Genomic DNA, 53,271 nt, shown 5'->3' with positions numbered 1-53,271 from the left:
TCAAAGTACTCAAAAGGAAGAAGATGTCAGCCAATGTAGGATGGCATCAAGCATGCCAAATGAAAACAGTGGGTTTACTTTTGCCAGACTGAAATGTTAGAAAAGTTTGATAGCAGCCTTCTTGAACAGGAAATGCTGGAAATATTCACTGCTTGGGCTGAAAAAGATAATTTAGAGTTTCAACATTGGAGATGAAGGTAACTTCAACAAGTATGGGATTCAAAAACCATGCATGCAGAGCACAATGGATTAGTAGTCATACGCCATAACCACTCGGCAGCTCGTCTACAGGAAGAGTCTGTAGCCAGATGATGTGATCTAATGAGGATTTTGACAAGTCTGTGCAATTTCACTAAAGATTGTGTATGAGCTTCTGGCAAAGTGGCTCTTATCATATCTACAACAGTGGATTATGTCAAGAGTTGGACAAGCTCAAACTTTATCAGAGATTAACCAAAGTTTAGGGTTTTAATATCAGTAATTCAATAAAGATTGTATTTTTTGTCACTATTGAAGCCCTAAAAATTAGTCCAGTAAAGAAAGAATTTGCATAAGTCGTCTATCTCTAGACATTCAAGGACACTGAAAGACATGAGGTGAGGGCGACTCTACCAGTAGTGCTTTTCTACTCTACTCTTACACAAAGTGGTGCTGTGGCTTAGTTGGTTAAAGCGCCTGTCTTGTAAACAGGAGATCCTGAGTTCGAATCTCAGCAGTGCCTTCTTTTCATAGCCTCTTACAGAAGTTTCTATGTTTAACAATGTACTTTCCTTGTAAAAATACTATAAAGTCAAACTTGTCTTTCTCATATCCCTTCCTTAGATAGTGCAATGGAGAGATTCTAAATCTGTGTTGTCAAAGTACTCAAAAGGAAGAAGATGTCAGCCAATGTAGGATGGCATCAAGCATGCCAAATGAAAACAGTGGGTTTACTTTTGCCAGACTGAAATGTTAGAAAAGTTTGATAGCAGCCTTCTTGAACAGGAAATGCTGGAAATATTCACTGCTTGGGCTGAAAAAGATAATGTAGAGTTTCAACATTGGAGATGAAGGTAACTTCAACAAGTATGGGATTCAAAAACCATGCATGCAGAGCACAATGGATTAGTAGTCATACGCCATAACCACTCGGCAGCTCGTCTACAGGAAGAGTCTGTAGCCAGATGATGTGATCTAATGAGGATTTTGACAAGTCTGTGCAATTTCACTAAAGATTGTGTATGAGCTTCTGGCAAAGTGGCTCTTATCATATCTACAACAGTGGATTATGTCAAGAGTTGGACAAGCTCAAACTTTATCAGAGATTAACCAAAGTTTAGGGTTTTAATATCAGTAATTCAATAAAGATTGTATTTTTTGTCACTATTGAAGCCCTAAAAATTAGTCCAGTAAAGAAAGAATTTGCATAAGTCGTCTATCTCTAGACATTCAAGGACACTGAAAGACATGAGGTGAGGGCGACTCTACCAGTAGTGCTTTTCTACTCTACTCTTACACAAAGTGGTGCTGTGGCTTAGTTGGTTAAAGCGCCTGTCTTGTAAACAGGAGATCCTGAGTTCGAATCTCAGCAGTGCCTTCTTTTCATAGCCTCTTACAGAAGTTTCTATGTTTAACAATGTACTTTCCTTGTAAAAATACTATAAAGTCAAACTTGTCTTTCTCATATCCCTTCCTTAGATAGTGCAATGGAGAGATTCTAAATCTGTGTTGTCAAAGTACTCAAAAGGAAGAAGATGTCAGCCAATGTAGGATGGCATCAAGCATGCAAATGAAAACAGTGGGTTTACTTTTGCCAGACTGAAATGTTAGAAAAGTTTGATAGCAGCCTTCTTGAACAGGAAATGCTGGAAAAATTCACTGCTTGGGCTGAAAAAGATAATGTAGAGTTTCAACATTGGAGATGAAGGTAACTTCAACAAGTATGGGATTCAAAAACCATGCATGCAGAGCACAATGGATTAGTAGTCATACGCCATAACCACTCGGCAGCTCGTCTACAGGAAGAGTCTGTAGCCAGATGATGTGATCTAATGAGGATTTTGACAAGTCTGTGCAATTTCACTAAAGATTGTGTATGAGCTTCTGGCAAAGTGGCTCTTATCATATCTACAACAGTGGATTATGTCAAGAGTTGGACAAGCTCAAACTTTATCAGAGATTAACCAAAGTTTAGGGTTTTAATATCAGTAATTCAATAAAGATTGTATTTTTTGTCACTATTGAAGCCCTAAAAATTAGTCCAGTAAAGAAAGAATTTGCATAAGTCGTCTATCTCTAGACATTCAAGGACACTGAAAGACATGAGGTGAGGGCGACTCTACCAGTAGTGCTTTTCTACTCTTACACAAAGTGCTGCTGTGGCTTAGTTGGTTAAAGCGCCTGTCTCGTAACCAGGAGATCCTGAGTTTGAATCTCAGCAGTGCCTTCTTTTCATAGCCTCAGTACTGAAGTTTCTATGTTTAACAGTGTACTTTCCTTGTAAAAATACTATAAAGTCAAACTTGTCTTTCTCATATCCCTTCCTTAGATAGTGCAATGGAGAGATTCTAAATCTGTGTTGTCAAAGTACTCAAAAGGAAGAAGATGTCAGCCAATGTAGGATGGCATCAAGCATGCCAAATGAAAACAGTGGGTTTACTTTTGCCAGACTGAAATGTTAGAAAAGTTTGATAGCAGCCTTCTTGAACAGGAAATGCTGGAAATATTCACTGCTTGGGCTGAAAAAGATAATTTAGAGTTTCAACATTGGAGATGAAGGTAACTTCAACAAGTATGGGATTCAAAAACCATGCATGCAGAGCACAATGGATTAGTAGTCATACGCCATAACCACTCGGCAGCTCGTCTACAGGAAGAGTCTGTAGCCAGATGATGTGATCTAATGAGGATTTTGACAAGTCTGTGCAATTTCACTAAAGATTGTGTATGAGCTTCTGGCAAAGTGGCTCTTATCATATCTACAACAGTGGATTATGTCAAGAGTTGGACAAGCTCAAACTTTATCACAGATTAACCAAAGTTTAGGGTTTAAATATCAGTAATTCAATAAAGATTGTATTTTTTGTCACTATTGAAGCCCTAAAAATTAGTCCAGTAAAGAAAGAATTTGCATAAGTCGTCTATCTCTAGACATTCAAGGACACTGAAAGACATGAGGTGAGGGCGACTCTACCAGTAGTGCTTTTCTACTCTTACACAAAGTGCTGCTGTGGCTTAGTTGGTTAAAGCGCCTGTCTCGTAACCAGGAGATCCTGAGTTTGAATCTCAGCAGTGCCTTCTTTTCATAGCCTCAGTACTGAAGTTTCTATGTTTAACAGTGTACTTTCCTTGTAAAAATACTATAAAGTCAAACTTGTCTTTCTCATATCCCTTCCTTAGATAGTGCAATGGAGAGATTCTAAATCTGTGTTGTCAAAGTACTCAAAAGGAAGAAGATGTCAGCCAATGTAGGATGGCATCAAGCATGCCAAATGAAAACAGTGGGTTTACTTTTGCCAGACTGAAATGTTAGAAAAGTTTGATAGCAGCCTTCTTGAACAGGAAATGCTGGAAATATTCACTGCTTGGGCTGAAAAAGATAATTTAGAGTTTCAACATTGGAGATGAAGGTAACTTCAACAAGTATGGGATTCAAAAACCATGCATGCAGAGCACAATGGATTAGTAGTCATACGCCATAACCACTCGGCAGCTCGTCTACAGGAAGAGTCTGTAGCCAGATGATGTGATCTAATGAGGATTTTGACAAGTCTGTGCAATTTCACTAAAGATTGTGTATGAGCTTCTGGCAAAGTGGCTCTTATCATATCTACAACAGTGGATTATGTCAAGAGTTGGACAAGCTCAACTTTATCAGAGATTAACCAAAGTTTAGGGTTTTAATATCAGTAATTCAATAAAGATTGTATTTTTTGTCACTATTGAAGCCCTAAAAATTAGTCCAGTAAAGAAAGAATTTGCATAAGTCGTCTATCTCTAGACATTCAAGGACACTGAAAGACATGAGGTGAGGGCGACTCTACCAGTAGTGCTTTTCTACTCTACTCTTACACAAAGTGGTGCTGTGGCTTAGTTGGTTAAAGCGCCTGTCTTGTAAACAGGAGATCCTGAGTTCGAATCTTAGCAGTGCCTTCTTTTCATAGCCTCTTACAGAAGTTTCTATGTTTAACAATGTACTTTCCTTGTAAAAATACTATAAAGTCAAACTTGTCTTTCTCATATCCCTTCCTTAGATAGTGCAATGGAGAGATTCTAAATCTGTGTTGTCAAAGTACTCAAAAGGAAGAAGATGTCAGCCAATGTAGGATGGCATCAAGCATGCCAAATGAAAACAGTGGGTTTACTTTTGCCAGACTGAAATGTTAGAAAAGTTTGATAGCAGCCTTCTTGAACAGGAAATGCTGGAAATATTCACTGCTTGGGCTGAAAAAGATAATTTAGAGTTTCAACATTGGAGATGAAGGTAACTTCAACAAGTATGGGATTCAAAAACCATGCATGCAGAGCACAATGGATTAGTAGTCATACGCCATAACCACTCGGCAGCTCGTCTACAGGAAGAGTCTGTAGCCAGATGATGTGATCTAATGAGGATTTTGACAAGTCTGTGCAATTTCACTAAAGATTGTGTATGAGCTTCTGGCAAAGTGGCTCTTATCATATCTACAACAGTGGATTATGTCAAGAGTTGGACAAGCTCAACTTTATCAGAGATTAACCAAAGTTTAGGGTTTTAATATCAGTAATTCAATAAAGATTGTATTTTTTGTCACTATTGAAGCCCTAAAAATTAGTCCAGTAAAGAAAGAATTTGCATAAGTCGTCTATCTCTAGACATTCAAGGACACTGAAAGACATGAGGTGAGGGCGACTCTACCAGTAGTGCTTTTCTACTCTACTCTTACACAAAGTGGTGCTGTGGCTTAGTTGGTTAAAGCGCCTGTCTTGTAAACAGGAGATCCTGAGTTCGAATCTTAGCAGTGCCTTCTTTTCATAGCCTCTTACAGAAGTTTCTATGTTTAACAATGTACTTTCCTTGTAAAAATACTATAAAGTCAAACTTGTCTTTCTCATATCCCTTCCTTAGATAGTGCAATGGAGAGATTCTAAATCTGTGTTGTCAAAGTACTCAAAAGGAAGAAGATGTCAGCCAATGTAGGATGGCATCAAGCATGCCAAATGAAAACAGTGGGTTTACTTTTGCCAGACTGAAATGTTAGAAAAGTTTGATAGCAGCCTTCTTGAACAGGAAATGCTGGAAATATTCACTGCTTGGGCTGAAAAAGATAATTTAGAGTTTCAACATTGGAGATGAAGGTAACTTCAACAAGTATGGGATTCAAAAACCATGCATGCAGAGCACAATGGATTAGTAGTCATACGCCATAACCACTCGGCAGCTCGTCTACAGGAAGAGTCTGTAGCCAGATGATGTGATCTAATGAGGATTTTGACAAGTCTGTGCAATTTCACTAAAGATTGTGTATGAGCTTCTGGCAAAGTGGCTCTTATCATATCTACAACAGTGGATTATGTCAAGAGTTGGACAAGCTCAACTTTATCAGAGATTAACCAAAGTTTAGGGTTTTAATATCAGTAATTCAATAAAGATTGTATTTTTTGTCACTATTGAAGCCCTAAAAATTAGTCCAGTAAAGAAAGAATTTGCATAAGTCGTCTATCTCTAGACATTCAAGGACACTGAAAGACATGAGGTGAGGGCGACTCTACCAGTAGTGCTTTTCTACTCTACTCTTACACAAAGTGGTGCTGTGGCTTAGTTGGTTAAAGCGCCTGTCTTGTAAACAGGAGATCCTGAGTTCGAATCTTAGCAGTGCCTTCTTTTCATAGCCTCTTACAGAAGTTTCTATGTTTAACAATGTACTTTCCTTGTAAAAATACTATAAAGTCAAACTTGTCTTTCTCATATCCCTTCCTTAGATAGTGCAATGGAGAGATTCTAAATCTGTGTTGTCAAAGTACTCAAAAGGAAGAAGATGTCAGCCAATGTAGGATGGCATCAAGCATGCCAAATGAAAACAGTGGGTTTACTTTTGCCAGACTGAAATGTTAGAAAAGTTTGATAGCAGCCTTCTTGAACAGGAAATGCTGGAAATATTCACTGCTTGGGCTGAAAAAGATAATTTAGAGTTTCAACATTGGAGATGAAGGTAACTTCAACAAGTATGGGATTCAAAAACCATGCATGCAGAGCACAATGGATTAGTAGTCATACGCCATAACCACTCGGCAGCTCGTCTACAGGAAGAGTCTGTAGCCAGATGATGTGATCTAATGAGGATTTTGACAAGTCTGTGCAATTTCACTAAAGATTGTGTATGAGCTTCTGGCAAAGTGGCTCTTATCATATCTACAACAGTGGATTATGTCAAGAGTTGGACAAGCTCAAACTTTATCAGAGATTAACCAAAGTTTAGGGTTTTAATATCAGTAATTCAATAAAGATTGTATTTTTTGTCACTATTGAAGCCCTAAAAATTAGTCCAGTAAAGAAAGAATTTGCATAAGTCGTCTATCTCTAGACATTCAAGGACACTGAAAGACATGAGGTGAGGGCGACTCTACCAGTAGTGCTTTTCTACTCTACTCTTACACAAAGTGGTGCTGTGGCTTAGTTGGTTAAAGCGCCTGTCTTGTAAACAGGAGATCCTGAGTTCGAATCTCAGCAGTGCCTTCTTTTCATAGCCTCTTACAGAAGTTTCTATGTTTAACAATGTACTTTCCTTGTAAAAATACTATAAAGTCAAACTTGTCTTTCTCATATCCCTTCCTTAGATAGTGCAATGGAGAGATTCTAAATCTGTGTTGTCAAAGTACTCAAAAGGAAGAAGATGTCAGCCAATGTAGGATGGCATCAAGCATGCAAATGAAAACAGTGGGTTTACTTTTGCCAGACTGAAATGTTAGAAAAGTTTGATAGCAGCCTTCTTGAACAGGAAATGCTGGAAAAATTCACTGCTTGGGCTGAAAAAGATAATGTAGAGTTTCAACATTGGAGATGAAGGTAACTTCAACAAGTATGGGATTCAAAAACCATGCATGCAGAGCACAATGGATTAGTAGTCATACGCCATAACCACTCGGCAGCTCGTCTACAGGAAGAGTCTGTAGCCAGATGATGTGATCTAATGAGGATTTTGACAAGTCTGTGCAATTTCACTAAAGATTGTGTATGAGCTTCTGGCAAAGTGGCTCTTATCATATCTACAACAGTGGATTATGTCAAGAGTTGGACAAGCTCAAACTTTATCAGAGATTAACCAAAGTTTAGGGTTTTAATATCAGTAATTCAATAAAGATTGTATTTTTTGTCACTATTGAAGCCCTAAAAATTAGTCCAGTAAAGAAAGAATTTGCATAAGTCGTCTATCTCTAGACATTCAAGGACACTGAAAGACATGAGGTGAGGGCGACTCTACCAGTAGTGCTTTTCTACTCTTACACAAAGTGCTGCTGTGGCTTAGTTGGTTAAAGCGCCTGTCTCGTAACCAGGAGATCCTGAGTTTGAATCTCAGCAGTGCCTTCTTTTCATAGCCTCAGTACTGAAGTTTCTATGTTTAACAGTGTACTTTCCTTGTAAAAATACTATAAAGTCAAACTTGTCTTTCTCATATCCCTTCCTTAGATAGTGCAATGGAGAGATTCTAAATCTGTGTTGTCAAAGTACTCAAAAGGAAGAAGATGTCAGCCAATGTAGGATGGCATCAAGCATGCCAAATGAAAACAGTGGGTTTACTTTTGCCAGACTGAAATGTTAGAAAAGTTTGATAGCAGCCTTCTTGAACAGGAAATGCTGGAAATATTCACTGCTTGGGCTGAAAAAGATAATTTAGAGTTTCAACATTGGAGATGAAGGTAACTTCAACAAGTATGGGATTCAAAAACCATGCATGCAGAGCACAATGGATTAGTAGTCATACGCCATAACCACTCGGCAGCTCGTCTACAGGAAGAGTCTGTAGCCAGATGATGTGATCTAATGAGGATTTTGACAAGTCTGTGCAATTTCACTAAAGATTGTGTATGAGCTTCTGGCAAAGTGGCTCTTATCATATCTACAACAGTGGATTATGTCAAGAGTTGGACAAGCTCAAACTTTATCACAGATTAACCAAAGTTTAGGGTTTAAATATCAGTAATTCAATAAAGATTGTATTTTTTGTCACTATTGAAGCCCTAAAAATTAGTCCAGTAAAGAAAGAATTTGCATAAGTCGTCTATCTCTAGACATTCAAGGACACTGAAAGACATGAGGTGAGGGCGACTCTACCAGTAGTGCTTTTCTACTCTTACACAAAGTGCTGCTGTGGCTTAGTTGGTTAAAGCGCCTGTCTCGTAACCAGGAGATCCTGAGTTTGAATCTCAGCAGTGCCTTCTTTTCATAGCCTCAGTACTGAAGTTTCTATGTTTAACAGTGTACTTTCCTTGTAAAAATACTATAAAGTCAAACTTGTCTTTCTCATATCCCTTCCTTAGATAGTGCAATGGAGAGATTCTAAATCTGTGTTGTCAAAGTACTCAAAAGGAAGAAGATGTCAGCCAATGTAGGATGGCATCAAGCATGCCAAATGAAAACAGTGGGTTTACTTTTGCCAGACTGAAATGTTAGAAAAGTTTGATAGCAGCCTTCTTGAACAGGAAATGCTGGAAATATTCACTGCTTGGGCTGAAAAAGATAATTTAGAGTTTCAACATTGGAGATGAAGGTAACTTCAACAAGTATGGGATTCAAAAACCATGCATGCAGAGCACAATGGATTAGTAGTCATACGCCATAACCACTCGGCAGCTCGTCTACAGGAAGAGTCTGTAGCCAGATGATGTGATCTAATGAGGATTTTGACAAGTCTGTGCAATTTCACTAAAGATTGTGTATGAGCTTCTGGCAAAGTGGCTCTTATCATATCTACAACAGTGGATTATGTCAAGAGTTGGACAAGCTCAACTTTATCAGAGATTAACCAAAGTTTAGGGTTTTAATATCAGTAATTCAATAAAGATTGTATTTTTTGTCACTATTGAAGCCCTAAAAATTAGTCCAGTAAAGAAAGAATTTGCATAAGTCGTCTATCTCTAGACATTCAAGGACACTGAAAGACATGAGGTGAGGGCGACTCTACCAGTAGTGCTTTTCTACTCTACTCTTACACAAAGTGGTGCTGTGGCTTAGTTGGTTAAAGCGCCTGTCTTGTAAACAGGAGATCCTGAGTTCGAATCTTAGCAGTGCCTTCTTTTCATAGCCTCTTACAGAAGTTTCTATGTTTAACAATGTACTTTCCTTGTAAAAATACTATAAAGTCAAACTTGTCTTTCTCATATCCCTTCCTTAGATAGTGCAATGGAGAGATTCTAAATCTGTGTTGTCAAAGTACTCAAAAGGAAGAAGATGTCAGCCAATGTAGGATGGCATCAAGCATGCAAATGAAAACAGTGGGTTTACTTTTGCCAGACTGAAATGTTAGAAAAGTTTGATAGCAGCCTTCTTGAACAGGAAATGCTGGAAATATTCACTGCTTGGGCTGAAAAAGATAATGTAGAGTTTCAACATTGGAGATGAAGGTAACTTCAACAAGTATGGGATTCAAAAACCATGCATGCAGAGCACAATGGATTAGTAGTCATACGCCATAACCACTCGGCAGCTCGTCTACAGGAAGAGTCTGTAGCCAGATGATGTGATCTAATGAGGATTTTGACAAGTCTGTGCAATTTCACTAAAGATTGTGTATGAGCTTCTGGCAAAGTGGCTCTTATCATATCTACAACAGTGGATTATGTCAAGAGTTGGACAAGCTCAAACTTTATCAGAGATTAACCAAAGTTTAGGGTTTTAATATCAGTAATTCAATAAAGATTGTATTTTTTGTCACTATTGAAGCCCTAAAAATTAGTCCAGTAAAGAAAGAATTTGCATAAGTCGTCTATCTCTAGACATTCAAGGACACTGAAAGACATGAGGTGAGGGCGACTCTACCAGTAGTGCTTTTCTACTCTTACACAAAGTGGTGCTGTGGCTTAGTTGGTTAAAGCGCCTGTCTCGTAAACAGGAGATCCTGAGTTCGAATCTCAGCAGTGCCTTCTTTTCATAGCCTCAGTACTGAAGTTTCTATGTTTAACAGTGTACTTTCCTTGTAAAAATACTATAAAGTCAAACTTGTCTTTCTCATATCCCTTCCTTAGATAGTGCAATGGAGAGATTCTAAATCTGTGTTGTCAAAGTACTCAAAAGGAAGAAGATGTCAGCCAATGTAGGATGGCATCAAGCATGCCAAATGAAAACAGTGGGTTTACTTTTGCCAGACTGAAATGTTAGAAAAGTTTGATAGCAGCCTTCTTGAACAGGAAATGCTGGAAATATTCACTGCTTGGGCTGAAAAAGATAATTTAGAGTTTCAACATTGGAGATGAAGGTAACTTCAACAAGTATGGGATTCAAAAACCATGCATGCAGAGCACAATGGATTAGTAGTCATACGCCATAACCACTCGGCAGCTCGTCTACAGGAAGAGTCTGTAGCCAGATGATGTGATCTAATGAGGATTTTGACAAGTCTGTGCAATTTCACTAAAGATTGTGTATGAGCTTCTGGCAAAGTGGCTCTTATCATATCTACAACAGTGGATTATGTCAAGAGTTGGACAAGCTCAAACTTTATCAGAGATTAACCAAAGTTTAGGGTTTTAATATCAGTAATTCAATAAAGATTGTATTTTTTGTCACTATTGAAGCCCTAAAAATTAGTCCAGTAAAGAAAGAATTTGCATAAGTCGTCTATCTCTAGACATTCAAGGACACTGAAAGACATGAGGTGAGGGCGACTCTACCAGTAGTTCTTTTCTACTCTACTCTTACACAAAGTGGTGCTGTGGCTTAGTTGGTTAAAGCGCCTGTCTAGTAAACAGGAGATCCTGAGTTCGAATCTCAGCAGTGCCTTCTTTTCATAGCCTCTTACAGAAGTTTCTATGTTTAACAATGTACTTTCCTTGTAAAAATACTATAAAGTCAAACTTGTCTTTCTCATATCCCTTCCTTAGATAGTGCATTGGAGAGATTCTAAATCTGTGTTGTCTAAGTACTCAAAAGGAAGATGTCAGCCAATGTAGGATGGCATCAAGCATGCCAAATGAAAACAGTGGGTTTACTTTTGCCAGACTGAAATGTTAGAAAAGTTTGATAGCAGCCTTCTTGAACAGGAAATGCTGGAAATATTCACTGCTTGGGCTGAAAAAGATAATTTAGAGTTTCAACATTGGAGATGAAGGTAACTTCAACAAGTATGGGATTCAAAAACCATGCATGCAGAGCACAATGGATTAGTAGTCATACGCCATAACCACTCGGCAGCTCGTCTACAGGAAGAGTCTGTAGCCAGATGATGTGATCTAATGAGGATTTTGACAAGTCTGTGCAATTTCACTAAAGATTGTGTATGAGCTTCTGGCAAAGTGGCTCTTATCATATCTACAACAGTGGATTATGTCAAGAGTTGGACAAGCTCAAACTTTATCAGAGATTAACCAAAGTTTAGGGTTTTAATATCAGTAATTCAATAAAGATTGTATTTTTTGTCACTATTGAAGCCCTAAAAATTAGTCCAGTAAAGAAAGAATTTGCATAAGTCGTCTATCTCTAGACATTCAAGGACACTGAAAGACATGAGGTGAGGGCGACTCTACCAGTAGTGCTTTTCTACTCTACTCTTACACAAAGTGGTGCTGTGGCTTAGTTGGTTAAAGCGCCTGTCTTGTAAACAGGAGATCCTGAGTTCGAATCTTAGCAGTGCCTTCTTTTCATAGCCTCTTACAGAAGTTTCTATGTTTAACAATGTACTTTCCTTGTAAAAATACTATAAAGTCAAACTTGTCTTTCTTATATCCCTTCCTTAGATAGTGCAATGGAGAGATTCTAAATCTGTGTTGTCAAAGTACTCAAAAGGAAGAAGATGTCAGCCAATGTAGGATGGCATCAAGCATGCCAAATGAAAACAGTGGGTTTACTTTTGCCAGACTGAAATGTTAGAAAAGTTTGATAGCAGCCTTCTTGAACAGGAAATGCTGGAAATATTCACTGCTTGGGCTGAAAAAGATAATGTAGAGTTTCAACATTGGAGATGAAGGTAACTTCAACAAGTATGGGATTCAAAAACCATGCATGCAGAGCACAATGGATTAGTAGTCATACGCCATAACCACTCGGCAGCTCGTCTACAGGAAGAGTCTGTAGCCAGATGATGTGATCTAATGAGGATTTTGACAAGTCTGTGCAATTTCACTAAAGATTGTGTATGAGCTTCTGGCAAAGTGGCTCTTATCATATCTACAACAGTGGATTATGTCAAGAGTTGGACAAGCTCAAACTTTATCAGAGATTAACCAAAGTTTAGGGTTTTAATATCAGTAATTCAATAAAGATTGTATTTTTTGTCACTATTGAAGCCCTAAAAATTAGTCCAGTAAAGAAAGAATTTGCATAAGTCGTCTATCTCTAGACATTCAAGGACACTGAAAGACATGAGGTGAGGGCGACTCTACCAGTAGTGCTTTTCTACTCTTACACAAAGTGGTGCTGTGGCTTAGTTGGTTAAAGCGCCTGTCTCGTAAACAGGAGATCCTGAGTTCGAATCTCAGCAGTGCCTTCTTTTCATAGCCTCAGTACTGAAGTTTCTATGTTTAACAGTGTACTTTCCTTGTAAAAATACTATAAAGTCAAACTTGTCTTTCTCATATCCCTTCCTTAGATAGTGCAATGGAGAGATTCTAAATCTGTGTTGTCAAAGTACTCAAAAGGAAGAAGATGTCAGCCAATGTAGGATGGCATCAAGCATGCCAAATGAAAACAGTGGGTTTACTTTTGCCAGACTGAAATGTTAGAAAAGTTTGATAGCAGCCTTCTTGAACAGGAAATGCTGGAAATATTCACTGCTTGGGCTGAAAAAGATAATTTAGAGTTTCAACATTGGAGATGAAGGTAACTTCAACAAGTATGGGATTCAAAAACCATGCATGCAGAGCACAATGGATTAGTAGTCATACGCCATAACCACTCGGCAGCTCGTCTACAGGAAGAGTCTGTAGCCAGATGATGTGATCTAATGAGGATTTTGACAAGTCTGTGCAATTTCACTAAAGATTGTGTATGAGCTTCTGGCAAAGTGGCTCTTATCATATCTACAACAGTGGATTATGTCAAGAGTTGGACAAGCTCAACTTTATCAGAGATTAACCAAAGTTTAGGGTTTTAATATCAGTAATTCAATAAAGATTGTATTTTTTGTCACTATTGAAGCCCTAAAAATTAGTCCAGTAAAGAAAGAATTTGCATAAGTCGTCTATCTCTAGACATTCAAGGACACTGAAAGACATGAGGTGAGGGCGACTCTACCAGTAGTGCTTTTCTACTCTACTCTTACACAAAGTGGTGCTGTGGCTTAGTTGGTTAAAGCGCCTGTCTTGTAAACAGGAGATCCTGAGTTCGAATCTTAGCAGTGCCTTCTTTTCATAGCCTCTTACAGAAGTTTCTATGTTTAACAATGTACTTTCCTTGTAAAAATACTATAAAGTCAAACTTGTCTTTCTCATATCCCTTCCTTAGATAGTGCAATGGAGAGATTCTAAATCTGTGTTGTCAAAGTACTCAAAAGGAAGAAGATGTCAGCCAATGTAGGATGGCATCAAGCATGCCAAATGAAAACAGTGGGTTTACTTTTGCCAGACTGAAATGTTAGAAAAGTTTGATAGCAGCCTTCTTGAACAGGAAATGCTGGAAATATTCACTGCTTGGGCTGAAAAAGATAATTTAGAGTTTCAACATTGGAGATGAAGGTAACTTCAACAAGTATGGGATTCAAAAACCATGCATGCAGAGCACAATGGATTAGTAGTCATACGCCATAACCACTCGGCAGCTCGTCTACAGGAAGAGTCTGTAGCCAGATGATGTGATCTAATGAGGATTTTGACAAGTCTGTGCAATTTCACTAAAGATTGTGTATGAGCTTCTGGCAAAGTGGCTCTTATCATATCTACAACAGTGGATTATGTCAAGAGTTGGACAAGCTCAACTTTATCAGAGATTAACCAAAGTTTAGGGTTTTAATATCAGTAATTCAATAAAGATTGTATTTTTTGTCACTATTGAAGCCCTAAAAATTAGTCCAGTAAAGAAAGAATTTGCATAAGTCGTCTATCTCTAGACATTCAAGGACACTGAAAGACATGAGGTGAGGGCGACTCTACCAGTAGTGCTTTTCTACTCTACTCTTACACAAAGTGGTGCTGTGGCTTAGTTGGTTAAAGCGCCTGTCTTGTAAACAGGAGATCCTGAGTTCGAATCTTAGCAGTGCCTTCTTTTCATAGCCTCTTACAGAAGTTTCTATGTTTAACAATGTACTTTCCTTGTAAAAATACTATAAAGTCAAACTTGTCTTTCTCATATCCCTTCCTTAGATAGTGCAATGGAGAGATTCTAAATCTGTGTTGTCAAAGTACTCAAAAGGAAGAAGATGTCAGCCAATGTAGGATGGCATCAAGCATGCCAAATGAAAACAGTGGGTTTACTTTTGCCAGACTGAAATGTTAGAAAAGTTTGATAGCAGCCTTCTTGAACAGGAAATGCTGGAAATATTCACTGCTTGGGCTGAAAAAGATAATTTAGAGTTTCAACATTGGAGATGAAGGTAACTTCAACAAGTATGGGATTCAAAAACCATGCATGCAGAGCACAATGGATTAGTAGTCATACGCCATAACCACTCGGCAGCTCGTCTACAGGAAGAGTCTGTAGCCAGATGATGTGATCTAATGAGGATTTTGACAAGTCTGTGCAATTTCACTAAAGATTGTGTATGAGCTTCTGGCAAAGTGGCTCTTATCATATCTACAACAGTGGATTATGTCAAGAGTTGGACAAGCTCAAACTTTATCAGAGATTAACCAAAGTTTAGGGTTTTAATATCAGTAATTCAATAAAGATTGTATTTTTTGTCACTATTGAAGCCCTAAAAATTAGTCCAGTAAAGAAAGAATTTGCATAAGTCGTCTATCTCTAGACATTCAAGGACACTGAAAGACATGAGGTGAGGGCGACTCTACCAGTAGTGCTTTTCTACTCTACTCTTACACAAAGTGGTGCTGTGGCTTAGTTGGTTAAAGCGCCTGTCTTGTAAACAGGAGATCCTGAGTTCGAATCTCAGCAGTGCCTTCTTTTCATAGCCTCTTACAGAAGTTTCTATGTTTAACAATGTACTTTCCTTGTAAAAATACTATAAAGTCAAACTTGTCTTTCTCATATCCCTTCCTTAGATAGTGCAATGGAGAGATTCTAAATCTGTGTTGTCAAAGTACTCAAAAGGAAGAAGATGTCAGCCAATGTAGGATGGCATCAAGCATGCAAATGAAAACAGTGGGTTTACTTTTGCCAGACTGAAATGTTAGAAAAGTTTGATAGCAGCCTTCTTGAACAGGAAATGCTGGAAAAATTCACTGCTTGGGCTGAAAAAGATAATGTAGAGTTTCAACATTGGAGATGAAGGTAACTTCAACAAGTATGGGATTCAAAAACCATGCATGCAGAGCACAATGGATTAGTAGTCATACGCCATAACCACTCGGCAGCTCGTCTACAGGAAGAGTCTGTAGCCAGATGATGTGATCTAATGAGGATTTTGACAAGTCTGTGCAATTTCACTAAAGATTGTGTATGAGCTTCTGGCAAAGTGGCTCTTATCATATCTACAACAGTGGATTATGTCAAGAGTTGGACAAGCTCAAACTTTATCAGAGATTAACCAAAGTTTAGGGTTTTAATATCAGTAATTCAATAAAGATTGTATTTTTTGTCACTATTGAAGCCCTAAAAATTAGTCCAGTAAAGAAAGAATTTGCATAAGTCGTCTATCTCTAGACATTCAAGGACACTGAAAGACATGAGGTGAGGGCGACTCTACCAGTAGTGCTTTTCTACTCTTACACAAAGTGGTGCTGTGGCTTAGTTGGTTAAAGCGCCTGTCTCGTAAACAGGAGATCCTGAGTTCGAATCTCAGCAGTGCCTTCTTTTCATAGCCTCAGTACTGAAGTTTCTATGTTTAACAGTGTACTTTCCTTGTAAAAATACTATAAAGTCAAACTTGTCTTTCTCATATCCCTTCCTTAGATAGTGCAATGGAGAGATTCTAAATCTGTGTTGTCAAAGTACTCAAAAGGAAGAAGATGTCAGCCAATGTAGGATGGCATCAAGCATGCCAAATGAAAACAGTGGGTTTACTTTTGCCAGACTGAAATGTTAGAAAAGTTTGATAGCAGCCTTCTTGAACAGGAAATGCTGGAAATATTCACTGCTTGGGCTGAAAAAGATAATTTAGAGTTTCAACATTGGAGATGAAGGTAACTTCAACAAGTATGGGATTCAAAAACCATGCATGCAGAGCACAATGGATTAGTAGTCATACGCCATAACCACTCGGCAGCTCGTCTACAGGAAGAGTCTGTAGCCAGATGATGTGATCTAATGAGGATTTTGACAAGTCTGTGCAATTTCACTAAAGATTGTGTATGAGCTTCTGGCAAAGTGGCTCTTATCATATCTACAACAGTGGATTATGTCAAGAGTTGGACAAGCTCAAACTTTATCAGAGATTAACCAAAGTTTAGGGTTTTAATATCAGTAATTCAATAAAGATTGTATTTTTTGTCACTATTGAAGCCCTAAAAATTAGTCCAGTAAAGAAAGAATTTGCATAAGTCGTCTATCTCTAGACATTCAAGGACACTGAAAGACATGAGGTGAGGGCGACTCTACCAGTAGTGCTTTTCTACTCTTACACAAAGTGGTGCTGTGGCTTAGTTGGTTAAAGCGCCTGTCTCGTAAACAGGAGATCCTGAGTTCGAATCTCAGCAGTGCCTTCTTTTCATAGCCTCTTACAGAAGTTTCTATGTTTAACAATGTACTTTCCTTGTAAAAATACTATAAAGTCAAACTTGTCTTTCTCATATCCCTTCCTTAGATAGTGCAATGGAGAGATTCTAAATCTGTGTTGAAAAAGTACTCAAAAGGAAGAAGATGTCAGCCAATGTAGGATGGCATCAAGCATGCCAAATGAAAACAGTGGGTTTACTTTTGCCAGACTGAAATGTTAGAAAAGTTTGATAGCAGCCTTCTTGAACAGGAAATGCTGGAAATATTCACTGCTTGGGCTGAAAAAGATAATGTAGAGTTTCAACATTGGAGATGAAGGTAACTTCAACAAGTATGGGATTCAAAAACCATGCATGCAGAGCACAATGGATTAGTAGTCATACGCCATAACCACTCGGCAGCTCGTCTACAGGAAGAGTCTGTAGCCAGATGATGTGATCTAATGAGGATTTTGACAAGTCTGTGCAATTTCACTAAAGATTGTGTATGAGCTTCTGGCAAAGTGGCTCTTATCATATCTACAACAGTGGATTATGTCAAGAGTTGGACAAGCTCAAACTTTATCAGAGATTAACCAAAGTTTAGGGTTTTAATATCAGTAATTCAATAAAGATTGTATTTTTTGTCACTATTGAAGCCCTAAAAATTAGTCCAGTAAAGAAAGAATTTGCATAAGTCGTCTATCTCTAGACATTCAAGGACACTGAAAGACATGAGGTGAGGGCGACTCTACCAGTAGTGCTTTTCTACTCTTACACAAAGTGGTGCTGTGGCTTAGTTGGTTAAAGCGCCTGTCTCGTAAACAGGAGATCCTGAGTTCGAATCTCAGCAGTGCCTTCTTTTCATAGCCTCTTGCAGAAGTTTCTATGTTTAACAATGTACTTTCCTTGTAAAAATACTATAAAGTCAAACTTGTCTTTCTCATATCCCTTCCTTAGATAGTGCAATGGAGAGATTCTAAATCTGTGTTGTCAAAGTACTCAAAAGGAAGAAGATGTCAGCCAATGTAGGATGGCATCAAGCATGCAAATGAAAACAGTGGGTTTACTTTTGCCAGACTGAAATGTTAGAAAAGTTTGATAGCAGCCTTCTTGAACAGGAAATGCTGGAAATATTCACTGCTTGGGCTGAAAAAGATAATGTAGAGTTTCAACATTGGAGATGAAGGTAACTTCAACAAGTATGGGATTCAAAAACCATGCATGCAGAGCACAATGGATTAGTAGTCATACGCCATAACCACTCGGCAGCTCGTCTACAGGAAGAGTCTGTAGCCAGATGATGTGATCTAATGAGGATTTTGACAAGTCTGTGCAATTTCACTAAAGATTGTGTATGAGCTTCTGGCAAAGTGGCTCTTATCATATCTACAACAGTGGATTATGTCAAGAGTTGGACAAGCTCAAACTTTATCAGAGATTAACCAAAGTTTAGGGTTTTAATATCAGTAATTCAATAAAGATTGTATTTTTTGTCACTATTGAAGCCCTAAAAATTAGTCCAGTAAAGAAAGAATTTGCATAAGTCGTCTATCTCTAGACATTCAAGGACACTGAAAGACATGAGGTGAGGGCGACTCTACCAGTAGTGCTTTTCTACTCTTACACAAAGTGGTGCTGTGGCTTAGTTGGTTAAAGCGCCTGTCTTGTAAACAGGAGATCCTGAGTTCGAATCTCAGCAGTGCCTTCTTTTCATAGCCTCAGTACTGAAGTTTCTATGTTTAACAGTGTACTTTCCTTGTAAAAATACTATAAAGTCAAACTTGTCTTTCTCATATCCCTTCCTTAGATAGTGCAATGGAGAGATTCTAAATCTGTGTTGTCAAAGTACTCAAAAGGAAGAAGATGTCAGCCAATGTAGGATGGCATCAAGCATGCCAAATGAAAACAGTGGGTTTACTTTTGCCAGACTGAAATGTTAGAAAAGTTTGATAGCAGCCTTCTTGAACAGGAAATGCTGGAAATATTCACTGCTTGGGCTGAAAAAGATAATTTAGAGTTTCAACATTGGAGATGAAGGTAACTTCAACAAGTATGGGATTCAAAAACCATGCATGCAGAGCACAATGGATTAGTAGTCATACGCCATAACCACTCGGCAGCTCGTCTACAGGAAGAGTCTGTAGCCAGATGATGTGATCTAATGAGGATTTTGACAAGTCTGTGCAATTTCACTAAAGATTGTGTATGAGCTTCTGGCAAAGTGGCTCTTATCATATCTACAACAGTGGATTATGTCAAGAGTTGGACAAGCTCAAACTTTATCAGAGATTAACCAAAGTTTAGGGTTTTAATATCAGTAATTCAATAAAGATTGTATTTTATGTCACTATTGAAGCCCTAAAAATTAGTCCAGTAAAGAAAGAATTTGCATAAGTCGTCTATCTCTAGACCTTCAAGGACACTGAAAGACATGAGGTGAGGGCGACTCTACCAGTAGTGCTTTTCTACTCTTACACAAAGTGGTGCTGTGGCTTAGTTGGTTAAAGCGCCTGTCTCGTAAACAGGAGATCCTGAGTTCGAATCTCAGCAGTGCCTTCTTTTCATAGCCTCAGTACTGAAGTTTCTATGTTTAACAGTGTACTTTCCTTGTAAAAATACTATAAAGTCAAACTTGTCTTTCTCATATCCCTTCCTTAGATAGTGCAATGGAGAGATTCTAAATCTGTGTTGTCAAAGTACTCAAAAGGAAGAAGATGTCAGCCAATGTAGGATGGCATCAAGCATGCCAAATGAAAACAGTGGGTTTACTTTTGCCAGACTGAAATGTTAGAAAAGTTTGATAGCAGCCTTCTTGAACAGGAAATGCTGGAAATATTCACTGCTTGGGCTGAAAAAGATAATTTAGAGTTTCAACATTGGAGATGAAGGTAACTTCAACAAGTATGGGATTCAAAAACCATGCATGCAGAGCACAATGGATTAGTAGTCATACGCCATAACCACTCGGCAGCTCGTCTACAGGAAGAGTCTGTAGCCAGATGATGTGATCTAATGAGGATTTTGACAAGTCTGTGCAATTTCACTAAAGATTGTGTATGAGCTTCTGGCAAAGTGGCTCTTATCATATCTACAACAGTGGATTATGTCAAGAGTTGGACAAGCTCAAACTTTATCAGAGATTAACCAAAGTTTAGGGTTTTAATATCAGTAATTCAATAAAGATTGTATTTTTTGTCACTATTGAAGCCCTAAAAATTAGTCCAGTAAAGAAAGAATTTGCATAAGTCGTCTATCTCTAGACATTCAAGGACACTGAAAGACATGAGGTGAGGGCGACTCTACCAGTAGTGCTTTTCTACTCTACCCTTACACAAAGTGGTGCTGTGGCTTAGTTGGTTAAAGCGCCTGTCTAGTAAACAGGAGATCCTGAGTTCGAATCTCAGCAGTGCCTTCTTTTCATAGCCTCTTACAGAAGTTTCTATGTTTAACAATGTACTTTCCTTGTAAAAATACTATAAAGTCAAACTTGTCTTTCTCATATCCCTTCCTTAGATAGTGCAATGGAGAGATTCTAAATCTGTGTTGTCAAAGTACTCAAAAGGAAGAAGATGTCAGCCAATGTAGGATGGCATCAAGCATGCCAAATGAAAACAGTGGGTTTACTTTTGCCAGACTGAAATGTTAGAAAAGTTTGATAGCAGCCTTCTTGAACAGGAAATGCTGGAAATATTCACTGCTTGGGCTGAAAAAGATAATGTAGAGTTTCAACATTGGAGATGAAGGTAACTTCAACAAGTATGGGATTCAAAAACCATGCATGCAGAGCACAATGGATTAGTAGTCATACGCCATAACCACTCGGCAGCTCGTCTACAGGAAGAGTCTGTAGCCAGATGATGTGATCTAATGAGGATTTTGACAAGTCTGTGCAATTTCACTAAAGATTGTGTATGAGCTTCTGGCAAAGTGGCTCTTATCATATCTACAACAGTGGATTATGTCAAGAGTTGGACAAGCTCAAACTTTATCAGAGATTAACCAAAGTTTAGGGTTTTAATATCAGTAATTCAATAAAGATTGTATTTTTTGTCACTATTGAAGCCCTAAAAATTAGTCCAGTAAAGAAAGAATTTGCATAAGTCGTCTATCTCTAGACATTCAAGGACACTGAAAGACATGAGGTGAGGGCGACTCTACCAGTAGTGCTTTTCTACTCTTACACAAAGTGGTGCTGTGGCTTAGTTGGTTAAAGCGCCTGTCTCGTAAACAGGAGATCCTGAGTTCGAATCTCAGCAGTGCCTTCTTTTCATAGCCTCTTACAGAAGTTTCTATGTTTAACAATGTACTTTCCTTGTAAAAATACTATAAAGTCAAACTTGTCTTTCTCATATCCCTTCCTTAGATAGTGCAATGGAGAGATTCTAAATCTGTGTTGAAAAAGTACTCAAAAGGAAGAAGATGTCAGCCAATGTAGGATGGCATCAAGCATGCCAAATGAAAACAGTGGGTTTACTTTTGCCAGACTGAAATGTTAGAAAAGTTTGATAGCAGCCTTCTTGAACAGGAAATGCTGGAAATATTCACTGCTTGGGCTGAAAAAGATAATGTAGAGTTTCAACATTGGAGATGAAGGTAACTTCAACAAGTATGGGATTCAAAAACCATGCATGCAGAGCACAATGGATTAGTAGTCATACGCCATAACCACTCGGCAGCTCGTCTACAGGAAGAGTCTGTAGCCAGATGATGTGATCTAATGAGGATTTTGACAAGTCTGTGCAATTTCACTAAAGATTGTGTATGAGCTTCTGGCAAAGTGGCTCTTATCATATCTACAACAGTGGATTATGTCAAGAGTTGGACAAGCTCAAACTTTATCAGAGATTAACCAAAGTTTAGGGTTTTAATATCAGTAATTCAATAAAGATTGTATTTTTTGTCACTATTGAAGCCCTAAAAATTAGTCCAGTAAAGAAAGAATTTGCATAAGTCGTCTATCTCTAGACATTCAAGGACACTGAAAGACATGAGGTGAGGGCGACTCTACCAGTAGTGCTTTTCTACTCTTACACAAAGTGGTGCTGTGGCTTAGTTGGTTAAAGCGCCTGTCTCGTAAACAGGAGATCCTGAGTTCGAATCTCAGCAGTGCCTTCTTTTCATAGCCTCTTGCAGAAGTTTCTATGTTTAACAATGTACTTTCCTTGTAAAAATACTATAAAGTCAAACTTGTCTTTCTCATATCCCTTCCTTAGATAGTGCAATGGAGAGATTCTAAATCTGTGTTGTCAAAGTACTCAAAAGGAAGAAGATGTCAGCCAATGTAGGATGGCATCAAGCATGCAAATGAAAACAGTGGGTTTACTTTTGCCAGACTGAAATGTTAGAAAAGTTTGATAGCAGCCTTCTTGAACAGGAAATGCTGGAAATATTCACTGCTTGGGCTGAAAAAGATAATGTAGAGTTTCAACATTGGAGATGAAGGTAACTTCAACAAGTATGGGATTCAAAAACCATGCATGCAGAGCACAATGGATTAGTAGTCATACGCCATAACCACTCGGCAGCTCGTCTACAGGAAGAGTCTGTAGCCAGATGATGTGATCTAATGAGGATTTTGACAAGTCTGTGCAATTTCACTAAAGATTGTGTATGAGCTTCTGGCAAAGTGGCTCTTATCATATCTACAACAGTGGATTATGTCAAGAGTTGGACAATCTCAAACTTTATCAGAGATTAACCAAAGTTTAGGGTTTTAATATCAGTAATTCAATAAAGATTGTATTTTTTGTCACTATTGAAGCCCTAAAAATTAGTCCAGTAAAGAAAGAATTTGCATAAGTCGTCTATCTCTAGACATTCAAGGACACTGAAAGACATGAGGTGAGGGCGACTCTACCAGTAGTGCTTTTCTACTCTTACACAAAGTGGTGCTGTGGCTTAGTTGGTTAAAGCGCCTGTCTTGTAAACAGGAGATCCTGAGTTCGAATCTCAGCAGTGCCTTCTTTTCATAGCCTCAGTACTGAAGTTTCTATGTTTAACAGTGTACTTTCCTTGTAAAAATACTATAAAGTCAAACTTGTCTTTCTCATATCCCTTCCTTAGATAGTGCAATGGAGAGATTCTAAATCTGTGTTGTCAAAGTACTCAAAAGGAAGAAGATGTCAGCCAATGTAGGATGGCATCAAGCATGCCAAATGAAAACAGTGGGTTTACTTTTGCCAGACTGAAATGTTAGAAAAGTTTGATAGCAGCCTTCTTGAACAGGAAATGCTGGAAATATTCACTGCTTGGGCTGAAAAAGATAATTTAGAGTTTCAACATTGGAGATGAAGGTAACTTCAACAAGTATGGGATTCAAAAACCATGCATGCAGAGCACAATGGATTAGTAGTCATACGCCATAACCACTCGGCAGCTCGTCTACAGGAAGAGTCTGTAGCCAGATGATGTGATCTAATGAGGATTTTGACAAGTCTGTGCAATTTCACTAAAGATTGTGTATGAGCTTCTGGCAAAGTGGCTCTTATCATATCTACAACAGTGGATTATGTCAAGAGTTGGACAAGCTCAAACTTTATCAGAGATTAACCAAAGTTTAGGGTTTTAATATCAGTAATTCAATAAAGATTGTATTTTATGTCACTATTGAAGCCCTAAAAATTAGTCCAGTAAAGAAAGAATTTGCATAAGTCGTCTATCTCTAGACCTTCAAGGACACTGAAAGACATGAGGTGAGGGCGACTCTACCAGTAGTGCTTTTCTACTCTTACACAAAGTGGTGCTGTGGCTTAGTTGGTTAAAGCGCCTGTCTCGTAAACAGGAGATCCTGAGTTCGAATCTCAGCAGTGCCTTCTTTTCATAGCCTCAGTACTGAAGTTTCTATGTTTAACAGTGTACTTTCCTTGTAAAAATACTATAAAGTCAAACTTGTCTTTCTCATATCCCTTCCTTAGATAGTGCAATGGAGAGATTCTAAATCTGTGTTGTCAAAGTACTCAAAAGGAAGAAGATGTCAGCCAATGTAGGATGGCATCAAGCATGCCAAATGAAAACAGTGGGTTTACTTTTGCCAGACTGAAATGTTAGAAAAGTTTGATAGCAGCCTTCTTGAACAGGAAATGCTGGAAATATTCACTGCTTGGGCTGAAAAAGATAATTTAGAGTTTCAACATTGGAGATGAAGGTAACTTCAACAAGTATGGGATTCAAAAACCATGCATGCAGAGCACAATGGATTAGTAGTCATACGCCATAACCACTCGGCAGCTCGTCTACAGGAAGAGTCTGTAGCCAGATGATGTGATCTAATGAGGATTTTGACAAGTCTGTGCAATTTCACTAAAGATTGTGTATGAGCTTCTGGCAAAGTGGCTCTTATCATATCTACAACAGTGGATTATGTCAAGAGTTGGACAAGCTCAAACTTTATCAGAGATTAACCAAAGTTTAGGGTTTTAATATCAGTAATTCAATAAAGATTGTATTTTTTGTCACTATTGAAGCCCTAAAAATTAGTCCAGTAAAGAAAGAATTTGCATAAGTCGTCTATCTCTAGACATTCAAGGACACTGAAAGACATGAGGTGAGGGCGACTCTACCAGTAGTGCTTTTCTACTCTACCCTTACACAAAGTGGTGCTGTGGCTTAGTTGGTTAAAGCGCCTGTCTAGTAAACAGGAGATCCTGAGTTCGAATCTCAGCCGTGCCTTTTTTTCATAGCCTCTTACAGAAGTTTCTATGTTTAACAATGTACTTTCCTTGTAAAAATACTATAAAGTCAAACTTGTCTTTCTCATATCCCTTCCTTAGATAGTGCAATGGAGAGATTCTAAATCTGTGTTGTCAAAGTACTCAAAAGGAAGAAGATGTCAGCCAATGTAGGATGGCATCAAGCATGCCAAATGAAAACAGTGGGTTTACTTTTGCCAGACTGAAATGTTAGAAAAGTTTGATAGCAGCCTTCTTGAACAGGAAATGCTGGAAATATTCACTGCTTGGGCTGAAAAAGATAATTTAGAGTTTCAACATTGGAGATGAAGGTAACTTCAACAAGTATGGGATTCAAAAACCATGCATGCAGAGCACAATGGATTAGTAGTCATACGCCATAACCACTCGGCAGCTCGTCTACAGGAAGAGTCTGTAGCCAGATGATGTGATCTAATGAGGATTTTGACAAGTCTGTGCAATTTCACTAAAGATTGTGTATGAGCTTCTGGCAAAGTGGCTCTTATCATATCTTCAACAGTGGATTATGTCAAGAGTTGGACAAGCTCAAACTTTATCAGAGATTAACCAAAGTTTAGGGTTTTAATATCAGTAATTCAATAAAGATTGTATTTTTTGTCACTATTGAAGCCCTAAAAATTAGTCCAGTAAAGAAAGAATTTGCATAAGTCGTCTATCTCTAGACATTCAAGGACACTGAAAGACATGAGGTGAGGGCGACTCTACCAGCAGTGCTTTTCTACTCTACTCTTACACAAAGTGGTGCTGTGGCTTAGTTGGTTAAAGCGCCTGTCTTGTAAACAGGAGATCCTGAGTTCGAATCTTAGCAGTGCCTTCTTTTCATAGCCTCTTACAGAAGTTTCTATGTTTAACAATGTACTTTCCTTGTAAAAATACTATAAAGTCAAACTTGTCTTTCTCATATCCCTTCCTTAGATAGTGCATTGGAGAGATTCTAAATCTGTGTTGTCTAAGTACTCAAAAGGAAGATGTCAGCCAATGTAGGATGGCATCAAGCATGCCAAATGAAAACAGTGGGTTTACTTTTGCCAGACTGAAATGTTAGAAAAGTTTGATAGCAGCCTTCTTGAACAGGAAATGCTGGAAATATTCACTGCTTGGGCTGAAAAAGATAATTTAGAGTTTCAACATTGGAGATGAAGGTAACTTCAACAAGTATGGGATTCAAAAACCATGCATGCAGAGCACAATGGATTAGTAGTCATACGCCATAACCACTCGGCAGCTCGTCTACAGGAAGAGTCTGTAGCCAGATGATGTGATCTAATGAGGATTTTGACAAGTCTGTGCAATTTCACTAAAGATTGTGTATGAGCTTCTGGCAAAGTGGCTCTTATCATATCTACAACAGTGGATTATGTCAAGAGTTGGACAAGCTCAAACTTTATCAGAGATTAACCAAAGTTTAGGGTTTTAATATCAGTAATTCAATAAAGATTGTATTTTTTGTCACTATTGAAGCCCTAAAAATTAGTCCAGTAAAGAAAGAATTTGCATAAGTCGTCTATCTCTAGACATTCAAGGACACTGAAAGACATGAGGTGAGGGCGACTCTACCAGTAGTGCTTTTCTACTCTACTCTTACACAGAGTGGTGCTGTGGCTTAGTTGGTTAAAGCGCCTGTCTTGTAAACAGGAGATCCTGAGTTCGAATCTTAGCAGTGCCTTCTTTTCATAGCCTCTTACAGAAGTTTCTATGTTTAACAATGTACTTTCCTTGTAAAAATACTATAAAGTCAAACTTGTCTTTCTCATATCCCTTCCTTAGATAGTGCAATGGAGAGATTCTAAATCTGTGTTGTCAAAGTACTCAAAAGGAAGAAGATGTCAGCCAATGTAGGATGGCATCAAGCATGCCAAATGAAAACAGTGGGTTTACTTTTGCCAGACTGAAATGTTAGAAAAGTTTGATAGCAGCCTTCTTGAACAGGAAATGCTGGAAATATTCACTGCTTGGGCTGAAAAAGATAATTTAGAGTTTCAACATTGGAGATGAAGGTAACTTCAACAAGTATGGGATTCAAAAACCATGCATGCAGAGCACAATGGATTAGTAGTCATACGCCATAACCACTCGGCAGCTCGTCTACAGGAAGAGTCTGTAGCCAGATGATGTGATCTAATGAGGATTTTGACAAGTCTGTGCAATTTCACTAAAGATTGTGTATGAGCTTCTGGCAAAGTGGCTCTTATCATATCTACAACAGTGGATTATGTCAAGAGTTGGACAAGCTCAAACTTTATCAGAGATTAACCAAAGTTTAGGGTTTTAATATCAGTAATTCAATAAAGATTGTATTTTTTGTCACTATTGAAGCCCTAAAAATTAGTCCAGTAAAGAAAGAATTTGCATAAGTCGTCTATCTCTAGACATTCAAGGACACTGAAAGACATGAGGTGAGGGCGACTCTACCAGTAGTTCTTTTCTACTCTACTCTTACACAAAGTGGTGCTGTGGCTTAGTTGGTTAAAGCGCCTGTCTTGTAAACAGGAGATCCTGAGTTCTAATCTCAGCAGTGCCTTCTTTTCATAGCCTCTTACAGAAGTTTCTATGTTTAACAATGTACTTTCCTTGTAAAAATACTATAAAGTCAAACTTGTCTTTCTCATATCCCTTCCTTAGATAGTGCAATGGAGAGATTCTAAATCTGTGTTGTCAAAGTACTCAAAAGGAAGAAGATGTCAGCCAATGTAGGATGGCATCAAGCATGCCAAATGAAAACAGTGGGTTTACTTTTGCCAGACTGAAATGTTAGAAAAGTTTGATAGCAGCCTTCTTGAACAGGAAATGCTGGAAATATTCACTGCTTGGGCTGAAAAAGATAATTTAGAGTTTCAACATTGGAGATGAAGGTAACTTCAACAAGTATGGGATTCAAAAACCATGCATGCAGAGCACAATGGATTAGTAGTCATACGCCATAACCACTCGGCAGCTCGTCTACAGGAAGAGTCTGTAGCCAGATGATGTGATCTAATGAGGATTTTGACAAGTCTGTGCAATTTCACTAAAGATTGTGTATGAGCTTCTGGCAAAGTGGCTCTTATCATATCTACAACAGTGGATTATGTCAAGAGTTGGACAAGCTCAAACTTTATCAGAGATTAACCAAAGTTTAGGGTTTTAATATCAGTAATTCAATAAAGATTGTATTTTTTGTCACTATTGAAGCCCTAAAAATTAGTCCAGTAAAGAAAGAATTTGCATAAGTCGTCTATCTCTAGACATTCAAGGACACTGAAAGACATGAGGTGAGGGCGACTCTACCAGTAGTTCTTTTCTACTCTACTCTTACACAAAGTGGTGCTGTGGCTTAGTTGGTTAAAGCGCCTGTCTTGTAAACAGGAGATCCTGAGTTCTAATCTCAGCAGTGCCTTCTTTTCATAGCCTCTTACAGAAGTTTCTATGTTTAACAATGTACTTTCCTTGTAAAAATACTATAAAGTCAAACTTGTCTTTCTCATATCCCTTCCTTAGATAGTGCAATGGAGAGATTCTAAATCTGTGTTGTCAAAGTACTCAAAAGGAAGAAGATGTCAGCCAATGTAGGATGGCATCAAGCATGCCAAATGAAAACAGTGGGTTTACTTTTGCCAGACTGAAATGTTAGAAAAGTTTGATAGCAGCCTTCTTGAACAGGAAATGCTGGAAATATTCACTGCTTGGGCTGAAAAAGATAATTTAGAGTTTCAACATTGGAGATGAAGGTAACTTCAACAAGTATGGGATTCAAAAACCATGCATGCAGAGCACAATGGATTAGTAGTCATACGCCATAACCACTCGGCAGCTCGTCTACAGGAAGAGTCTGTAGCCAGATGATGTGATCTAATGAGGATTTTGACAAGTCTGTGCAATTTCACTAAAGATTGTGTATGAGCTTCTGGCAAAGTGGCTCTTATCATATCTACAACAGTGGATTATGTCAAGAGTTGGACAAGCTCAAACTTTATCAGAGATTAACCAAAGTTTAGGGTTTTAATATCAGTAATTCAATAAAGATTGTATTTTTTGTCACTATTGAAGCCCTAAAAATTAGTCCAGTAAAGAAAGAATTTGCATAAGTCGTCTATCTCTAGACATTCAAGGACACTGAAAGACATGAGGTGAGGGCGACTCTACCAGTAGTGCTTTTCTACTCTTACACAAAGTGGTGCTGTGGCTTAGTTGGTTAAAGCGCCTGTCTCGTAAACAGGAGATCCTGAGTTCGAATCTCAGCAGTGCCTTCTTTTCATAGCCTCAGTACTGAAGTTTCTATGTTTAACAGTGTACTTTCCTTGTAAAAATACTATAAAGTCAAACTTGTCTTTCTCATATCCCTTCCTTAGATAGTGCAATGGAGAGATTCTAAATCTGTGTTGTCAAAGTACTCAAATGGAAGAAGATGTCAGCCAATGTAGGATGGCATCAAGCATGCCAAATGAAAACAGTGGGTTTACTTTTGCCAGACTGAAATGTTAGAAAAGTTTGATAGCAGCCTTCTTGAACAGGAAATGCTGGAAATATTCACTGCTTGGGCTGAAAAAGATAATGTAGAGTTTCAACATTGGAGATGAAGGTAACTTCAACAAGTATGGGATTCAAAAACCATGCATGCAGAGCACAATGGATTAGTAGTCATACGCCATAACCACTCGGCAGCTCGTCTACAGGAAGAGTCTGTAGCCAGATGATGTGATCTAATGAGGATTTTGACAAGTCTGTGCAATTTCACTAAAGATTGTGTATGAGCTTCTGGCAAAGTGGCTCTTATCATATCTACAACAGTGGATTATGTCAAGAGTTGGACAAGCTCAAACTTTATCAGAGATTAACCAAAGTTTAGGGTTTTAATATCAGTAATTCAATAAAGATTGTATTTTTTGTCACTATTGAAGCCCTAAAAATTAGTCCAGTAAAGAAAGAATTTGCATAAGTCGTCTATCTCTAGACATTCAAGGACACTGAAAGACATGAGGTGAGGGCGACTCTACCAGCAGTGCTTTTCTACTCTACTCTTACACAAAGTGGTGCTGTGGCTTAGTTGGTTAAAGCGCCTGTCTTGTAAACAGGAGATCCTGAGTTCGAATCTTAGCAGTGCCTTCTTTTCATAGCCTCTTACAGAAGTTTCTATGTTTAACAATGTACTTTCCTTGTAAAAATACTATAAAGTCAAACTTGTCTTTCTCATATCCCTTCCTTAGATAGTGCATTGGAGAGATTCTAAATCTGTGTTGTCTAAGTACTCAAAAGGAAGATGTCAGCCAATGTAGGATGGCATCAAGCATGCCAAATGAAAACAGTGGGTTTACTTTTGCCAGACTGAAATGTTAGAAAAGTTTGATAGCAGCCTTCTTGAACAGGAAATGCTGGAAATATTCACTGCTTGGGCTGAAAAAGATAATTTAGAGTTTCAACATTGGAGATGAAGGTAACTTCAACAAGTATGGGATTCAAAAACCATGCATGCAGAGCACAATGGATTAGTAGTCATACGCCATAACCACTCGGCAGCTCGTCTACAGGAAGAGTCTGTAGCCAGATGATGTGATCTAATGAGGATTTTGACAAGTCTGTGCAATTTCACTAAAGATTGTGTATGAGCTTCTGGCAAAGTGGCTCTTATCATATCTACAACAGTGGATTATGTCAAGAGTTGGACAAGCTCAAACTTTATCAGAGATTAACCAAAGTTTAGGGTTTTAATATCAGTAATTCAATAAAGATTGTATTTTTTGTCACTATTGAAGCCCTAAAAATTAGTCCAGTAAAGAAAGAATTTGCATAAGTCGTCTATCTCTAGACATTCAAGGACACTGAAAGACATGAGGTGAGGGCGACTCTACCAGTAGTGCTTTTCTACTCTTACACAAAGTGGTGCTGTGGCTTAGTTGGTTAAAGCGCCTGTCTTGTAAACAGGAGATCCTGAGTTCGAATCTCAGCAGTGCCTTCTTTTCATAGCCTCTTACAGAAGTTTCTATGTTTAACAATGTACTTTCCTTGTAAAAATACTATAAAGTCAAACTTGTCTTTCTCATATCCCTTCCTTAGATAGTGCAATGGAGAGATTCTAAATCTGTGTTGTCAAAGTACTCAAAAGGAAGAAGATGTCAGCCAATGTAGGATGGCATCAAGCATGCCAAATGAAAACAGTGGGTTTACTTTTGCCAGACTGAAATGTTAGAAAAGTTTGATAGCAGCCTTCTTGAACAGGAAATGCTGGAAATATTCACTGCTTGGGCTGAAAAAGATAATGTAGAGTTTCAACATTGGAGATGAAGGTAACTTCAACAAGTATGGGATTCAAAAACCATGCATGCAGAGCACAATGGATTAGTAGTCATACGCCATAACCACTCGGCAGCTCGTCTACAGGAAGAGTCTGTAGCCAGATGATGTGATCTAATGAGGATTTTGACAAGTCTGTGCAATTTCACTAAAGATTGTGTATGAGCTTCTGGCAAAGTGGCTCTTATCATATCTACAACAGTGGATTATGTCAAGAGTTGGACAAGCTCAAACTTTATCAGAGATTAACCAAAGTTTAGGGTTTTAATATCAGTAATTCAATAAAGATTGTATTTTTTGTCACTATTGAAGCCCTAAAAATTAGTCCAGTAAAGAAAGAATTTGCATAAGTCGTCTATCTCTAGACATTCAAGGACACTGAAAGACATGAGGTGAGGGCGACTCTACCAGCAGTGCTTTTCTACTCTACTCTTACACAAAGTGGTGCTGTGGCTTAGTTGGTTAAAGCGCCTGTCTTGTAAACAGGAGATCCTGAGTTCGAATCTTAGCAGTGCCTTCTTTTCATAGCCTCTTACAGAAGTTTCTATGTTTAACAATGTACTTTCCTTGTAAAAATACTATAAAGTCAAACTTGTCTTTCTCATATCCCTTCCTTAGATAGTGCATTGGAGAGATTCTAAATCTGTGTTGTCTAAGTACTCAAAAGGAAGATGTCAGCCAATGTAGGATGGCATCAAGCATGCCAAATGAAAACAGTGGGTTTACTTTTGCCAGACTGAAATGTTAGAAAAGTTTGATAGCAGCCTTCTTGAACAGGAAATGCTGGAAATATTCACTGCTTGGGCTGAAAAAGATAATTTAGAGTTTCAACATTGGAGATGAAGGTAACTTCAACAAGTATGGGATTCAAAAACCATGCATGCAGAGCACAATGGATTAGTAGTCATACGCCATAACCACTCGGCAGCTCGTCTACAGGAAGAGTCTGTAGCCAGATGATGTGATCTAATGAGGATTTTGACAAGTCTGTGCAATTTCACTAAAGATTGTGTATGAGCTTCTGGCAAAGTGGCTCTTATCATATCTACAACAGTGGATTATGTCAAGAGTTGGACAAGCTCAAACTTTATCAGAGATTAACCAAAGTTTAGGGTTTTAATATCAGTAATTCAATAAAGATTGTATTTTTTGTCACTATTGAAGCCCTAAAAATTAGTCCAGTAAAGAAAGAATTTGCATAAGTCGTCTATCTCTAGACATTCAAGGACACTGAAAGACATGAGGTGAGGGCGACTCTACCAGTAGTGCTTTTCTACTCTTACACAAAGTGGTGCTGTGGCTTAGTTGGTTAAAGCGCCTGTCTCGTAAACAGGAGATCCTGAGTTCGAATCTCAGCAGTGCCTTCTTTTCATAGCCTCAGTACTGAAGTTTCTATGTTTAACAGTGTACTTTCCTTGTAAAAATACTATAAAGTCAAACTTGTCTTTCTCATATCCCTTCCTTAGATAGTGCAATGGAGAGATTCTAAATCTGTGTTGTCAAAGTACTCAAAAGGAAGAAGATGTCAGCCAATGTAGGATGGCATCAAGCATGCCAAATGAAAACAGTGGGTTTACTTTTGCCAGACTGAAATGTTAGAAAAGTTTGATAGCAGCCTTCTTGAACAGGAAATGCTGGAAATATTCACTGCTTGGGCTGAAAAAGATAATGTAGAGTTTCAACATTGGAGATGAAGGTAACTTCAACAAGTATGGGATTCAAAAACCATGCATGCAGAGCACAATGGATTAGTAGTCATACGCCATAACCACTCGGCAGCTCGTCTACAGGAAGAGTCTGTAGCCAGATGATGTGATCTAATGAGGATTTTGACAAGTCTGTGCAATTTCACTAAAGATTGTGTATGAGCTTCTGGCAAAGTGGCTCTTATCATATCTACAACAGTGGATTATGTCAAGAGTTGGACAAGCTCAAACTTTATCAGAGATTAACCAAAGTTTAGGGTTTTAATATCAGTAATTCAATAAAGATTGTATTTTTTGTCACTATTGAAGCCCTAAAAATTAGTCCAGTAAAGAAAGAATTTACATAAGTCGTCTATCTCTAGACATTCAAGGACACTGAAAGACATGAGGTGAGGGCGACTCTACCAGTAGTGCTTTTCTACTCTTACACAAAGTGGTGCTGTGGCTTAGTTGGTTAAAACGCCTGTCTCGTAAACAGGAGATCCTGAGTTCGAATCTCAGCAGTGCCTTCTTTTCATAGCCTCAGTACTGAAGTTTCTATGTTTAACAGTGTACTTTCCTTGTAAAAATACTATAAAGTCAAACTTGTCTTTCTCATATCCCTTCCTTAGATAGTGCAATGGAGAGATTCTAAATCTGTGTTGTCAAAGTACTCAAAAGGAAGAAGATGTCAGCCAATGTAGGATGGCATCAAGCATGCCAAATGAAAACAGTGGGTTTACTTTTTCCAGACTGAAATGTTAGAAAAGTTTGATAGCAGCCTTCTTGAACAGGAAATGCTGGAAATATTCACTGCTTGGGCTGAAAAAGATAATTTAGAGTTTCAACATTGGAGATGAAGGTAACTTCAACAAGTATGGGATTCAAAAACCATGCATGCAGAGCACAATGGATTAGTAGTCATACGCCATAACCACTCGGCAGCTCGTCTACAGGAAGAGTCTGTAGCCAGATGATGTGATCTAATGAGGATTTTGACAAGTCTGTGCAATTTCACTAAAGATTGTGTATGAGCTTCTGGCAAAGTGGCTCTTATCATATCTACAACAGTGGATTATGTCAAGAGTTGGACAAGCTCAAACTTTATCAGAGATTAACCAAAGTTTAGGGTTTTAATATCAGTAATTCAATAAAGATTGTATTTTTTGTCACTATTGAAGCCCTAAAAATTAGTCCAGTAAAGAAAGAATTTGCATAAGTCGTCTATCTCTAGACATTCAAGGACACTGAAAGACATGAGGTGAGGGCGACTCTACCAGTAGTTCTTTTCTACTCTACTCTTACACAAAGTGGTGCTGTGGCTTAGTTGGTTAAAGCGCCTGTCTTGTAAACAGGAGATCCTGAGTTCTAATCTCAGCAGTGCCTTCTTTTCATAGCCTCTTACAGAAGTTTCTATGTTTAACAATGTACTTTCCTTGTAAAAATACTATAAAGTCAAACTTGTCTTTCTCATATCCCTTCCTTAGATAGTGCAATGGAGAGATTCTAAATCTGTGTTGTCAAAGTACTCAAAAGGAAGAAGATGTCAGCCAATGTAGGATGGCATCAAGCATGCCAAATGAAAACAGTGGGTTTACTTTTGCCAGACTGAAATGTTAGAAAAGTTTGATAGCAGCCTTCTTGAACAGGAAATGCTGGAAATATTCACTGCTTGGGCTGAAAAAGATAATTTAGAGTTTCAACATTGGAGATGAAGGTAACTTCAACAAGTATGGGATTCAAAAACCATGCATGCAGAGCACAATGGATTAGTAGTCATACGCCATAACCACTCGGCAGCTCGTCTACAGGAAGAGTCTGTAGCCAGATGATGTGATCTAATGAGGATTTTGACAAGTCTGTGCAATTTCACTAAAGATTGTGTATGAGCTTCTGGCAAAGTGGCTCTTATCATATCTACAACAGTGGATTATGTCAAGAGTTGGACAAGCTCAAACTTTATCAGAGATTAACCAAAGTTTAGGGTTTTAATATCAGTAATTCAATAAAGATTGTATTTTTTGTCACTATTGAAGCCCTAAAAATTAGTCCAGTAAAGAAAGAATTTGCATAAGTCGTCTATCTCTAGACATTCAAGGACACTGAAAGACATGAGGTGAGGGCGACTCTACCAGCAGTGCTTTTCTACTCTACTCTTACACAAAGTGGTGCTGTGGCTTAGTTGGTTAAAGCGCCTGTCTTGTAAACAGGAGATCCTGAGTTCGAATCTTAGCAGTGCCTTCTTTTCATAGCCTCTTACAGAAGTTTCTATGTTTAACAATGTACTTTCCTTGTAAAAATACTATAAAGTCAAACTTGTCTTTCTCATATCCCTTCCTTAGATAGTGCATTGGAGAGATTCTAAATCTGTGTTGTCTAAGTACTCAAAAGGAAGATGTCAGCCAATGTAGGATGGCATCAAGCATGCCAAATGAAAACAGTGGGTTTACTTTTGCCAGACTGAAATGTTAGAAAAGTTTGATAGCAGCCTTCTTGAACAGGAAATGCTGGAAATATTCACTGCTTGGGCTGAAAAAGATAATTTAGAGTTTCAACATTGGAGATGAAGGTAACTTCAACAAGTATGGGATTCAAAAACCATGCATGCAGAGCACAATGGATTAGTAGTCATACGCCATAACCACTCGGCAGCTCGTCTACAGGAAGAGTCTGTAGCCAGATGATGTGATCTAATGAGGATTTTGACAAGTCTGTGCAATTTCACTAAAGATTGTGTATGAGCTTCTGGCAAAGTGGCTCTTATCATATCTACAACAGTGGATTATGTCAAGAGTTGGACAAGCTCAAACTTTATCAGAGATTAACCAAAGTTTAGGGTTTTAATATCAGTAATTCAATAAAGATTGTATTTTTTGTCACTATTGAAGCCCTAAAAATTAGTCCAGTAAAGAAAGAATTTGCATAAGTCGTCTATCTCTAGACATTCAAGGACACTGAAAGACATGAGGTGAGGGCGACTCTACCAGTAGTGCTTTTCTACTCTTACACAAAGTGGTGCTGTGGCTTAGTTGGTTAAAGCGCCTGTCTCGTAAACAGGAGATCCTGAGTTCGAATCTCAGCAGTGACTTCTTTTCATAGCCTCAGTACTGAAGTTTCTATGTTTAACAGTGTACTTTCCTTGTAAAAATACTATAAAGTCAAACTTGTCTTTCTCATATCCCTTCCTTAGATAGTGCAATGGAGAGATTCTAAATCTGTGTTGTCAAAGTACTCAAAAGGAAGAAGATGTCAGCCAATGTAGGATGGCATCAAGCATGCCAAATGAAAACAGTGGGTTTACTTTTGCCAGACTGAAATGTTAGAAAAGTTTGATAGCAGCCTTCTTGAACAGGAAATGCTGGAAATATTCACTGCTTGGGCTGAAAAAGATAATTTAGAGTTTCAACATTGGAGATGAAGGTAACTTCAACAAGTATGGGATTCAAAAACCATGCATGCAGAGCACAATGGATTAGTAGTCATACGCCATAACCACTCGGCAGCTCGTCTACAGGAAGAGTCTGTAGCCAGATGATGTGATCTAATGAGGATTTTGACAAGTCTGTGCAATTTCACTAAAGATTGTGTATGAGCTTCTGGCAAAGTGGCTCTTATCATATCTACAACAGTGGATTATGTCAAGAGTTGGACAAGCTCAAACTTTATCAGAGATTAACCAAAGTTTAGGGTTTTAATATCAGTAATTCAATAAAGATTGTATTTTTTGTCACTATTGAAGCCCTAAAAATTAGTCCAGTAAAGAAAGAATTTGCATAAGTCGTCTATCTCTAGACATTCAAGGACACTGAAAGACATGAGGTGAGGGCGACTCTACCAGTAGTGCTTTTCTACTCTTACACAAAGTGGTGCTGTGGCTTAGTTGGTTAAAGCGCCTGTCTCGTAAACAGGAGATCCTGAGTTCGAATCTCAGCAGTGACTTCTTTTCATAGCCTCAGTACTGAAGTTTCTATGTTTAACAGTGTACTTTCCTTGTAAAAATACTATAAAGTCAAACTTGTCTTTCTCATATCCCTTCCTTAGATAGTGCAATGGAGAGATTCTAAATCTGTGTTGTCAAAGTACTCAAAAGGAAGAAGATGTCAGCCAATGTAGGATGGCATCAAGCATGCCAAATGAAAACAGTGGGTTTACTTTTGCCAGACTGAAATGTTAGAAAAGTTTGATAGCAGCCTTCTTGAACAGGAAATGCTGGAAATATTCACTGCTTGGGCTGAAAAAGATAATGTAGAGTTTCAACATTGGAGATGAAGGTAACTTCAACAAGTATGGGATTCAAAAACCATGCATGCAGAGCACAATGGATTAGTAGTCATACGCCATAACCACTCGGCAGCTCGTCTACAGGAAGAGTCTGTAGCCAGATGATGTGATCTAATGAGGATTTTGACAAGTCTGTGCAATTTCACTAAAGATTGTGTATGAGCTTCTGGCAAAGTGGCTCTTATCATATCTACAACAGTGGATTATGTCAAGAGTTGGACAAGCTCAAACTTTATCAGAGATTAACCAAAGTTTAGGGTTTTAATATCAGTAATTCAATAAAGATTGTATTTTTTGTCACTATTGAAGCCCTAAAAATTAGTCCAGTAAAGAAAGAATTTACATAAGTCGTCTATCTCTAGACATTCAAGGACACTGAAAGACATGAGGTGAGGGCGACTCTACCAGTAGTGCTTTTCTACTCTTACACAAAGTGGTGCTGTGGCTTAGTTGGTTAAAACGCCTGTCTCGTAAACAGGAGATCCTGAGTTCGAATCTCAGCAGTGCCTTCTTTTCATAGCCTCAGTACTGAAGTTTCTATGTTTAACAGTGTACTTTCCTTGTAAAAATACTATAAAGTCAAACTTGTCTTTCTCATATCCCTTCCTTAGATAGTGCAATGGAGAGATTCTAAATCTGTGTTGTCAAAGTACTCAAAAGGAAGAAGATGTCAGCTAATGTAGGATGGCATCAAGCATGCCAAATGAAAACAGTGGGTTTACTTTTTCCAGACTGAAATGTTAGAAAAGTTTGATAGCAGCCTTCTTGAACAGGAAATGCTGGAAATATTCACTGCTTGGGCTGAAAAAGATAATTTAGAGTTTCAACATTGGAGATGAAGGTAACTTCAACAAGTATGGGATTCAAAAACCATGCATGCAGAGCACAATGGATTAGTAGTCATACGCCATAACCACTCGGCAGCTCGTCTACAGGAAGAGTCTGTAGCCAGATGATGTGATCTAATGAGGATTTTGACAAGTCTGTGCAATTTCACTAAAGATTGTGTATGAGCTTCTGGCAAAGTGGCTCTTATCATATCTACAACAGTGGATTATGTCAAGAGTTGGACAAGCTCAAACTTTATCAGAGATTAACCAAAGTTTAGGGTTTTAATATCAGTAATTCAATAAAGATTGTATTTTTTGTCACTATTGAAGCCCTAAAAATTAGTCCAGTAAAGAAAGAATTTGCATAAGTCGTCTATCTCTAGACATTCAAGGACACTGAAAGACATGAGGTGAGGGCGACTCTACCAGCAGTGCTTTTCTACTCTACTCTTACACAAAGTGGTGCTGTGGCTTAGTTGGTTAAAGCGCCTGTCTTGTAAACAGGAGATCCTGAGTTCGAATCTTAGCAGTGCCTTCTTTTCATAGCCTCTTACAGAAGTTTCTATGTTTAACAATGTACTTTCCTTGTAAAAATACTATAAAGTCAAACTTGTCTTTCTCATATCCCTTCCTTAGATAGTGCATTGGAGAGATTCTAAATCTGTGTTGTCTAAGTACTCAAAAGGAAGATGTCAGCCAATGTAGGATGGCATCAAGCATGCCAAATGAAAACAGTGGGTTTACTTTTGCCAGACTGAAATGTTAGAAAAGTTTGATAGCAGCCTTCTTGAACAGGAAATGCTGGAAATATTCACTGCTTGGGCTGAAAAAGATAATTTAGAGTTTCAACATTGGAGATGAAGGTAACTTCAACAAGTATGGGATTCAAAAACCATGCATGCAGAGCACAATGGATTAGTAGTCATACGCCATAACCACTCGGCAGCTCGTCTACAGGAAGAGTCTGTAGCCAGATGATGTGATCTAATGAGGATTTTGACAAGTCTGTGCAATTTCACTAAAGATTGTGTATGAGCTTCTGGCAAAGTGGCTCTTATCATATCTACAACAGTGGATTATGTCAAGAGTTGGACAAGCTCAAACTTTATCAGAGATTAACCAAAGTTTAGGGTTTTAATATCAGTAATTCAATAAAGATTGTATTTTTTGTCACTATTGAAGCCCTAAAAATTAGTCCAGTAAAGAAAGAATTTGCATAAGTCGTCTATCTCTAGACATTCAAGGACACTGAAAGACATGAGGTGAGGGCGACTCTACCAGTAGTGCTTTTCTACTCTTACACAAAGTGGTGCTGTGGCTTAGTTGGTTAAAGCGCCTGTCTCGTAAACAGGAGATCCTGAGTTCGAATCTCAGCAGTGCCTTCTTTTCATAGCCTCAGTACTGAAGTTTCTATGTTTAACAGTGTACTTTCCTTGTAAAAATACTATAAAGTCAAACTTGTCTTTCTCATATCCCTTCCTTAGATAGTGCAATGGAGAGATTCTAAATCTGTGTTGTCAAAGTACTCAAAAGGAAGAAGATGTCAGCCAATGTAGGATGGCATCAAGCATGCCAAATGAAAACAGTGGGTTTACTTTTGCCAGACTGAAATGTTAGAAAAGTTTGATAGCAGCCTTCTTGAACAGGAAATGCTGGAAATATTCACTGCTTGGGCTGAAAAAGATAATGTAGAGTTTCAACATTGGAGATGAAGGTAACTTCAACAAGTATGGGATTCAAAAACCATGCATGCAGAGCACAATGGATTAGTAGTCATACGCCATAACCACTCGGCAGCTCGTCTACAGGAAGAGTCTGTAGCCAGATGATGTGATCTAATGAGGATTTTGACAAGTCTGTGCAATTTCACTAAAGATTGTGTATGAGCTTCTGGCAAAGTGGCTCTTATCATATCTACAACAGTGGATTATGTCAAGAGTTGGACAAGCTCAAACTTTATCAGAGATTAACCAAAGTTTAGGGTTTTAATATCAGTAATTCAATAAAGATTGTATTTTTTGTCACTATTGAAGCCCTAAAAATTAGTCCAGTAAAGAAAGAATTTGCATAAGTCGTCTATCTCTAGACATTCAAGGACACTGAAAGACATGAGGTGAGGGCGACTCTACCAGTAGTGCTTTTCTACTCTTACACAAAGTGGTGCTGTGGCTTAGTTGGTTAAAACGCCTGTCTCGTAAACAGGAGATCCTGAGTTCGAATCTCAGCAGTGCCTTCTTTTCACAGCCTCAGTACTGAAGTTTCTATGTTTAACAGTGTACTTTCCTTGTAAAAATACTATAAAGTCAAACTTGTCTTTCTCATATCCCTTCCTTAGATAGTGCAATGGAGAGATTCTAAATCTGTGTTGTCAAAGTACTCAAAAGGAAGAAGATGTCAGCCAATGTAGGATGGCATCAAGCATGCCAAATGAAAACAGTGGGTTTACTTTTTCCAGACTGAAATGTTAGAAAAGTTTGATAGCAGCCTTCTTGAACAGGAAATGCTGGAAATATTCACTGCTTGGGCTGAAAAAGATAATTTAGAGTTTCAACATTGGAGATGAAGGTAACTTCAACAAGTATGGGATTCAAAAACCATGCATGCAGAGCACAATGGATTAGTAGTCATACGCCATAACCACTCGGCAGCTCGTCTACAGGAAGAGTCTGTAGCCAGATGATGTGATCTAATGAGGATTTTGACAAGTCTGTGCAATTTCACTAAAGATTGTGTATGAGCTTCTGGCAAAGTGGCTCTTATCATATCTACAACAGTGGATTATGTCAAGAGTTGGACAAGCTCAAACTTTATCAGAGATTAACCAAAGTTTAGGGTTTTAATATCAGTAATTCAATAAAGATTGTATTTTTTGTCACTATTGAAGCCCTAAAAATTAGTCCAGTAAAGAAAGAATTTGCATAAGTCGTCTATCTCTAGACATTCAAGGACACTGAAAGACATGAGGTGAGGGCGACTCTACCAGTAGTTCTTTTCTACTCTACTCTTACACAAAGTGGTGCTGTGGCTTAGTTGGTTAAAGCGCCTGTCTTGTAAACAGGAGATCCTGAGTTCTAATCTCAGCAGTGCCTTCTTTTCATAGCCTCTTACAGAAGTTTCTATGTTTAACAATGTACTTTCCTTGTAAAAATACTATAAAGTCAAACTTGTCTTTCTCATATCCCTTCCTTAGATAGTGCAATGGAGAGATTCTAAATCTGTGTTGTCAAAGTACTCAAAAGGAAGAAGATGTCAGCCAATGTAGGATGGCATCAAGCATGCCAAATGAAAACAGTGGGTTTACTTTTGCCAGACTGAAATGTTAGAAAAGTTTGATAGCAGCCTTCTTGAACAGGAAATGCTGGAAATATTCACTGCTTGGGCTGAAAAAGATAATTTAGAGTTTCAACATTGGAGATGAAGGTAACTTCAACAAGTATGGGATTCAAAAACCATGCATGCAGAGCACAATGGATTAGTAGTCATACGCCATAACCACTCGGCAGCTCGTCTACAGGAAGAGTCTGTAGCCAGATGATGTGATCTAATGAGGATTTTGACAAGTCTGTGCAATTTCACTAAAGATTGTGTATGAGCTTCTGGCAAAGTGGCTCTTATCATATCTACAACAGTGGATTATGTCAAGAGTTGGACAAGCTCAAACTTTATCAGAGATTAACCAAAGTTTAGGGTTTTAATATCAGTAATTCAATAAAGATTGTATTTTTTGTCACTATTGAAGCCCTAAAAATTAGTCCAGTAAAGAAAGAATTTGCATAAGTCGTCTATCTCTAGACATTCAAGGACACTGAAAGACATGAGGTGAGGGCGACTCTACCAGCAGTGCTTTTCTACTCTACTCTTACACAAAGTGGTGCTGTGGCTTAGTTGGTTAAAGCGCCTGTCTTGTAAACAGGAGATCCTGAGTTCGAATCTTAGCAGTGCCTTCTTTTCATAGCCTCTTACAGAAGTTTCTATGTTTAACAATGTACTTTCCTTGTAAAAATACTATAAAGTCAAACTTGTCTTTCTCATATCCCTTCCTTAGATAGTGCATTGGAGAGATTCTAAATCTGTGTTGTCTAAGTACTCAAAAGGAAGATGTCAGCCAATGTAGGATGGCATCAAGCATGCCAAATGAAAACAGTGGGTTTACTTTTGCCAGACTGAAATGTTAGAAAAGTTTGATAGCAGCCTTCTTGAACAGGAAATGCTGGAAATATTCACTGCTTGGGCTGAAAAAGATAATTTAGAGTTTCAACATTGGAGATGAAGGTAACTTCAACAAGTATGGGATTCAAAAACCATGCATGCAGAGCACAATGGATTAGTAGTCATACGCCATAACCACTCGGCAGCTCGTCTACAGGAAGAGTCTGTAGCCAGATGATGTGATCTAATGAGGATTTTGACAAGTCTGTGCAATTTCACTAAAGATTGTGTATGAGCTTCTGGCAAAGTGGCTCTTATCATATCTACAACAGTGGATTATGTCAAGAGTTGGACAAGCTCAAACTTTATCAGAGATTAACCAAAGTTTAGGGTTTTAATATCAGTAATTCAATAAAGATTGTATTTTTTGTCACTATTGAAGCCCTAATAATTAGTCCAGTAAAGAAAGAATTTGCATAAGTCGTCTATCTCTAGACATTCAAGGACACTGAAAGACATGAGGTGAGGGCGACTCTACCAGTAGTGCTTTTCTACTCTTACACAAAGTGGTGCTGTGGCTTAGTTGGTTAAAGCGCCTGTCTCGTAAACAGGAGATCCTGAGTTCGAATCTCAGCAGTGCCTTCTTTTCATAGCCTCAGTACTGAAGTTTCTATGTTTAACAGTGTACTTTCCTTGTAAAAATACTATAAAGTCAAACTTGTCTTTCTCATATCCCTTCCTTAGATAGTGCAATGGAGAGATTCTAAATCTGTGTTGTCAAAGTACTCAAAAGGAAGAAGATGTCAGCCAATGTAGGATGGCATCAAGCATGCCAAATGAAAACAGTGGGTTTACTTTTGCCAGACTGAAATGTTAGAAAAGTTTGATAGCAGCCTTCTTGAACAGGAAATGCTGGAAATATTCACTGCTTGGGCTGAAAAAGATAATGTAGAGTTTCAACATTGGAGATGAAGGTAACTTCAACAAGTATGGGATTCAAAAACCATGCATGCAGAGCACAATGGATTAGTAGTCATACGCCATAACCACTCGGCAGCTCGTCTACAGGAAGAGTCTGTAGCCAGATGATGTGATCTAATGAGGATTTTGACAAGTCTGTGCAATTTCACTAAAGATTGTGTATGAGCTTCTGGCAAAGTGGCTCTTATCATATCTACAACAGTGGATTATGTCAAGAGTTGGACAAGCTCAAACTTTATCAGAGATTAACCAAAGTTTAGGGTTTTAATATCAGTAATTCAATAAAGATTGTATTTTTTGTCACTATTGAAGCCCTAAAAATTAGTCCAGTAAAGAAAGAATTTGCATAAGTCGTCTATCTCTAGACATTCAAGGACACTGAAAGACATGAGGTGAGGGCGACTCTACCAGTAGTGCTTTTCTACTCTACTCTTACACAAAGTGGTGCTGTGGCTTAGTTGGTTAAAGCGCCTGTCTTGTAAACAGGAGATCCTGAGTTCGAATCTCAGCAGTGCCTTCTTTTCATAGCCTCTTACAGAAGTTTCTATGTTTAACAATGTACTTTCCTTGTAAAAATACTATAAAGTCAAACTTGTCTTTCTCATATCCCTTCCTTAGATAGTGCAATGGAGAGATTCTAAATCTGTGTTGTCAAAGTACTCAAAAGGAAGAAGATGTCAGCCAATGTAGGATGGCATCAAGCATGCCAAATGAAAACAGTGGGTTTACTTTTGCCAGACTGAAATGTTAGAAAAGTTTGATAGCAGCCTTCTTGAACAGGAAATGCTGGAAATATTCACTGCTTGGGCTGAAAAAGATAATTTAGAGTTTCAACATTGGAGATGAAGGTAACTTCAACAAGTATGGGATTCAAAAACCATGCATGCAGAGCACAATGGATTAGTAGTCATACGCCATAACCACTCGGCAGCTCGTCTACAGGAAGAGTCTGTAGCCAGATGATGTGATCTAATGAGGATTTTGACAAGTCTGTGCAATTTCACTAAAGATTGTGTATGAGCTTCTGGCAAAGTGGCTCTTATCATATCTACAACAGTGGATTATGTCAAGAGTTGGACAAGCTCAAACTTTATCAGAGATTAACCAAAGTTTAGGGTTTTAATATCAGTAATTCAATAAAGATTGTATTTTTTGTCACTATTGAAGCCCTAATAATTAGTCCAGTAAAGAAAGAATTTGCATAAGTCGTCTATCTCTAGACATTCAAGGACACTGAAAGACATGAGGTGAGGGCGACTCTACCAGTAGTGCTTTTCTACTCTTACACAAAGTGGTGCTGTGGCTTAGTTGGTTAAAGCGCCTGTCTCGTAAACAGGAGATCCTGAGTTCGAATCTCAGCAGTGCCTTCTTTTCATAGCCTCAGTACTGAAGTTTCTATGTTTAACAGTGTACTTTCCTTGTAAAAATACTATAAAGTCAAACTTGTCTTTCTCATATCCCTTCCTTAGATAGTGCAATGGAGAGATTCTAAATCTGTGTTGTCAAAGTACTCAAAAGGAAGAAGATGTCAGCCAATGTAGGATGGCATCAAGCATGCCAAATGAAAACAGTGGGTTTACTTTTGCCAGACTGAAATGTTAGAAAAGTTTGATAGCAGCCTTCTTGAACAGGAAATGCTGGAAATATTCACTGCTTGGGCTGAAAAAGATAATGTAGAGTTTCAACATTGGAGATGAAGGTAACTTCAACAAGTATGGGATTCAAAAACCATGCATGCAGAGCACAATGGATTAGTAGTCATACGCCATAACCACTCGGCAGCTCGTCTACAGGAAGAGTCTGTAGCCAGATGATGTGATCTAATGAGGATTTTGACAAGTCTGTGCAATTTCACTAAAGATTGTGTATGAGCTTCTGGCAAAGTGGCTCTTATCATATCTACAACAGTGGATTATGTCAAGAGTTGGACAAGCTCAAACTTTATCAGAGATTAACCAAAGTTTAGGGTTTTAATATCAGTAATTCAATAAAGATTGTATTTTTTGTCACTATTGAAGCCCTAAAAATTAGTCCAGTAAAGAAAGAATTTGCATAAGTCGTCTATCTCTAGACATTCAAGGACACTGAAAGACATGAGGTGAGGGCGACTCTACCAGTAGTGCTTTTCTACTCTACTCTTACACAAAGTGGTGCTGTGGCTTAGTTGGTTAAAGCGCCTGTCTTGTAAACAGGAGATCCTGAGTTCGAATCTCAGCAGTGCCTTCTTTTCATAGCCTCTTACAGAAGTTTCTATGTTTAACAATGTACTTTCCTTGTAAAAATACTATAAAGTCAAACTTGTCTTTCTCATATCCCTTCCTTAGATAGTGCAATGGAGAGATTCTAAATCTGTGTTGTCAAAGTACTCAAAAGGAAGAAGATGTCAGCCAATGTAGGATGGCATCAAGCATGCCAAATGAAAACAGTGGGTTTACTTTTGCCAGACTGAAATGTTAGAAAAGTTTGATAGCAGCCTTCTTGAACAGGAAATGCTGGAAATATTCACTGCTTGGGCTGAAAAAGATAATTTAGAGTTTCAACATTGGAGATGAAGGTAACTTCAACAAGTATGGGATTCAAAAACCATGCATGCAGAGCACAATGGATTAGTAGTCATACGCCATAACCACTCGGCAGCTCGTCTACAGGAAGAGTCTGTAGCCAGATGATGTGATCTAATGAGGATTTTGACAAGTCTGTGCAATTTCACTAAAGATTGTGTATGAGCTTCTGGCAAAGTGGCTCTTATCATATCTACAACAGTGGATTATGTCAAGAGTTGGACAAGCTCAAACTTTATCAGAGATTAACCAAAGTTTAGGGTTTTAATATCAGTAATTCAATAAAGATTGTATTTTTTGTCACTATTGAAGCCCTAATAATTAGTCCAGTAAAGAAAGAATTTGCATAAGTCGTCTATCTCTAGACATTCAAGGACACTGAAAGACATGAGGTGAGGGCGACTCTACCAGTAGTGCTTTTCTACTCTTACACAAAGTGGTGCTGTGGCTTAGTTGGTTAAAGCGCCTGTCTCGTAAACAGGAGATCCTGAGTTCGAATCTCAGCAGTGCCTTCTTTTCATAGCCTCAGTACTGAAGTTTCTATGTTTAACAGTGTACTTTCCTTGTAAAAATACTATAAAGTCAAACTTGTCTTTCTCATATCCCTTCCTTAGATAGTGCAATGGAGAGATTCTAAATCTGTGTTGTCAAAGTACTCAAAAGGAAGAAGATGTCAGCCAATGTAGGATGGCATCAAGCATGCCAAATGAAAACAGTGGGTTTACTTTTGCCAGACTGAAATGTTAGAAAAGTTTGATAGCAGCCTTCTTGAACAGGAAATGCTGGAAATATTCACTGCTTGGGCTGAAAAAGATAATGTAGAGTTTCAACATTGGAGATGAAGGTAACTTCAACAAGTATGGGATTCAAAAACCATGCATGCAGAGCACAATGGATTAGTAGTCATACGCCATAACCACTCGGCAGCTCGTCTACAGGAAGAGTCTGTAGCCAGATGATGTGATCTAATGAGGATTTTGACAAGTCTGTGCAATTTCACTAAAGATTGTGTATGAGCTTCTGGCAAAGTGGCTCTTATCATATCTACAACAGTGGATTATGTCAAGAGTTGGACAAGCTCAAACTTTATCAGAGATTAACCAAAGTTTAGGGTTTTAATATCAGTAATTCAATAAAGATTGTATTTTTTGTCACTATTGAAGCCCTAAAAATTAGTCCAGTAAAGAAAGAATTTGCATAAGTCGTCTATCTCTAGACATTCAAGGACACTGAAAGACATGAGGTGAGGGCGACTCTACCAGTAGTGCTTTTCTACTCTACTCTTACACAAAGTGGTGCTGTGGCTTAGTTGGTTAAAGCGCCTGTCTTGTAAACAGGAGATCCTGAGTTCGAATCTCAGCAGTGCCTTCTTTTCATAGCCTCTTACAGAAGTTTCTATGTTTAACAATGTACTTTCCTTGTAAAAATACTATAAAGTCAAACTTGTCTTTCTCATATCCCTTCCTTAGATAGTGCAATGGAGAGATTCTAAATCTGTGTTGTCAAAGTACTCAAAAGGAAGAAGATGTCAGCCAATGTAGGATGGCATCAAGCATGCCAAATGAAAACAGTGGGTTTACTTTTGCCAGACTGAAATGTTAGAAAAGTTTGATAGCAGCCTTCTTGAACAGGAAATGCTGGAAATATTCACTGCTTGGGCTGAAAAAGATAATTTAGAGTTTCAACATTGGAGATGAAGGTAACTTCAACAAGTATGGGATTCAAAAACCATGCATGCAGAGCACAATGGATTAGTAGTCATACGCCATAACCACTCGGCAGCTCGTCTACAGGAAGAGTCTGTAGCCAGATGATGTGATCTAATGAGGATTTTGACAAGTCTGTGCAATTTCACTAAAGATTGTGTATGAGCTTCTGGCAAAGTGGCTCTTATCATATCTACAACAGTGGATTATGTCAAGAGTTGGACAAGCTCAAACTTTATCAGAGATTAACCAAAGTTTAGGGTTTTAATATCAGTAATTCAATAAAGATTGTATTTTTTGTCACTATTGAAGCCCTAATAATTAGTCCAGTAAAGAAAGAATTTGCATAAGTCGTCTATCTCTAGACATTCAAGGACACTGAAAGACATGAGGTGAGGGCGACTCTACCAGTAGTGCTTTTCTACTCTTACACAAAGTGGTGCTGTGGCTTAGTTGGTTAAAGCGCCTGTCTCGTAAACAGGAGATCCTGAGTTCGAATCTCAGCAGTGCCTTCTTTTCATAGCCTCAGTACTGAAGTTTCTATGTTTAACAGTGTACTTTCCTTGTAAAAATACTATAAAGTCAAACTTGTCTTTCTCATATCCCTTCCTTAGATAGTGCAATGGAGAGATTCTAAATCTGTGTTGTCAAAGTACTCAAAAGGAAGAAGATGTCAGCCAATGTAGGATGGCATCAAGCATGCCAAATGAAAACAGTGGGTTTACTTTTGCCAGACTGAAATGTTAGAAAAGTTTGATAGCAGCCTTCTTGAACAGGAAATGCTGGAAATATTCACTGCTTGGGCTGAAAAAGATAATGTAGAGTTTCAACATTGGAGATGAAGGTAACTTCAACAAGTATGGGATTCAAAAACCATGCATGCAGAGCACAATGGATTAGTAGTCATACGCCATAACCACTCGGCAGCTCGTCTACAGGAAGAGTCTGTAGCCAGATGATGTGATCTAATGAGGATTTTGACAAGTCTGTGCAATTTCACTAAAGATTGTGTATGAGCTTCTGGCAAAGTGGCTCTTATCATATCTACAACAGTGGATTATGTCAAGAGTTGGACAAGCTCAAACTTTATCAGAGATTAACCAAAGTTTAGGGTTTTAATATCAGTAATTCAATAAAGATTGTATTTTTTGTCACTATTGAAGCCCTAAAAATTAGTCCAGTAAAGAAAGAATTTGCATAAGTCGTCTATCTCTAGACATTCAAGGACACTGAAAGACATGAGGTGAGGGCGACTCTACCAGTAGTGCTTTTCTACTCTACTCTTACACAAAGTGGTGCTGTGGCTTAGTTGGTTAAAGCGCCTGTCTTGTAAACAGGAGATCCTGAGTTCGAATCTCAGCAGTGCCTTCTTTTCATAGCCTCTTACAGAAGTTTCTATGTTTAACAATGTACTTTCCTTGTAAAAATACTATAAAGTCAAACTTGTCTTTCTCATATCCCTTCCTTAGATAGTGCAATGGAGAGATTCTAAATCTGTGTTGTCAAAGTACTCAAAAGGAAGAAGATGTCAGCCAATGTAGGATGGCATCAAGCATGCCAAATGAAAACAGTGGGTTTACTTTTGCCAGACTGAAATGTTAGAAAAGTTTGATAGCAGCCTTCTTGAACAGGAAATGCTGGAAATATTCACTGCTTGGGCTGAAAAAGATAATTTAGAGTTTCAACATTGGAGATGAAGGTAACTTCAACAAGTATGGGATTCAAAAACCATGCATGCAGAGCACAATGGATTAGTAGTCATACGCCATAACCACTCGGCAGCTCGTCTACAGGAAGAGTCTGTAGCCAGATGATGTGATCTAATGAGGATTTTGACAAGTCTGTGCAATTTCACTAAAGATTGTGTATGAGCTTCTGGCAAAGTGGCTCTTATCATATCTACAACAGTGGATTATGTCAAGAGTTGGACAAGCTCAAACTTTATCAGAGATTAACCAAAGTTTAGGGTTTTAATATCAGTAATTCAATAAAGATTGTATTTTTTGTCACTATTGAAGCCCTAATAATTAGTCCAGTAAAGAAAGAATTTGCATAAGTCGTCTATCTCTAGACATTCAAGGACACTGAAAGACATGAGGTGAGGGCGACTCTACCAGTAGTGCTTTTCTACTCTTACACAAAGTGGTGCTGTGGCTTAGTTGGTTAAAGCGCCTGTCTCGTAAACAGGAGATCCTGAGTTCGAATCTCAGCAGTGCCTTCTTTTCATAGCCTCAGTACTGAAGTTTCTATGTTTAACAGTGTACTTTCCTTGTAAAAATACTATAAAGTCAAACTTGTCTTTCTCATATCCCTTCCTTAGATAGTGCAATGGAGAGATTCTAAATCTGTGTTGTCAAAGTACTCAAAAGGAAGAAGATGTCAGCCAATGTAGGATGGCATCAAGCATGCCAAATGAAAACAGTGGGTTTACTTTTGCCAGACTGAAATGTTAGAAAAGTTTGATAGCAGCCTTCTTGAACAGGAAATGCTGGAAATATTCACTGCTTGGGCTGAAAAAGATAATGTAGAGTTTCAACATTGGAGATGAAGGTAACTTCAACAAGTATGGGATTCAAAAACCATGCATGCAGAGCACAATGGATTAGTAGTCATACGCCATAACCACTCGGCAGCTCGTCTACAGGAAGAGTCTGTAGCCAGATGATGTGATCTAATGAGGATTTTGACAAGTCTGTGCAATTTCACTAAAGATTGTGTATGAGCTTCTGGCAAAGTGGCTCTTATCATATCTACAACAGTGGATTATGTCAAGAGTTGGACAAGCTCAAACTTTATCAGAGATTAACCAAAGTTTAGGGTTTTAATATCAGTAATTCAATAAAGATTGTATTTTTTGTCACTATTGAAGCCCTAAAAATTAGTCCAGTAAAGAAAGAATTTGCATAAGTCGTCTATCTCTAGACATTCAAGGACACTGAAAGACATGAGGTGAGGGCGACTCTACCAGTAGTGCTTTTCTACTCTACTCTTACACAAAGTGGTGCTGTGGCTTAGTTGGTTAAAGCGCCTGTCTTGTAAACAGGAGATCCTGAGTTCGAATCTCAGCAGTGCCTTCTTTTCATAGCCTCTTACAGAAGTTTCTATGTTTAACAATGTACTTTCCTTGTAAAAATACTATAAAGTCAAACTTGTCTTTCTCATATCCCTTCCTTAGATAGTGCAATGGAGAGATTCTAAATCTGTGTTGTCAAAGTACTCAAAAGGAAGAAGATGTCAGCCAATGTAGGATGGCATCAAGCATGCAAATGAAAAAAGTGGGTTTACTTTTGCCAGACTGAAATGTTAGAAAAGTTTGATAGCAGCCTTCTTGAACAGGAAATGCTGGAAATATTCACTGCTTGGGCTGAAAAAGATAATGTAGAGTTTCAACATTGGAGATGAAGGTAACTTCAACAAGTATGGGATTCAAAAACCATGCATGCAGAGCACAATGGATTAGTAGTCATACGCCATAACCACTCGGCAGCTCGTCTACAGGAAGAGTCTGTAGCCAGATGATGTGATCTAATGAGGATTTTGACAAGTCTGTGCAATTTCACTAAAGATTGTGTATGAGCTTCTGGCAAAGTGGCTCTTATCATATCTACAACAGTGGATTATGTTAAGAGTTGGACAAGCTCAAACTTTATCAGAGATTAACCAAACTTTAGGGTTTTAATATCAGTAATTCAATAAAGATTGTATTTTTTGTCACTATTGAAGCCCTAAAAATTAGTCCAGTAAAGAAAGAATTTGCATAAGTCGTCTATCTCTAGACATTCAAGGACACTGAAAGACATGAGGTGAGGGCGACTCTACCAGTAGTGCTTTTCTACTCTACTCTTACACAAAGTGGTGCTGTGGCTTAGTTGGTTAAAGCGCTTGTCTTGTAAACAGGAGATCCTGAGTTCGAATCTCAGCAGTGCCTTCTTTTAATAGCCTCTTACAGAAGTTTCTATGTTTAACAATGTACTTTCCTTGTAAAAATACTATAAAGTCAAACTTGTCTTTCTCATATCCCTTCCTTAGATAGTGCAATGGAGAGATTCTAAATCTGTGTTGTCAAAGTACTCAAAAGGAAGAAGATGTCAGCCAATGTAGGATGGCATCAAGCATGCCAAATGAAAACAGTGGGTTTACTTTTGCCAGACTGAAATGTTAGAAAAGTTTGATAGCAGCCTTCTTGAACAGGAAATGCTGGAAATATTCACTGCTTGGGCTGAAAAAGATAATTTAGAGTTTCAACATTGGAGATGAAGGTAACTTCAACAAGTATGGGATTCAAAAACCATGCATGCAGAGCACAATGGATTAGTAGTCATACGCCATAACCACTCGGCAGCTCGTCTACAGGAAGAGTCTGTAGCCAGATGATGTGATCTAATGAGGATTTTGACAAGTCTGTGCAATTTCACTAAAGATTGTGTATGAGCTTCTGGCAAAGTGGCTCTTATCATATCTACAACAGTGGATTATGTCAAGAGTTGGACAAGCTCAAACTTTATCAGAGATTAACCAAAGTTTAGGGTTTTAATATCAGTAATTCAATAAAGATTGTATTTTTTGTCACTATTGAAGCCCTAAAAATTAGTCCAGTAAAGAAAGAATTTGCATAAGTCGTCTATCTCTAGACATTCAAGGACACTGAAAGACATGAGGTGAGGGCGACTCTACCAGCAGTGCTTTTCTACTCTACTCTTACACAAAGTGGTGCTGTGGCTTAGTTGGTTAAAGCGCCTGTCTTGTAAACAGGAGATCCTGAGTTCGAATCTTAGCAGTGCCTTCTTTTCATAGCCTCTTACAGAAGTTTCTATGTTTAACAATGTACTTTCCTTGTAAAAATACTATAAAGTCAAACTTGTCTTTCTCATATCCCTTCCTTAGATAGTGCATTGGAGAGATTCTAAATCTGTGTTGTCTAAGTACTCAAAAGGAAGATGTCAGCCAATGTAGGATGGCATCAAGCATGCCAAATGAAAACAGTGGGTTTACTTTTGCCAGACTGAAATGTTAGAAAAGTTTGATAGCAGCCTTCTTGAACAGGAAATGCTGGAAATATTCACTGCTTGGGCTGAAAAAGATAATTTAGAGTTTCAACATTGGAGATGAAGGTAACTTCAACAAGTATGGGATTCAAAAACCATGCATGCAGAGCACAATGGATTAGTAGTCATACGCCATAACCACTCGGCAGCTCGTCTACAGGAAGAGTCTGTAGCCAGATGATGTGATCTAATGAGGATTTTGACAAGTCTGTGCAATTTCACTAAAGATTGTGTATGAGCTTCTGGCAAAGTGGCTCTTATCATATCTACAACAGTGGATTATGTCAAGAGTTGGACAAGCTCAAACTTTATCAGAGATTAACCAAAGTTTAGGGTTTTAATATCAGTAATTCAATAAAGATTGTATTTTTTGTCACTATTGAAGCCCTAATAATTAGTCCAGTAAAGAAAGAATTTGCATAAGTCGTCTATCTCTAGACATTCAAGGACACTGAAAGACATGAGGTGAGGGCGACTCTACCAGTAGTGCTTTTCTACTCTTACACAAAGTGGTGCTGTGGCTTAGTTGGTTAAAGCGCCTGTCTCGTAAACAGGAGATCCTGAGTTCGAATCTCAGCAGTGCCTTCTTTTCATAGCCTCAGTACTGAAGTTTCTATGTTTAACAGTGTACTTTCCTTGTAAAAATACTATAAAGTCAAACTTGTCTTTCTCATATCCCTTCCTTAGATAGTGCAATGGAGAGATTCTAAATCTGTGTTGTCAAAGTACTCAAAAGGAAGAAGATGTCAGCCAATGTAGGATGGCATCAAGCATGCCAAATGAAAACAGTGGGTTTACTTTTGCCAGACTGAAATGTTAGAAAAGTTTGATAGCAGCCTTCTTGAACAGGAAATGCTGGAAATATTCACTGCTTGGGCTGAAAAAGATAATGTAGAGTTTCAACATTGGAGATGAAGGTAACTTCAACAAGTATGGGATTCAAAAACCATGCATGCAGAGCACAATGGATTAGTAGTCATACGCCATAACCACTCGGCAGCTCGTCTACAGGAAGAGTCTGTAGCCAGATGATGTGATCTAATGAGGATTTTGACAAGTCTGTGCAATTTCACTAAAGATTGTGTATGAGCTTCTGGCAAAGTGGCTCTTATCATATCTACAACAGTGGATTATGTCAAGAGT

At 38.3% G+C, this 53,271-nt stretch overlaps 25 non-coding genes across 25 annotated transcripts; all 25 read left to right on the top strand.

The window, feature by feature from the left end:
• Positions 1-10,024: 10,024 nt before the first annotated feature.
• TRNAT-CGU (transfer RNA threonine (anticodon CGU)) lies at positions 10,025-10,098 on the top strand. Its single transcript has one exon. It is a non-coding gene; the product is annotated as a tRNA-Thr (tRNA).
• A 782-nt stretch (positions 10,099-10,880) lies between these two features.
• Positions 10,881-10,954, top strand: TRNAT-AGU (transfer RNA threonine (anticodon AGU)). Its single transcript has one exon. It is a non-coding gene; the product is annotated as a tRNA-Thr (tRNA).
• Positions 10,955-12,582: 1,628 nt separating this feature from the next.
• TRNAT-CGU (transfer RNA threonine (anticodon CGU)) lies at positions 12,583-12,656 on the top strand. The gene has a single exon. It is a non-coding gene; the product is annotated as a tRNA-Thr (tRNA).
• Positions 12,657-15,995: 3,339 nt separating this feature from the next.
• On the top strand, positions 15,996-16,069 carry TRNAT-CGU (transfer RNA threonine (anticodon CGU)). Its single transcript has one exon. It is a non-coding gene; the product is annotated as a tRNA-Thr (tRNA).
• Positions 16,070-16,846: 777 nt separating this feature from the next.
• Positions 16,847-16,920, top strand: TRNAT-CGU (transfer RNA threonine (anticodon CGU)). The gene has a single exon. It is a non-coding gene; the product is annotated as a tRNA-Thr (tRNA).
• Positions 16,921-17,696: 776 nt separating this feature from the next.
• On the top strand, positions 17,697-17,770 carry TRNAT-CGU (transfer RNA threonine (anticodon CGU)). Its single transcript has one exon. It is a non-coding gene; the product is annotated as a tRNA-Thr (tRNA).
• A 1,626-nt stretch (positions 17,771-19,396) lies between these two features.
• TRNAT-CGU (transfer RNA threonine (anticodon CGU)) lies at positions 19,397-19,470 on the top strand. Its single transcript has one exon. It is a non-coding gene; the product is annotated as a tRNA-Thr (tRNA).
• Positions 19,471-20,252: 782 nt separating this feature from the next.
• On the top strand, positions 20,253-20,326 carry TRNAT-AGU (transfer RNA threonine (anticodon AGU)). The gene has a single exon. It is a non-coding gene; the product is annotated as a tRNA-Thr (tRNA).
• Positions 20,327-21,102: 776 nt separating this feature from the next.
• Positions 21,103-21,176, top strand: TRNAT-CGU (transfer RNA threonine (anticodon CGU)). The gene has a single exon. It is a non-coding gene; the product is annotated as a tRNA-Thr (tRNA).
• A 776-nt stretch (positions 21,177-21,952) lies between these two features.
• Positions 21,953-22,026, top strand: TRNAT-CGU (transfer RNA threonine (anticodon CGU)). The gene has a single exon. It is a non-coding gene; the product is annotated as a tRNA-Thr (tRNA).
• Positions 22,027-23,652: 1,626 nt separating this feature from the next.
• On the top strand, positions 23,653-23,726 carry TRNAT-CGU (transfer RNA threonine (anticodon CGU)). The gene has a single exon. It is a non-coding gene; the product is annotated as a tRNA-Thr (tRNA).
• A 5,049-nt stretch (positions 23,727-28,775) lies between these two features.
• On the top strand, positions 28,776-28,849 carry TRNAT-CGU (transfer RNA threonine (anticodon CGU)). Its single transcript has one exon. It is a non-coding gene; the product is annotated as a tRNA-Thr (tRNA).
• A 3,331-nt stretch (positions 28,850-32,180) lies between these two features.
• TRNAT-CGU (transfer RNA threonine (anticodon CGU)) lies at positions 32,181-32,254 on the top strand. Its single transcript has one exon. It is a non-coding gene; the product is annotated as a tRNA-Thr (tRNA).
• A 777-nt stretch (positions 32,255-33,031) lies between these two features.
• Positions 33,032-33,105, top strand: TRNAT-CGU (transfer RNA threonine (anticodon CGU)). Its single transcript has one exon. It is a non-coding gene; the product is annotated as a tRNA-Thr (tRNA).
• Positions 33,106-35,589: 2,484 nt separating this feature from the next.
• On the top strand, positions 35,590-35,663 carry TRNAT-CGU (transfer RNA threonine (anticodon CGU)). The gene has a single exon. It is a non-coding gene; the product is annotated as a tRNA-Thr (tRNA).
• A 777-nt stretch (positions 35,664-36,440) lies between these two features.
• On the top strand, positions 36,441-36,514 carry TRNAT-CGU (transfer RNA threonine (anticodon CGU)). The gene has a single exon. It is a non-coding gene; the product is annotated as a tRNA-Thr (tRNA).
• Positions 36,515-37,291: 777 nt separating this feature from the next.
• TRNAT-CGU (transfer RNA threonine (anticodon CGU)) lies at positions 37,292-37,365 on the top strand. Its single transcript has one exon. It is a non-coding gene; the product is annotated as a tRNA-Thr (tRNA).
• Positions 37,366-38,994: 1,629 nt separating this feature from the next.
• On the top strand, positions 38,995-39,068 carry TRNAT-CGU (transfer RNA threonine (anticodon CGU)). Its single transcript has one exon. It is a non-coding gene; the product is annotated as a tRNA-Thr (tRNA).
• Positions 39,069-39,845: 777 nt separating this feature from the next.
• On the top strand, positions 39,846-39,919 carry TRNAT-CGU (transfer RNA threonine (anticodon CGU)). The gene has a single exon. It is a non-coding gene; the product is annotated as a tRNA-Thr (tRNA).
• Positions 39,920-42,403: 2,484 nt separating this feature from the next.
• On the top strand, positions 42,404-42,477 carry TRNAT-CGU (transfer RNA threonine (anticodon CGU)). Its single transcript has one exon. It is a non-coding gene; the product is annotated as a tRNA-Thr (tRNA).
• A 1,632-nt stretch (positions 42,478-44,109) lies between these two features.
• TRNAT-CGU (transfer RNA threonine (anticodon CGU)) lies at positions 44,110-44,183 on the top strand. The gene has a single exon. It is a non-coding gene; the product is annotated as a tRNA-Thr (tRNA).
• Positions 44,184-45,815: 1,632 nt separating this feature from the next.
• TRNAT-CGU (transfer RNA threonine (anticodon CGU)) lies at positions 45,816-45,889 on the top strand. The gene has a single exon. It is a non-coding gene; the product is annotated as a tRNA-Thr (tRNA).
• A 1,632-nt stretch (positions 45,890-47,521) lies between these two features.
• Positions 47,522-47,595, top strand: TRNAT-CGU (transfer RNA threonine (anticodon CGU)). The gene has a single exon. It is a non-coding gene; the product is annotated as a tRNA-Thr (tRNA).
• Positions 47,596-49,227: 1,632 nt separating this feature from the next.
• Positions 49,228-49,301, top strand: TRNAT-CGU (transfer RNA threonine (anticodon CGU)). Its single transcript has one exon. It is a non-coding gene; the product is annotated as a tRNA-Thr (tRNA).
• Positions 49,302-52,639: 3,338 nt separating this feature from the next.
• Positions 52,640-52,713, top strand: TRNAT-CGU (transfer RNA threonine (anticodon CGU)). Its single transcript has one exon. It is a non-coding gene; the product is annotated as a tRNA-Thr (tRNA).
• The last annotated feature ends 558 nt before the right edge of the window (positions 52,714-53,271 follow it).

This window comes from Anomaloglossus baeobatrachus, unplaced genomic scaffold (genome assembly GCF_048569485.1).
Source record: "Anomaloglossus baeobatrachus isolate aAnoBae1 unplaced genomic scaffold, aAnoBae1.hap1 Scaffold_3887, whole genome shotgun sequence".
Taxonomy (NCBI): domain Eukaryota; kingdom Metazoa; phylum Chordata; class Amphibia; order Anura; family Aromobatidae; genus Anomaloglossus; species Anomaloglossus baeobatrachus.
The sequence above is the reverse complement of the archived record's forward strand: the minus strand, read 5'-3'. Positions and strand labels throughout refer to the sequence as shown.